The sequence below is a fragment of the Gossypium arboreum genome, chromosome 3 (assembly GCF_025698485.1).
Source record: "Gossypium arboreum isolate Shixiya-1 chromosome 3, ASM2569848v2, whole genome shotgun sequence".
Taxonomy (NCBI): domain Eukaryota; kingdom Viridiplantae; phylum Streptophyta; class Magnoliopsida; order Malvales; family Malvaceae; genus Gossypium; species Gossypium arboreum.
Window position 1 is genome coordinate 12,752,540 of NC_069072.1, and position 60,948 is coordinate 12,813,487.

General features: G+C 34.7%; 2 protein-coding genes across 2 annotated transcripts; one reads left to right on the top strand and one right to left on the bottom strand.

Moving 5' to 3' along the window:
• The first annotated feature begins 41,375 nt into the window (after positions 1 to 41,375).
• On the top strand, positions 41,376 to 42,905 carry LOC108475686 (zinc finger protein 5-like). Its single transcript, XM_017777673.2, has one exon. It carries the CDS (start codon positions 41,747 to 41,749, stop codon positions 42,464 to 42,466), a length of 720 nt encoding a protein of 239 aa, XP_017633162.1. The 5' UTR covers positions 41,376 to 41,746; the 3' UTR covers positions 42,467 to 42,905.
• Positions 42,906 to 48,476: 5,571 nt separating this feature from the next.
• LOC128290543 (uncharacterized) lies at positions 48,477 to 49,870 on the bottom strand. The gene is made up of 4 exons (XM_053026233.1): positions 49,780 to 49,870; positions 49,343 to 49,581; positions 49,075 to 49,246; positions 48,477 to 48,916 (listed from the first exon to the last, which is right to left on the bottom strand). The coding sequence occupies exons 1-4, from the start codon at positions 49,868 to 49,870 to the stop codon at positions 48,477 to 48,479; spliced, it is 942 nt and encodes a 313-aa protein (XP_052882193.1).
• Between the last annotated feature and the right edge of the window lie 11,078 nt (positions 49,871 to 60,948).

Below are 60,948 nucleotides of genomic sequence, written 5' to 3' on the forward strand. Positions count from 1 at the left end.
GTCTTGAATATCATAACAATTCTAAGTACTGTAATTTCTTTCTGCTTTTATATGTATTTCGATTTATATGACAATAAAGATTGCTCTTTGATCAGATGAGCAGTTCAACTACTGATCTCTTTTAGCAATTTTATTACACAGATTTTATATATTTCATATACTCTAGTGCATCGATCTCTTCAGTTAGGGTTATGAATATATATACGCTATCATTTCTGTGATTTGAATATATTTATTCCTATGATCTTTTTATTTCCTCTAACCTATTTAGATTTAACATTTTGGACATATTAATTAATATAGGTTTGACGTTTTAATGAAAAAAATTGAATTTGACAAATTTCTTTATTATAATTAGGGAGAGAAATGAGATTGTTTGGATCAAATTTCAACTATTATATCTACAACACACTATTCTTACCATTGTCGGTGAATTTGAGAAATTATTGAATCAAAATAGCATAGATTTTTATATGTTGATGAGAAATAAGCAGGAGTGTTACCAAGTACCGACGGCAAGCTTAGCTTACCAATAGGGATTATACATTTAATATAATGATGCTAATTATGTTTCCATCTGAATGTAGATCACCATTACTCTATGTTTATGCATATGTAACTGGATTATATTATTTTATATTTATTCCAATGTAATTAACTTGATCAGAAACAATGGCATAAATATATATTTGGTATTCTATAAGTACATTTTATAAAGATTTGTAATTATTTCTTTCAATAATTTTATTTTTAATATTCGCATTTGTAATTATATTTTTACACCCAATATTTATTGGTGATATAAATATATATCTATTGCCATTGCAATTAATATATAAATTTAAGGTTTTGACATATCAAATGAAGGGCATTACTTTGTTTTATTTTTTCTGAATGCTACTTTCTTCCTTTTTATAATTTTGCTTCTTCTTTTATGGGGTTTCCTGTGCATTTTTTGTCTCTAGAACTCCAAATGCAATGAATATGGCATATTTTGTCTGTATCTATTGCTTTTATCCCTTGCCTAAATGCCGATTGTATGTAATAGGTTGACTTCACCTCACCTTCTGATTTAACTGTTAGCCTTTTTGATCAATCATTTTCTTTTCCTCCCCCCCCCCCCTTTTCTTCTAGGCCTACTAATATCACTATTAATTACAAATTTGCAACTGTTTGAAGGGACCCTTATGATTAATCATGCATGTGCCCAAGTTAAGGAATATTTCCTTTTCCGTGTAAAAAAGATCCTAGTTTGGAGATAATTAAAGAGAAAGGAGGGTAAGATTAATTAGCCTTTGTTTGCTTTGGTTGACTAAAAACTTGGGTCCTTGATTACATAGAAGAGGCTTACTTGTATAAATTTGAGTTAAGCACAATGGGACAATAGTTATCAATTTTGGTGCAACTACTAACTCAAAAGTTATTACCATATATATCACCGGTTTTAAGTTATCATATAACTCAAAGAATCTTGGAAGTAGAAGCTCAGATCGAGAATCTCGATAACAAAGGTGATTGTGGCCTCCTTTCAGAATCGAACTGTATTAGAAGGAAGTCTAGAATGGGTGATTTGTGGAGATTGTTCCATGCACGTGAGGCTTTATGGAAGCAGAAATCTGGAGTCAAATGGCTCTCGAAATTTCTCCAGTGCAAAGCGAAGATCCGAGCTAAAAGAGTTGTTATTGAGGGGCTGAGAAGTGGTGATAAAAAATGTGGCGGGGGACTATTTTAGAAAGCATTTTTCAAATGATGATTGGGAAAGACCTTTTATTAAGGGATTCAGTTTTAGGAAATTGCAAAAATAACAGCCAAAGGAGCTTGAACATATGGTATCTATTAAGGAAATCAAAGGAGAAATATGGGATTGTGATGAATCAAAGGCCTCAAGGCCCGATGGGTACGATTTCAACTTTTTCAGACATTCGTGGGCTATCATCAAGGAGGATCTGCTGCACTTTGTGAGGGATTTCATTATTTCAAGCAGAATTGATAAAGCTGTTAATTCTACGTTCCTTCTGCTCATTTCGAAGGTAGACAATCCAAATATCAACCGATTAGTTTGGTCTCTTCTCTTTATAAAATTATTGCAAAATTTTTTTGGCTAGAATGCTAGGAGGAGTCATTGATTTTCGTGTAAAAGATACCCAAACAACTTTTATTAGAGGTAGACAAATTCTCAATGGATTTTTACTTGCAAATGAAGTAGTGGACAGCATGAAGAAAAAGAGGTGCAATGATGGAGGATTTGTCTTAAAGATGGCGTATGATGGTCTCTAATGGAAGTTCCTTTTCAATGTGATGGAGGAGATGAGCTTCGGGCATAAATTGGTTGCTTGGATATACGAGTGTGTTTCTTTGGCATGGGTGTCTGTTTTGGTCAATGGATCCCCTATTAAGAATTTTAAAATGTTTAAAAGGTTACGATTTGGAGATCCCCTCTCCCCTTTCTTCTTTATTTTAGTTGTGAATCATTTCATTTAATGCTACAGCTAGAGAGCTGGTGGATGCTTTAACTTCAGGTGTATTAAGATCTTTGAGTCTAGATTTTGCATCTCACATCTGTATTTTGCAGATGATATCATACTATTTTTTGAGGCAAAAGAGGATCAGACTTTGTGGTAAAGTAGTCCCGGAATTTTTGGAATTGGTGTCAGGTTTGCATATTAATTTGTCTAAATAAAAAATTCATCCTGTTGGAATTGAAGAGAGTAAAGCTATTGTGGTAGCTAGTATCATTAGTTGTGAGTTGGGTCGTTTTCCTCTGGCTTATTTGGGGATTTCTATGGGAGCGAATTCGAGACGAATCAGCACCTGGAAACCTATCATCGAGAAGGTTAGACAAAGATTGGCCCTTTGGCAATGAAATTACTTATTGATGGGTGATCATATTGCACTCATCAAATCTTTGTTGAACGCGTTACCTATTTATAATTTATGTGTTTAAAGTGTCAAAAGGTTGTACTAAAGAAGCTTGAACAGATTTGTAGGCAATTTTTATGAGAAGAGGGGATGATAAATGCTATATGTCGAAAATAAGATGGAAGGTTATTTTCAACCCAAGGGCTTTCGATGGTTTGGTCATCTCTAAAACTGTCAATAAAAACTAGGCAACTCTCTGCAAATGGTGTGGAGATATGGAGTGGATAACAACTCTTAATCGAGGATGTTGATTTTGGAAAAAAGATGGACAATGGGACTTCTTGGACCCCTAATTGCTCTCATGTGCAGGATATATCCATCATGTCAAAATATATTCTACAAGTTAATGATCATGAGGGTTTGGAGTTGTTAGTTAGGAACCAAGTAGATGGGTGATCGAGTGTTAGCTTTTGGGAAGACAAATGGATAGATGATCGATCTTTGAGAGATTCTTTTCCTAGGTTGTTAAACTATAAGAATTTTTCAATTTTATTCTTTTGATATTAACCCTCTTAAAGAAGATAATGTTGAAAACATTGAAATAATGAATAGCGAAAATTAAAAAATTTTCTTTCAAAACCAATTACTTGGGATGTTTACAACAATAAATCTATTTAGCTGGATCATACTTATGTTTTGTACGAGAGCTAAATCGTTCTCAGCTTTCGACCACTCAATCTTCTTCGGTATCCTCGACCTCAGTTTATGTAACACCCCTAGTTTGTCTCGATCGTCGGCATTGAACTACGAAAAGCTACAGTACAAAACGAAACAGTTACGGCATTCAACGGATAAATCAATTTAAAATTTTCAATAATTCAATCATAACAACAATTGAATACAATATAAAAGTTTTATTGTAACACCCCTAACTTGCCTCCGTCGCCGGATTAGGGTTACGGAGTATTACTAAATAACTAGAACCACTTAAACATATTGTCATTCATTGTTATAATCACATCATAAAATATTCATACACATATCACTAAATCGAGCCCTTGAGGCCCTAAAAATAACTTGGAAACAATTTGAAATAGTTTGGGAAGTTTAGGAAAAAGATACAAAATTTGCAAAATAGGGGTCACATTGCTGTGTGGCTAAGCCGTGTAACAATTGAACTAGGGATACACGAACGTGTCTCAACCCATGTCCTCACTCATGTAACTCTTTGAGTAGGGTCACATGGTCGTGTCACACACCCGTCTACTAGGTCGTGTAACTCTCTGAGTTGCCCCACACGCTCATGTGTCAGGCCATGTGTTAGGCCGTCTAACTCACTGACTTGCACCTCAAAGAACTCATCAAACGACACACGAGCAGTGGATGGCATTGTGTTTCAGGGGAAAAAGGTTTCAAGGGAAGATATTAAGGCTACATTGTTTGACAAGGCCCTCTTAAAAGCTATGAAAAGTTATGGGTTTCATGCATTTTTCTTCCAAAATCAGTGGGGCTTGGTCGGCGATGCAGTTTGTAAGTGGGTTTAGAGGGTTTTGGCAAAACATGCTATTGACCCTGAGCTCAATAATTCGCTTATTGTCCTTTTACCAAAGGTCCCTAACCTTAAGAGTTATGCTGAATTTAGGTTGATAAGCTTACATTCGATTCTCTGTAAATTGGTTATAAAGATCATCATCAATCGGTTCAAGGTGGTTTTCCTTAAAATCATAGCATCGGAGCAAGTAGGGTTCATTACAGCCAGGAATATAACGAATAACATCATTGTGGCTCACGAAGTAATATATTCCATAAGAAGTAAGCAGAAGAACAAAAGGTGGATGGCCATCAAAATAGGCTTGGAAAAAGCTTACGATTGGGTTAGGTAAGACTTTATTGACGCTTCTCTTCAGGCTACAGGTATTCTTGTATTTCTTAGAAATATTATTATGTCAACTATTACAAGCTCTTTTATGCAGATGCTGTGGAATGGGGCAACTACTTAAAATTACGTCTGGCAAGAGGAGTTAGGCATGTATGTCCTCTTTCACCATATTTGTCTGTCTTATGCATGGAATGACTTGGATTCTGCATTAAGTCTAATAGTCATTCTGGGCAATGGTGTCCTATACATTTGTCCCGATCTGGTCCGGCGTTTTCTCATTTGTTTTTTTTTGTAAATGAGTTGGTCATTTTTAGTCAAGCTGACATTCAACAGGTTAGTTTGATTAAAAAAATTTTGGATGAAATTTATGCTTTTTCAGAGCATCAGATCAATGTGTCTAAGATCAATGTGGTTTTCTCTAATGAGGTGAATGAGGAATTTTAAAGGAAGTTGTACGATACTCTTGGATTTTAAATGACTCAGAATCTAGGAAAATATTTTGGAGTTCCCTTATTTAATGAAAGGGTAACGAACAGTTCCTTGCGGTTTATAGTGGACAAGGTTCAAAACAAGTTATAGAGTTGGGATGTTAAGAAATTGTCTATTTCCGGGAGGGTTACTCTAGCCCAATCTGTTCTAGTATCTATCCTCAATTTTTTCATGCAGTCCTTAATGATTCCTCAAGGGCTAAGTGAAGAAATCGAATGTCTAGTGTGGAAGTTCATTTGGGGGACGAATGGGGTAAGTAGGAAGGTATCACTAGTTAGTTGGCAAACAACTTATCAACCAAAGGCTTGCGATAGGTTTAGATTTCGCTAACTTAAAGACCAAAATAATTCCTTTATGTTGAAATTGGGTTTCAATATGGTATCTAACAAGGAATCCTTATGGGTGCGAGTTCTCATATCTAAGTATAGGGTTAAAGAAGGCATTTCAGAAGACATTCCAAAAGACATATATTGTAATAAGTGTTCCTTTCTTTGGAGGTCTTTTTCTAGAATTTGGCCTTTTCTTTGAGACAATTTATTTTGGTCAGTAGATAACGAGGAAAGCATTAGATGTTGGAAGGATAATTGGATACCAGTGGTTAGCCCTTTGGTTAATCACATTCTTTCTCATTCCAACTTTGATTTAGACTGTTCCCTCAAAGAGTTGGTCATTGAGAATAGATCATGGAATATGGATATGTTTCGTGTTTGACTCTCTAATGAAATCACCAAATGCATTGTAAGTATTCCTCCCCCACAGCCTTCTGTGGGACTAGATAAAATCACTTGGGGTGGGTCTGTTTATGGGGCCTTTTTGGTACAGAGTGCCTATCGGATGCTTAGAGAGGGGTCATGTTATTTAAGAGATTATATTTGTGTAACACCCCTATACCTGGTTCGATCCAAGGAACCTGATATAGGAATATTACATTTGGTGCCAAAGTGATTTTGGCTAATCACTAATATATTTTAACATCTAAAAAAAATTTTAAGTTTTCATAACTTATATTTTTGTCCCTACTACTTGGAACACACTTGATCTTCCTAAGTACATGACATTTTATTTAAATTTTTGAAACATACCCTCTTGGCACTTGGAGATGTGATGAGATGGATGCTCACAACCACAATTACAACTCTTCAAAATCACTGTACCTAGTCTACGCATGGAAAACAAAATCGACGTTGAGTAAAAACTTAGTGGTATTTCAATAATTCAATAATTAAAGATAAGAAATTACAAATATACAATTGAAATATAAACACATATTAATATTTAATTTTTACAACAACCATATCATATTTCATTTATTTCACAAATATCTCAATTCTCATACTTGCTATATAAATAGCTTTTCACAATTCATTTCACATTTCATTATACAATTGCATTATCCATTCCATAATCATTTCTTGAGTATATAACTCATATACTCCATATATTTGCAACATATTTCACATTTTATTTTCAATTCACTATTTCACTTCCATTTCTCATACCATTCCATTTCAATATTAATCATAAAACTTTATTATTCATTTAACCCTATTAACACAACTCGGGCTCGAACAGATACATGGATCTAACCAAAACACACCAGTTTGCACCCAGTGCCTCATCAGTTAATTCGAAGTAATAAATTGACAACCAGTGTCCCATCGGCTAAACCGAAGTAAATTGGCACTGAGTGCCTCATCGAATTAATCTGAAGTAATAAATTGATACCCAATGTCTTATCTACTCGAAATCGAAGAATTCCCTGAACTCTTCCAATCCTATGGCATGCCATCTATATCTAACTCAGCCCGATATAGTTAATAGGGTTTTCAATTTACTTTTCAAATACAATCGATATTTATTTCATTTCAGGTAACTAATATATTCAATATGTGTATATATATATATGTATATCAATTCGATCAATATAAATTCAATAAATTCATCAAATACTAAATTAATTCCATTTCAATTGCAAAACACAATAATTCTCACCTCAACACTTACCATGTACATTAAATTAAATTATAATAATTAACAACTAAATTCGGATTATAGAAATACAAACCAAAAATTTCGAGCTATTCCTCATCAACTTTATCTTTTCCCTTTTTAGTTGAGGGTTCCAGTACTACGTTAGCAATTGAGCTTTGAACTTTGAAAACCCTAGCTTTTTTCTCATTTTTCTTTCTCTTTTCCTTCCTTCTTTTTCTTTCGTTTTTACTTCTATGTTTCTATTCCTTTTTCTATTTCATTTCTTTTATTTATTTTTTATTCTTTTATAATTATTATAACAATATAATATAATATAATATAATATAATATAATATAATATATATACTTAAATATTAAGTATTACATACATTATTATATACATATGTATATTATTTTACACATGTAATTATTTTTACCATACACTTGTTAAATAAGGCTTAATTTCTTATTTAGTCCCTTTACTTTTTTTTAATCTATAATTGAACTTTCACCCGTTATGCAATTTAGTCTTTATACCTAATTACCCTTAATTCATGCAAATTTACCTAACTAAAACCTAATTAACCATACAACTAACTTCGTAAATATTTTTAATAAATATTTACGAATCCGTTTTATGAAAACGGAGACCCGAATATACACTTTCCGATTACCCATGACTATCAAGTTGTTACAATTTGGAAGATGGTGTGGAAATTTTCGCAACCGCAGAGGGTTTGGTTGTTTCTTTGGCTTGCTTTTAAAGAGAGGTTACTCACATAGGTAGAACGAGTAAGGCAAGGATTAGGGTATGAGAAGTGTTGCACAGTGTGTGGAAATGCACCTGAAGTTGTTGTTCATGCCTTTAGAAATTGTTCTACAACTAAAGAAGTGTGGTCGTGACTTATATCAGCGGAAATACATGACAATTTCTTTCAGAAAACTTACAAGAATGGCTTGAATCCAATTTGGGGAATCGATATAGACTTTCCTTAAGGGATGTGGATTGGCAGTGCTTCTTTGGCCTAATAGTGTGGCATATTTGGAAGAATCGAAATATTTTCATATTTCAAGAAATTCAGTAGAGTACTGGTGAAATGATCAAAACTTCATACAGTTGGGCCTTACAATATACCTCTTCTCAAAAGGCACCGATTTCTATGGGCTGAGTACCGAGATGTCAGTTATTGAGAAAGGTAATTGGGTCATTTTGAATACAGATGGAGTTGTGAAGTTAAATTCTAAGTTGGCCACGACTAGAGGGGTATTAAAGGATCGTAATGGGGGTTAGATCATTGGGTTTAATAGGAGTTTGGGTTGGTGCTCGGTATTTAATGTAGAATTTTGGGGCATTCTTGATGGCTTGAAGATTTTAAAAAGCTGAAAGTATGATGGATTGTTGATTAGAACAGAGAGTTAGGAAGCTTTTCGAGCTATTCAAGAATCCTTTTACAAGATATCTTCTTCAGCACTTATCCAACACATTCAACAGAACTTGTTAGACATTGGTTAATAGAAGCTTGAGTATATTCCTTGCGAAATGAATTTTAAAGTTGATTATATTAGTAAGATGACTTTTGACAGGAATAAGGGTCTTCATTTAGTCAAAGATACTCCTTTAGTTTAGATTAGAAGTTAGTAATCATTTTGTTTGTTTTATCACAATATATATATATATATATATAAATGTTATGATTTTTAGTTTTTTTTAAAGGGAAATTAAAAAAAAAAGGTTTAGTGAATAAAAATATATCGCATGGCACATCCTGTCCATTTTGACCGGAAAAAAATAAAAAATATATATTTTTAAAACTTACTCCTTCTCTCTCCATTTTTTCCTTTTATTATATCATTCCTCCAATCAAATTATTTTGTTCCATTCCCTTCCATCAATTAAACTCCTCACCTTCTATAATATTTTTTCCTTTTTCCTTCTTTCATCTTTTTCACTGCAACTCCATAGCCATTTTCTTCATTGCAACTCCATAGCTGCCAAACAATAAACAATGAACACAGTGCTAGGATTGAAAAGATAAAAGAAAATTGAAAGTAAACATAAACAATAAACATAGAGCAGTTTCAAACTTCTTCAACGAAAACCTTGGTGGCTTTGGTAATAAGAGCATTAAGTCTTCTCTCATCAGCTGCAAATTTATTACTATTTCCTTTTAATTATATATATACTCTGGCTTTGCTTGGAATCTGTAGAACAAGCGCCAAAGGGTGAGCTATCTTTTTAATAATCATTAATTTATAAATACAATTCTATTGCAGTATTACATTCTTATTATCATGTGATTATACCATTTCCTATTAAATTATTGTTTTTTTGGCCAAACTTCCCAAACCCAGATATGTTTAAAGGTTAAGCGTTGCTTTTTTATCATCAAATTTCAATCTTTGTTGAAAAGAATTTAACTTTTCTCCTAGCCTATCTATTTTAGTGAATTTGATTGCCCTGTTCTCAGTTAAGGTGAGAGCTTAAATGGTTTTAAGTCCATAAATTGTTAATCATTACTTGTTTTGAGTTTGAGATTTTAAGGTTTTTTTTTTTGGAGGTTGCCTGATTTATGAATTTCTAGCTCTGTTTACTTTTTATCAATAAATATTGCAGTAGGGTTTTGGGGCTTTCATCTGTAATTTTGAAAATATTTTAAGGTTGCTATTGAGAACTTATTTCCAAAGGATTTGGATGTCAACTGCAGTATGAATTTTATGGAAATACTCTTCAACATTGGATGTTTATGATTACTTCCAAAGTCATGGCGTTTTTACATTTCTATTGTAGTGAAGAAAATGGCGCTAGAGTTGCAGTGAAGAAGATGAAAGAAGGAAAAGGAAAATAAATTATGAAAGGTGGAAGGGAATGAAACAAAAGAAATTGATTGGAGGAAGGGTATGATCAAAGGAAATTATGGAGAGAGAAAGAGTAAGTTTTAGAAAGAAACTTTTTTTTTATTTTTTACTTTTTTCGGAAAGAATGTGCATGCTGTTATTTTTATTCGCTAAACCTTATTTTTAGCATTTGTTTAATAAAGGACTAAATTCAAAAGGTTTTGGTATTTAATTGAAAAAAAAATTAGGTATCAAAATAATATATATATATATATATATATATTTTAAAACCCAAATCATGAATTAAGCTTTTACTAATTTATTTAATTATGTCTTAGTTTGACGAGGTTTGCCATACAACCGAAATATTTTAGTATTATCATGAAACCTATATCTTTTAAGATTTTAATTTATTAATCAATTTTGATTTTCAAAGTTCTATTATTAAATTTTATGCTATTAAGAGATTTGTAAAATTCGTTATTCAAGTATCTATTCAATAGATTAAGTAAGTAACCTAGTATTCTTTTTGTCGAAACCATTTTTATTTTGAAAAACGGGGATCGACTTTAAAACGAGATATGGAGTCGCCACCAATCCTTTTTGTTTAGGTGTGATTGGGTCACCTTATGGTCGATCATTTTAATAATACATTTTGGTTTATTAAAACAACGTTTTTGGTCTACGAAAAAACTAGAAGACGGATTCGAGAGTCGGTTACGCGCAAGGAAGGATTAGCACCCTCGCAACGCTTAAAATTGGTACCGTATTGATCAATTATTGTCCTAATGTCGAAAATTTGATAAAGATATTGAAATTCAATTCCTTTAAAAAACGTTTAGATAACTTGAATTAGATGCCAAGATTCTCTCGTTCAAAAGGAATAAAATATCATATCCAGTACAATTGGACACAATATTTCAAATCCTCAATACAAGATCATTTCGTAACTTCCAAAACTCGTGCATTTGAAATTTCAAAAGGATATTTGATTATTTGGCCAAACAGTAAATCGCAACCCAGCACGATTGGGCATGATTTATCGAATTTCCAAATACGAAATATTACCTCATTTTAATTTAAGAAAACATGGATGAAATGTTGAAAGGATATTTTGTATCTTAGTTGAATGAAAAATCGAAACTCAGCACGATTGGGCACGATCTCTCAAACTTCCAAATACAAAATATTGCCTCGTTTTAGTTTAAGAAAACTTGAATGAAATTTCAAAAAAGGATATTCCATATTTTAGTCGAATGAAAAAAATTTGAAACCCAGCACGATTGGGCACGATCTCTCAAACTCCCCAAATACGAAATATTGCCTCATTTTAATTTAAAAAAAATGGACAAAATTTCCAAAGGATATTCCGCATTTTAGCTGAACGAAAAAATCAAAACCCAACACGATTAGGCACGATTTCTTGGACCTTCAAACACGAAATAATTCCTTAAGTTGAGAGGGTTCAAATTAACGATGATAAAAGACAAGTCAGAATATGCTTGTTTGGTTTGCTTGTGGATAAAAGACAATTGATATCGAGTGAATGTGGGAATTGAAAACACGATACAATCACAAGGAATAAAACATAATTACAGGTATGAAACAATAAAATGTGAATGCCATATGAAGACCAAAAATGACACATAACGCACAAAGCAATATGAAAACTTGAAACCAACATAACACAAAACCATTTAAAACCTATATGGAAAAAAATTGACAAAGGGATAACACACGCTAGAGCTCGAAATACCTTATTTGTACATACAGCTGATAAAATATAAATGGTCATTAAATTATATATAATGCAAAAGAAATTCTTAATAAATAACATATAACATAATTTCAAATAAAGCCAATTCATTTGTCTAACGATATATGTATGCAAATAAAAGATAAAAAAATAATGCAAACAATGTATATACAAAGACACTATTATATGAAAGTATTCAAAATAATCAAAATATACAGAAAAAGAAAAGATTTTTAAAAGAAATTATGAATAAATGAATTTAAAAGGAAAAAGAAAATATTCATATATATATAATAAACCTAAAAAGAAAAAATATGTATATATAACAAATATAAAAGAAAGTATTTACAAAAAATGATATGAAAAGAAAAGAAATAATGTATATAGAATAGAGCTAATTTTATCATAAATTATATAAGTATAACAACAAATATAAGAGTATTTAAATGTAATATTATACAAAAATTTTAAAATAATATTATGTAAAAGAAATTTGAAAACAATATATAATTAAATAGTTAGGAAAAAATAAAATAAAAAAAAGCAAATTAACATAAGGCCCAACCATTAAAATAATTCAAAGTATTTATAAAAGATTAAAAATAAAATAAATTAAAATCTTAGGATTAGCGAAATAAAACTTAATTGAAAGAAAAGCAGACTCAAAGGGATAATTAATAAATATAGAAAAATGCATTAAGGACCAAAACATAAATGCACGCAAATGCGCGGGACCGAAAACGCAAATGTCCCAAATCCCCAAAACGCAGTGCCCAAGTGCAGGCTAAATCGGAACGGCGTGCAAGATCCAGGGGAAATTTAAAAGAATTAAAAAGACTTGAATATGCTCTGATTGAATGCAAGCGCAAAAAGAGGGGACTCAATGCGCAAATCCCCCATTTTGAGTCAAACATATAGGCCCAGCACCAAACGGTGCTGTTTGGTGGTAAAAGGCTAAAATTAAGCCAAAATTCATTTGGCCATTCGATTTCTTAGGGAAAAAAAAGAAAAAAATACTCCTCCCATCTCTGCTTGGGTTTCGACCCTGCCTTGGGGAGCCAGATTGGAGGGTCATCGGCGCTTCAGCGCCTCTACCTCCGATGTCGGTTCCAGAAATAAACCCAAGTACCCTCATTTCCTTTAGTTTTTATTTAAAAAAACATTCGTAAAAACACGAAAAGAAAAAAAGTAAAAAAAAACACGAATCAAAAGGAAATCCCAGGGAAAAAAAAAGAATCAAAAAGCATCTTTCAAGCCTTAGATCAGTTTTTTGAGCTGCTATTGAGTTTTGAATATATTTTCTGCTATTGTATTCCAAAAACAAAAAAAGCAAGATCCCTTTTACACTTATTTCGATTCGGTTTTATAGCTGATTCTTTTACAACTTATTTACATGTTTGTAGGTTCGTGATTGAGCGTGCCACTGACGTGGCATAGTGGAGAGGTGCACGACGCGAAGGGACGCGTAACGTGCGGCGCCTAGAGGCTTGCTGTTTACAAACGGCGCAAAAGGAGCTACTAGGGTTTCCCTTGCCGAAATGTTTTGGGTTTGTGGGCCAATTGGGCCGTATTTGTAAATAGGTATTTAGGGTTTGGGGTAAGGTCTTATTTTTTGGGTTTGAGTCTGTTTTTGTTGGATTTTAGTTTCTAGTAGTTTGGGCCGGGCAAATTTTGGACCCTACAGCTGCCCATCTTTACTCTTTGTCGTGTAACGAGAACGGAGCAAAGACTTCAAAAGGGCCAAAATTGCCTGGACCTGTCGAGTCCTGATTTCTTTTGGCCACTTCAAGTAGCTTTGCTTTAACCCACTGCATCTCTAGGGGTATAGGAACTTGTCTTCAATCTGCTCCACTACTTTTTAGGGGAGATTTGTATCTTCTAGCCGGTTACCCTACTACTTAGGGAGTTAAGGCTTACTATCTTCGATCTGCTCCGCTACTGTTTAGGAAAGATCTGTATTTTCTAACCTGTTACCCTACTGCTTAGGGAGTTAAGGCTTATTGTCTTTGATCTTCTCCACTACTATTTAGGGGAGATCTGTACTTTCTAGCCTGTTACCCTACTACTTAGGGAGTTAAGGCTTACTGTCTTCGATCTGTTCTGCTACTGTTTAGGGGAGATCTGTATTTTCTAGCCTATTACCCTACTACTTAGAGAGTTAAGGCTTGCTGTTTTCGATCTGCTCCGTTACTGTTTAGGAGAGATCTGTATTTTTTAGCCTGTTACGCTACTGCTTAAAGGGTTAAGGCTTCCTGACTTCGATCTGTTCCATTACTGATTAGGGGAGATCTGTATTTTTTTTAGCCTGTTACCCTATTGCTTAAGGGGTTAAGGCTTGCTGACTTCGATCTGTTCCACTACTGTTTAGGGGAGATCTGTATTTTTTTTAGCCTGTTACCGTACCGCTTAGGGAGTTAAGGCTTGCTGACTTCGATCTGCTCCACTACTGTTTAGGGGAGATCTGTATTTTCTAACCGGTTACCCTACTGCTTAGGGAGTTAAGGCTTACTATCTTCGATTTTCTATACTACTGTTTAAGGGAGATCTATATTTTCCTGCCTATTACCCCACTGCTTAGGGGGTTAAGGCTCGCTGTCTTGACCGATGCCCCTGTCCTCTAAGGGACATGATCTGTAAAATCGATTTCCTATGCTTATGCCAAATACTTAGAATGCTATAATCAAAATGAATCAAATGTTCCTAACTAGAATGTAATGCTTATGACAAATAACTAGGATGTTATGATAAAAAATGAATCAAATGCTCCTAACTAGATGTATCATGAATGACATTTGTATGGATACAAATTGTCATGAGAATGCCCTTTAATGTTTAGGCTGTTATTGCTCACTATTTGTCATTGGCATATTTCTTCTAGTTCAACTGATTTCTTTAACAAACATCTGAAGCAATAACCTTAACTTAAACTTTTTACTTCTCACGTAACTCTAACCCTTAAGCTCGGTAGGTTCTGAATAATTGACCTGCTTCGGGTTCTTGCACTACTTAGAAGCTTCCAGAGTAATATGCAGAACTCCTTTTGTGAAAGTGTTATTAGTCCATTAACCAATATTTCAATAGGAAATGCTTGACAAAGACTATCAGAATGGATAAGATGAAACTTTATTTAGAGCGAAGCTCGAAGTAGAAAATTAATCAAGATAACAGATTTTACTAAGGTACAAAAGATGTATAAGATGGAAAATAGGTGCCCCAGATATCGCAGCGTGAGCTTCTCTATTCAGACTGTTCGAAAACTATTGGGAGACAGATATGTGTCTAGGAAGTTAGAAGTATTTCAGTGATGCCCCAAAATGTAATGTTTCCCCTTCTTGTTAATTCTGGTAGAAACAAGGTTGCAACATGCCCCATCTTTGATCACAATTTGAGTTGTCCTTTTTCGGGTTTTCAACTTAAAAACCCCTTTGGTCTCAAAACGCCCTTTGCGGCTTTTTGCCTTGCCTTCAGGTGAAGTATTTCCTGACCGAATCTAAATTTATCGGGTTAAAAAAGCTTTTACCATCCATTTCCGCTAGTATCAGTGCCCCTCTAGAAAAATCCTTTTTCACTACATAAGGTCCCTCCTAGTTTGGCATCCATTTTCCTCTGAAATCTTTTTGCATAGAGAGCATCTTTTTCAGAACCAAGTCCCCTTCCTGGAATACTCTTAGGTGAACTTTTTTGTTTTAAGCTTGCATCATTCGCTTCTGGTACATTTGACTATGAACGATAGCCTTCAGCCTTTTTACCTCAATCAAGTTTAATGCACATGATAGCCTTTTTTGACGAATAGCCTTTTTTCCTCAATCAAGTTTAAGTCTGTTTTTGTTGGATTTTGGTTTCTAGTAGTTTGGGCAGGGCAAATTTTGGGCCCTACACTTTTAGTGTTTAATTCCTCCAAAATCGGTCCTCAATATTTTATGTTATATATGTAATATATAATATTTTTGTCCATGTTATTATAAAAATTGGGTAAAGCAAGCTATTATGATTATTGTGGTTTCGGTATACTTATGCTATTCAAGTTATATTTTGGTATATATATAAAAAAATGTTTTCAAAAAGTATAATATTGAATTATGCCTTTATATATGAAGTATATGTTTTATGTATATTTGAGACATTACAAGTAATCTAATTTTTTGACTTTATATTTGCTCCTAAAATGCCATATTCCAACCCTGCCAATGGGGTTAGACATTGGTTATGGCAAAATGTGTTTTGTGCTTAAAAACTAGTTTCAATCGTGATACTAATTTCAGCATACATTGTTATTGGGGTGAATTAATTTTTGTTTCAACCCATTACCACTAAGTTAATTGTGGTTTTTACCCTTGTAACCGAGGTTAAGGGTACCATAGTGACAAAAAGGTGAATTTAGAAATTATTAATTTGTCTTAATTATTTCTTTTACATGAAATATGTTTGGAATTATGTTATCATGGATTACCCATAAATTTTTCAATTATGTATTTTCAATAAAATATTTAGCCTAAATGTTTTTGTACTTGCTTAACTCAACTAAAAGGAATGCTAGTTACTGAGTAGTTAAACTTACTCTCTTTTTAATATTTTTATAGATTCAGATTTTAAAGTGTGATAATTAAAGATATTATTGCATCTCTTTAGAATTTTCAAGACATTTCAAAGTTGTAGATTTTCAATACTACTATACGATTAAAAGTTTAAGTTGTATTTTAAGGTTTCTTAATTTTCTACATATTTCGAAGCTTATTTTCAAAATAAAAATTTATAATTGTTTTATGAAATTATAACTATGATTTTTATGTTAAATGTTTTGGCTTATTCCAGCGTTGTTACTTAGTGCTAATGTAATACCCCGAAAATTTTTACAGTAAAATATTATCCGTGATATAGTAAAATAAGGAAATAAAGTGACAAAAAGGGAATTTTTGAGCGATGTCAATATTGAGAAGTATATTATGATATATTAATTCAAGAAAGGACTAAACTGCAAAGATGAGAAAAGTCTTGTTGCACAAGAGTAAATACTCAAAATTTAAGGAGTTGAAGTGTAAATATAAAAAGTTGAAGGACTAATGGTGCAAATATTTTAAGGGTGGAATGATCTAGAAACCAAGAAAAATTGATGAATTAGGACCAAATTGAATAGGTAAAAAAATTATGAGGGACTAATCGCAATTTTACCAAATGAAGTGATGACTCAAGGATGGAATTCTAAAAGATCATGAAGGGAAAAATGGTCAATTAGTAAGAGAGAGAATTCTAGAATGTAATGATTATGTTGATGATATTTTAAATTAATTAATTAGATAAATATTATTTTATTAATATTTTATGAGATGTTTATTATTATTATATTATTATTTATTTAGTATAAAAGGAAGGAAAGATGAAGAATTAACAACACATTTCCTTTCCCATGCAAACTAACGTAAGATAAGAAGAAGAAAAGAAGTTTGCTTTCTTTACAATTTAGTCCTTCCACCAAAAATTCATTATTTTCACCTAAAAATTGAAAGAATTTCCATAGCCATCAAGAGAGAAAGATAGCAAAGAGATGATGGGGAGCAATAATATCAAGTTGGATTCAAGAAATCGAAGCTGGAGGAGAGAGAAAAATCAAGTTAAAGATTGAAGTTAATAAGAAAAGGTAAGTACATCAAGATTTCAATATGTTTTAAGTTTGTTATTATTGATAAAGCATGGAAATAATGTTATAGTAGAGTTTTCTTCATAAGGTCCTATGTTCTTGATATGTTAGTGAAGAAAAAATAAGAGAAAGTGATGAGAAATGGTGTAAAAAAGAAAATAAGGATGTTATAACATGGTAATTAATATCTTGTACTAAAACAGTTTTGGACAGTAGTAGTAGTCTAACTTTGAAAAATTATAAAAATTGTAGAAATATAATTATAGGATGAATAAAATATTAAATTAAAGCTTATTAAGTCTAGTTTCTTATAGAAGAAATTATGTAAGCAATGGAATTCTAAATCATGAGATATGATGAATTTTGCAAGACAAGGTCAGAATGATTTTGGGTTCCCCTATTCTGAATTTGTAAAATCATAAAAAAATTGGATAAAAATAATTATGGGCTTAAATTTATATGTTTAGAATCCTGAATGAGTATATTTTCAGTAGAAACAAATATGAACATCATTCGAATTCTTTACAAGGAGATAGTTAATTTTTAGTGAAGAAGGGTCACAACTGTCAGACAGCAGAATAAGGGTAACTTTAAAGAATAAACTGTACTTATTGACTAAACCAAAAATTCTGAAAATTTTATGGTAAGAATATATATGAGTCTAGTTTTAGGGAAAATTAACAGATATTAATTTGGAGTCCTATAGCTCTAGATATAAATAATTTAGTGACTATGACACAGATGGACAGCTTGAATATTTATAAAAGTAAATAATAAAGATTATAGATAATGTTACTTACAAGTGTGCTACATATATCAAGGATGTGGAATGGAGAGGAGGAGGAGGAAAACATATATGAATATTCATTAAGCATGGCTAATTTGCATATTTTAGGCTTAAGGACTAAATTGAATAAAAGTAAAACTTTATGGGTAATTTTGTAAAAATTTCAGAAATGACCAAATTGCATGAAATGGATTATTTTATTATTTAAATTACAAAATTGAATGAAATTATTAATTTAGTTCAAGATCGGGGGAAAACATGTTTTAGGGATTAAATTGAAAAGTGTTGAAATTATGGAAAATTCTGATATTTTATAGAATTCATGGACTGTTATCAATATATATGAGAATAATAGCTGGAAATAAGGATTAAATTATAAGAATTTTATTTTCCTGACCCTAAGGACGAAATCGTCATTAATTAAAAGTTTAGGGGCAAAATGGTAATTTTGCCTAGAGCATTAATTAAATGCATTAGAAGATGAAATGAATGAAAATGATGATCAAATTTATTTATAAAGATCCGGGTGACTCAAATATGAGACTTGATCGTGGAAAAGAAAAGATATCGGATTAATGAAATTATAAACACAAACAAGAAATGAGGTAAGTTCGTGTAACTTGAATTATATTCTTAAATGCTTGAAATGCATGTTTTTGATATGAATATGATTTGAATGTTCATTAGATGGAAATTTATGAAACATTGTATATATTTGATAAAATGGGAAGAAATCCCGTTTGAATGAAAGGAAAATTCGATGGATCTCTGAAAAGGAATTGACGGTAAAAGGATCTAGCCGGACGGGTGATCCTATCTGATATAGCCCTCCCAAGAATATGTGTAAAATGGATTTAGCCTGGACGGTAATCTGAATTAGGGTCTGAATTTAGCTCTGATGGTAATTGGATCCAAGCTCATTAGAGTAATTGTCGTTGCGGGATTTAGCTTTGACCGTAATCCCGACAATACTCTATGAGTTTATATTACATGGGATTTAGCCTGGACTGGTAATCCCACTGTAAGGATGAGGTTCGCGGGAGTGTGCTCTCTTATATGAAATGTGTAAGACCATGGTTGAAAGATACCATGGCAACGTGATATGAAATGAACAAGACCATGGTTGAAAGGTACCATGGCAACATGACAGAAAATGAGTAAGACCATAGTTGAAAGACACTATGGCATCATGTCAAAGATAAATAAGACTGTGGATGGGAGACGCTCTAACATCTGTTGAACAATTGATATTCAGGTAATATGTATCAGATGACGAATGGTTATATGAAATAATTATGAAGATAGATAAACGAAATAAGTATAAGTACATGGAATATAATTTATGTTAAGTTTGATATAAGCTATTACTGGAATAAATATACATAAAATATATGGAAATGATGGAGCATGAAATATTGATATAATGAAATGAATGATATATGCTTATGAAGAAACGGTAAGAGCATGATATGTTTCATGACATGTACATATATGATTATCTTTGATATGTTGATACAAGGAAATTATGTAAGTTGAGACTATTATTAAACTCAAGTGCGATATGTCGAGAAAATAGATATATCAATGTTGAATTTATATGAGATATGTGCAAGTATACTAACAATGTTGCTGTTTGATGCTTATACAAGTGTCAAACTATTGATTGAATGGTAATATATTTATTTATATGATGCATTGAATCGGTAAGTATTTAAATTCTTTTTTAGTGATCTGTAAATGGTAGTAATGCTCCGAAACCCTATTCTGGCAGCAGATACGGATTAGGGGTGTTACAGCTAATATTGCATGTTTGTGAGATTTTATCTCATAGATGTGTTACGTATGTTATGCCTCGATTTGAGACGTGACAATTACGAACATAGCTTTGTGCTTAATGAGAGAGCCATCAACATTCAACTTAGTTCTAAACACCTATTTTACTCTCAATCACTTTTCTATCCTGTGGTTTACCAATTAACTCTAAAGTAATATTTTTTTCAATCAAGGATAGCTCTTACATTGCAGCTATCCATTTTTTATCCTTTTCTACCTCATCAAACTCTGTAAGTTCGCATACAGCAACATTGCACTTTTGATAGAAATTAGAAAGCAACCATGTACCTTTGACAAGAGGTTCATCCATTAGTTCAATAGACTTTGGCCAAGTACTTATATTTTGGACACCATTTGAATCTTTCCAGCTCTACTACTCATTCTTCATAAAATGCATATCTCTGCTTATTAAAAAGGTTTCTTGTTTAAGGATAAAAAGCAAATTGTGCTAAAATCTACAAAATGCTTGGAATACCCTTTTTATCTAATTTATCTCGCTTAACTTAAGGCACCTAGGTAAATTACAAACATCCAAATACTTTTAAGAAATTTCAAAGAAGGTTTATACTTATACTAAGCCTTGAATAGAGTCTAATCATTCACTTCTCTAGTGGAAAGCCTATTTTGAAGAAATATAATAGTGTTTCCAGCCTCAGCCCAAAAATTTCCTTGATAATTCTTTTTTAGGCAACATGCACATGGTCATCTCCAAGATGGATCTATTCTTTCTTTCATCGACTCCATTTTGCTGTGGAGTGGGAGGTAGTAAGTGTTCAATAGCAACCTTCTCACAAAATAGATTAAAATGTTCTGAAGTATAATCCTTGCCAATATCTAATGCCTTAAACTTGAGAATCTTGCAACTGCTTCTGACTTGAACTTCAAAATGAAAATCCAACACATTCTAGTTAAATCATCAATTAAGGCAATGTAATAAAGGCTACCTTTGAGGGTAGGTGTTCTTTAAGGCACAGACAAACCTGTAGGAACTAGCTATAGCTTCTGAATTGCTCTCTAAGTAGTCTTAGGAAATGGCAACCTGGTTTGCTTACCATATTGACCTGCTTATTCTCCATCGGGTCCAAAGAAAAGTTTCTGCCTCTCATCATGACTCTAAACATCTCCTAACAAGCTGGACCTTTGATCCTATAGTGTTTGTCTTTGAAAATCACTTTGAAGCCTTTTTCGATCAGTTGACCCATACTTAATAGATTTTGATTAATTTCATGAACATTGTCGTAACCGTTTTTTGAAAAACAGGAATGACTTAGATTTTGAAAATGAAAACGAAAAAAAAACGAGAGTCGCCACCAATCCTTTTTTGATGAGGTGTGATCGGATCACCTTAAATTAGTCATTTTAATAAAAGTTAAGATTTATCAAAACGATAAGTTTTGGTCTACGAAAATCAGAAAATGAGTTCGGGAGTCGGTTACGCACGAGGAAGGATTAGCAACCTCGATACGCCCAAAATTGGCACCTAGTCGATTAATTAGTGTCTTAGTGTCGAAGATTCGAAAACTTGAAAGAATTTAAAACACAATCCCTCTTTGTATGAATGCTTAAATATTAAAGATCTTCTCAACTCAAAATATGAAATGTCACATCCAGTGAGTTAGGACACAACATCTTGAATTTTCGAGAGCGAGCTTGCCTTTTATAAAATCTGTGTATTTTATTAAAAGGGTATTCGATTATTTAAAGTAAACGAGAGAGATCGAAACCCAGTAAGTTAGGGCACGATTTCTCGAATTCTCAAACACCGAATATTGCCTTTATTTCAAAACAAATTCTTATTTCGAGATGACAAAATGTCATACCCGGTAAGTTAGGGCACAACACTTCGCATCTTTGAGAATAAGCATTTTTCAAAACTCGTATAGTGATTTAAAAAGAATATATTCCGTTATTTAGGTTAAATGAGAAAAGTCGAAACCCAGTAAGTTAGGGTACGATTATCTTGAATTACCTAATACGAGATATTACTTTTATGAAAGAATCGTTTTTAACATATTAAGTAAAAACGTGATTTATAGTAAAATATAAAGCAAATTAGGGTATTAATATGTATAATAACATAATGATAGGTGTGATAGTGTCAAAAAATAATAACATGAGCAGTTATAAGTGATGAATAAATAGAAATGTTAGTAACATGTAAATATAAATAAATGCATGAGGAAAATAAAACGATCGAATACATGAGTAAATAAATGAAAATGAATAAAACATGGCAAAATAAAAATGGCGATGATAACATAGACGATGATAATAGCGATAACATAAATAATAATAATATAAAACGATCTTGAGATATATACATAGACGCATTGAGATATATATGTAATAATAGAAATAAAATATATACGTAGTATTAAAAAGGAAAATATACATAATATACATACATATATATATATATATATATATATGAGATATTAAAATGTATATACATGGTAAAACATAATATGATATTTACAATATATAAAACTATAATAAAATGATATACACGATATAATATTAATTTACATGGGCATAATATGAAGTATAATGTATAAATATATATTAAAAGTATGTATATATGACACAAATGTATTAACAAAACAATAAGCTAAATAATAATAAAACAACTATAATAGATATAACAAAAGGTACATAATAGAATATTTGAATATGTATACATAAAACATATATTAGGAACAATAATAATATATAAAACAACTATAAGAATATATATAATATGTATATATATAGTATTAATTTAAAAGGGACTAAATAATAATAAAATAAGCTAAAAATAATAATACAAGAATGGTACAATAGAATAATGAATAATATTAAAATAATAAAGAGTAAAAATAATATAGAAAGTGTATCAAATAGGAGAAAACGACTAAATTTGAAACAAATATTAAGTTTTGGGGCCGATTTAAAAAGACAATAAAGAGAAGGGACTAATTTGAAAGCGCAAATAACATACGAGGTCCAAAAGGGCAATTTACCCAAGCCCTTGAAACGGTGTCGCTGAAGGGAGGACCAACTTGCAAAATGCGATAAACCTCGGGGCTAATTTAAAAAAATTAAAAACTTGATTGCAAAACATGTAAAAATCAGAAGGACTGCACAAGTAATTAGACCATGCTTGCAAAAACACGCGGATCTTTCGGGTGGACGGGTCGGGTCGTGGATCGGCCCCCAAAACGACGCCGTTTTGGGCGTTTTGGGGGCTTGATGAAACAGCACCGTTTGCAGGCCCTATATAAGTCAGTTTTTTTTAAAAAATTTCATTTCTCTATTCTGTTTTAAAAAAAACTTCATCTTTCTTTTTTCTCTGGGTTTGCCCAGAAACCGGCGAGGAGCCGGCCGTCCGCCGCCGTGTCGTCTGCCGTGCAGGCCACCGTACACGGTGGCCAAAAATCGCCTCGAAGTAAAGATTTTCCCCCCTTTTTTTATTATATTTATTCGTTTAATATATGTGTGTATTGTTTTAATAGAAGGGATAATATATATACAAATAAATTCGAAAAGAAAATAAGAAAAATAAAAAGTAAAGTCGATAACCTTGGATTCGGCCCTCTATCTGTTTTGCTTCGGTTTTGAGTTTTCGTGTTTGAGTATGTTTTTGATGTTAATATTGCTTTTGCATTATGAGAATAAAATGAAAATCAGAAAGCAAAAAAAAAGGCTATTTTTACATTGTTTATTCTTGTTTATATATTTGTTTACACTGCCTTCTTTCTTACTTTCTGTCTATTCTTGTTTAATACATTGCAGGTGCTTGTGGCAGTGGACTTGATGGGGCGGTCTTTGCGGCAAAAGACAGTGGCGAGCAAGTGGTGATGGGACAGGAGGCAACAGCTAGGGTTTGTTGTTCTTTTCGTTTTAGGGTTTGAATTGGGCTGCTGTTGGGTTTTGGGTTTAGTAGGTTTTGGGGTTGTTGGCTTAGTGGGTTTAGGGGTTTGGGGCCCAAAATTGGGTTTGTACAGCTGCCCCTCTTTGCTTGTTGTCGTGTAACGAGAACAGAGCAAAGACTTAAGAAAGACCAATTTTGCCCGATCTCACCATGTCTGGACTTGTTTAGCGCTCCTTTTCTCCAAGTATCCTCAATGTGCTCCACTGCAACTTCAGATAAGATCTATTCATTCAGCTCCACTCCATTCCACTGCATCTTCAGGGAAGTAAGATTTGCTATCTTTAGTCTGCTCCGCTACAACTTTAGGGAGATAAGACCTGTGACTTCAACTAACTCTACTGAAACTTCAAGAAGATCTGTTGTGGCTTGGGTCAACTCCACTGCTGCTTCAGGGAGAAGACATTTGATTTTTAACCTGTTACCCTTACTGCTTAGGGGTTTAAGGCTTGTCATCATCGATCTGTTTCCCTATCGCTTAGGGGTTTAGATCTGTGAATTCAACCTGTTACCCTACTGCTTAGGGGTTTAAGGTCTGTAAATTTGGCTTGTTACTCTACTGCTTAGGGGGTTAAGCCCATCATCTTCGATCTGTTTCCCTACTGCTTAGGGGGTTAATATCTATAAATTCAGCCTATTACCCTACTGCTTAGGGGGTTAAGGTCTGTAAATTTGGCTTGTTACCCTACTACTTAAGGGGTTAAAGCTCATCATCTTCGATCTGTTTCCCTACTGCTTAGGGGGTTAAAATCTGTAAATTCAGCCTGCTTCACTGCAACTTCAGGAAGACAAGATTCGCTAGATTTGATCTGTTCCACTGCAATTTCAAGGGGACAAGATCTGTAATTTTCAACCTATTACCCTACTGCTTAGGGGGTTAAGGTCTGTAAATTTGGCTTGTTACCTTACTGCTTAGGGGGTTAAAGCTCATCATCTTCGATCTGTTTCCCTACTGCTTAGGGTGATAAGATCCGTAAATCTTCAGCGTGTTACCCTACTGCTTAGGGATTTAAAGTTTGGTAAATTTACTGATTCTAAGAACATGACCTGTAGAATCAGTTCCATGTATTTATGCTTATGTAAAAGAATTAGGATGCTATGATCAAAATGAATCAAATGCTCCTAATTAGATGCATTATGAATGATCTATGAATGTATGGGTGCAACATGTTGTGAGCGTGAATCCCTTTTTGTTGCCATTACTCTTTGTTCATCAAGGTTCTTTCACTGAAATGGTACTCTGTCTTCTTATTCAGCTCAAATTTTAAACAGAAAACCCGAAGAGGTGGTCCCAGTTTAAACTCTTTCTTCTCATATGCTTCCAATCTTTGAGTTTGGTTATTTCTAAATAATAGTCCTGTTTTATGTTCCTGTACTATTTAGAAACTTTCAGAGTAATATACAGAACTCTTTTTTGCGAAAATGGCTTTAGTCCATTAATCATCATTTCAATGCAAAATGCTTGCGAAAGATTATAACAATGACAAACTGAAATTCATCAGAAACAAGATTTGAAGGGAATAGATTAATCACAGTCAACAAACATTGCTGGAATACAAAATGAATAAAAGGGAATAGGCGCCCCAGATATCGCAGTGTGAGCTTCTCTGTACTGACTTCTTGAGGACTCTTTTTTGCCTAATATGTGTTTAGGGGATCTAGAGTACTCTTGCAGATGTCCCAAAATGTAACATCTCTCCTCCTTGTCAATTTAGGTATCATAAGACCATCGCATGCCCCATCTTTGATCAAAATTTGAATCGCACTTTACGGGTTTTCAATTCAAAATCCATTTGGTCTCAAGGTGCTCTTTGCGAGTTTTCACCCTGGCCTCTCCCCTTTTTTTGGGGGGGCGAAGTATTTCTTAACCGAATCTGAATTCACAGGATTGGGTAAAATCTTGCCATCCATTTCAGCCAATATCAATGCTCCGCCAGAAAAGGCTTTCTTCACCACATAACGTCCTTCCTAATTCGGCATCCATTTTCCTCTGAAATCTTTTTGTATGGGCAGGATCTTTTTAATACTAGGTCTCCCTCGTGTAATTCTCTAGGGTGAACCTTTTTGTTGTAAGCTCGCATCATTCGCTTTTGGTACATATGACCATGGCGAATAGCCCTTATCCTCTTTTCTTTAATCAAATTCAACTGGTCATATTGGGACTGGATCCATTCTGCTTCATCCAACTTTACCTCTGAAAAAACTCTGAAGGAAGGGATCTCGACCTCGATAGGTAAAACTGCCTCCATTCCATAGATCAATAAGAAGGGCATTGCCCCAGTGGAAGTTCTGACAGACGTTCGATAGGCGTAGAGGGCGAATGGCAATTTCTCATGCCAGTCTTTATAAGTCTCAGTCATTTTCCCCACAATCTTCTTGATGTTCTTATTGGCTGCTTCGACCGCACCGTTCATCTCTGGGCGATACGGTGACGAGTTGTGGTGTCTAATCTTGAACTGCCTACAGACATCCGTTATTGTACTGTTGTTCAAATTCAATGCGTTGTCAGATATGATTCTTTCTAGCATTCCATATCAACAGATGATTTCCTTTTTTAGGAACTTGCTAACTGCCGATTTAGTTACATTAGCAAATGAAGCGGCCTCCACCCATTTGGTGAAATAGTCAATGACCACAAAGATGAATCGATGCCCATTTGAAGCTTTGGGCGAAATTGGCCCAATCACATCCATGCCCCACATCGAGAAAGGCCATGGAGAAGTCATGACATGCAGAGGTGAATGAGGCATATTAATCTTGTCCCCATAGATTTGGCATTTATGACATCTTTTGGCGTAGTTAATACAGTCTCCTTCCATGGTGGACCAATAATAACCAAACCTCATAATTTGCCTAGCCATTGTAAAGCCATTAGCATGTGTCCCGCAAACGCCCTCATGGACTTCTTCCAAGATTTTCTTAGCCTCAACGGCGTCTACACATCTTAACAGTACCTGATCCTTTCTTCTTTTGTATAGGATCTCCCCGTCTAAGACATAGTCACTGGCCAGTTTTCTCAATGTTCTCTTGTCGTTCTCAGTAGCTTGGTCGAGGTACTCTCGATTCCTCACGTATCGTAGGATATCGTGGTACCAAGGGTGATCATCATTCTCCTCTTCTTCTTCGAGGTTGTAACAATGAGCTGGAGCCTCATAGATACTCATTTGGATCGGTTTCACATCCTCTTGTTTGTTCACCTTGATCATAGAGGCTAAAGTTGCTAGGGCATCAGCTATCTGATTTTCTTCTCAAGGGAGATAGCAGAAGACGATATCATCAAATTTTTTGATTAATTCAAGGACCAGACTTCGGTAATTGATCAACTTGGGATCTCTCGTCTCCCATTCACCTTTGAGTTGATAAATCACTAGGGCAGAATCTCCATACACTTCTAACACATTGATTTTACGCTCTATGGCCGCGCGTATTCCCATAATGCATGCTTCATATTCTGCCATGTTGTTTGTACAGTCGAAATCCAATTTACTAGTAAAGGGATAATGCTCTCCGTTCGGGGACACCAGAACTGCCCCGATTCCATTACCCACAGCATTTGATGCTCCGTCAAAGTTTAGCTTCCAAGGATGACCTTCTTGAGGGTCTTCTTCAGTGGTTGCTATTCACATTAGATCTTTATTTGGGAAGTCAAAGTTCAGAGGCTCGTAGTCCTCTAGGACTCTGCTGGCTAGGAAATCTGCTATCGCACTCCCTTTTACGGCCTTCTGGTTCAAATAGATTATATCGAACTCAGAAAGTAGAATTTACCATCGGGCCATTCTCCCATTCAAAGCAGTCGACTCCATCAAGTATTTCAGAGGTTCCATTTTAGAGATCAGCCAAGTTGTATGGTACAACATATATTGTCTCAGTCTTCGGGTTGTCCAGATTAAGACACAGCACAACTTTTCAATGAACGAGTATCTCGTCTCACACTTAGTAAACTTTTTACTGAGGTAATATATCGCTCTTTCTTTCCTTCCCGATTCATCGTGTTGGCCAAGCACACATCCCATAGAATTTTCAAATACCGTCAAATACAGTATCAGTGGCTTATCTGGACTAGGTGGTGTCAACACTGGGGTATTAGACAAATATTGCTTAACTTTGTCGAAAGTCTTCTGGCATTCCTCGTCCCAACCACCAGGGTTGTGTTTCTTAAGGAGATGGAATATGGGGTCACATTTCTTGGTTAGTTGTGAAATAAACCGAGCGATGTAATTTAATCTTCCTAGGAATCCCCGAACTTCCTTCTGAGTACGTGGTGGGGGTAACTCTTGTATGGCTTTGACTTTATCTGGGTCAATCTCAATCCCTTTTTCACTGACCACGAATCCTAGCAGTTTTTCTGACCTGGCCCCGAAGGTACATTTTGCGGGATTGAGTTTCAACTGGAATTTCCTCAACCTTAAAAATAATTTTTTCAAAACTTGCACATGCTCTTCTTCAGTCCGAGATTTGGCGATCATGTCATTGACGTAGACTTCAATTTCTTTATGCATCATATCATGGAATAGGGTTACCATGGCTCTCTGATATGTTACTCCCGCATTTTTCAATCCGAACGGCATCACCTTATAGCAAAAGGTTCCCCACATGGTCACAAATATGGTTTTATTCATGTCTTCAGGATGCATCTTGATCTGATTGTATCCCAAGAAACCATCCATGAAGGAGAAGAGTGAGTAACCTACCGTGTTATCCACTAAGGTGTCAATATGAGGCAACGGGAAATTATCCTTCGAGTTGGCCTTATTTAAGTCTCTGTAGTCTACACACATCCGTACTTTTCCATCTTTTTTAGGGACAGGGACGATGTTGGCTACCCATTCTGAGTACTTAACTACTTGTAAGAATCCAGCATCAAACTGCTTCTTGACCTCCTATTTTATTTTCAACAAAACATCGGGCCGCATCCTTCGAAGCTTTTGCTTAACTAGCTTGCATTCTTCTTTGATGGGGAGCCTGTGTACCACAATGTCAGTACTTAACCTAGGCATATCTTAATATGACCATGCAAAGACATCCTTGAACTCTTGGAGTAACTCATTAAGGTCCCGCTTTGTCTCTGTGGCAATGCAAGCTCCGATCTTTACTTCTTTCTTTTCTAGTTCATCTCCCAAGTTTACGACTTCTACAGTCTCTTTGTGGGGTAGAATCTGTTTCTTCTCGTGTTCTACCATCCTTAACAAATCAGGGGATAAGTTACAGTCTCTGTCATCCTCAAGGTCCTGAGATCCCTCTAAACACATATCCCGCTCAAAAGAAGACTCTGAATTAGTAGCAACGTCTCTCACATCATTGATATCCGGACCTGTTGTGGTGCGAAGGAATATACAAAGAACAAGAGAATCTAAGAACAATGATATGTATGGTATGATCATGAATGAAAGAATAAAAAAATATTTGCACAGAATAAGTCAAAAGGATGCATTTCATTGAAATAACGATTTCGAACGTAAGCCTATTTCACAAAAGGACACTTATTACTCCTACGTCTAGAGCAATAAGTGTGTTCTGGACATTACTCTGAGTTAGTTCTAAAGACTACAGGAATCTCTTCCACAGTCCAATTATTCGGAATGCTTCTCGGCTCATAGGGGCGAATGCCCGACGAGTTCTCTACGCCAGTTCTTCTTCATATATGGCGTTGATGTCCAAACTCTCCATCATTCCTTCCACGATTTCCTTTCCCGACGTCTTTCGCTCGAAGTGAATGACCCCTCCAGACACAAAAGTCTTGATATATGGGGGAAGATCATTGGTTCCAATTCGATTTCTCCCCCACTCAATCGCGCTCTCCTTCTTTCTCACTTCTTCTCATGTTTCTTCTTTCTTTGTTTCATGTCCGGCTTAAACCCTAACCCAAAACGGTCTTGTTTGTCCTTTATCATTGGTACATTAATCATTCCCTGGAGGTATCTCCTGAGTCCTCTTCCGGGTAGAGCCCATTTTCCAATAGTTAGCCGTAGTCCCATTCTTGTAATCTCAGATAACCTGGGCATTGGAATCTTATTTCCTTCGGTGATGAACGTCGTGTTCACAAACTCCAAAGATCGAAAAGAGTACTCAATTGCTTCATCATTTGCCTCCAGATATGGGGCGTCACTGGTTATTGTCGCGATGATGTCCTCTTCAGCATTGATCGTTACTAACCGACCTTTAGTCACTAATTTCAACTTTTGGTGCAGCGATAAAGGGACTGCCCCTGTCGATTATATCCATGGCCTCCCCAATAGGCAATTATACGAAGGCTTAATGTCCATGACCAGGAAATCTACCTCGTACGTGCTCGGCCCGATTAAGAGGGGTATTTCAATTCTCCCCATCACCTTCCTTTCCGTGCCATCAAATGCTCTCACTACATTTTGGCATGTCTTCATATGGGAACTATCTACTAGCAACCTACTCAGCGTAGATAGGGGTAGGACATTCAGTGCAGACCCATTGTCAATCAATACCCCCGGTAACGTGTACCCTTTATAGTGAGTCGTGATGTGCAAAGCTTTAGTTGATCCTCGGCCCCTTAGCGGTATCTCATCGTCATTGAAGAATATGAAGTTGTCGGCACTTATATTGTTGAATAAGCGGTCCAGTTTGTTTACAGAGATATCGTTAGAAACATAAGTTTCATTCAGCACCTTCATCAATGCGCTGCGATGGGTTTCGGAGCTTAAAAGTAAGGCCAATACCGATATACACGCTGGCTGTTTGTGCAACTATTCTACAACACTATATTCACTGTACTTTAGAAATTTTAAGAATTCCTTAGCTTCTTTTTCAATCACTGATTCATTAACAGTTGGTTCAGGCCCTCCCGGCTTCTCTTTCTTTTGCTCAATTGCTAATGATTTTTTCTTAACCTGCTCGAATTTTGTATTTGGGGTATAACGCCTTCCGCTACGCATATAAAAACCCTCATCTTAAACTTTCTCTGATGCATTAATCGGGGTCTCCTCTCCCAAGAATGTCACATTGCAGCTATAGTTCTACGGTACCCTTTTGCTATCCTTGTAAGGGAAAGCAACGGGCTTTTGGATTACGACCTTTGGAGCAACTTGTGCCCCGACTTCGTTCATTCTCAGACGTGATATGATAACCACTGAGTGGTTGACTTTGTAAACATCCTTCATCGACCCCTCTTCGGAGGCACACACATCTGCTTCTTTTGGGCTCCCGACATATTTGAAGAATTCCAGCTCCTTATTATCCATCAATCCTTTTAACAGAGCCCTGAATTCACTGTATTTCTAAATCTCGTGATCCTCTTGATCATGGAAATCGCAATAATTCCTTACTTCTCGAGGTCTGACCCTTGAATTCTGTGCTATCAACCCTCTTTCCACCATTTTCTTCCATACTTCTTTCAACGGGGTATTCACTTCGGCAACATTCGTCTTAATTTCTTTCTCCGAACTCTCGGTTACCACATTTATTCCCTTATCCCCATGGTTAGGTAATGGATTCTCTGTACTGGATGCATCATCAAATTTCACAATCCCCATGCTAATGAGTCTTTCAACCAATTTCTTGAAAGTGATGCAGTTTTCTATCGAATGTCCTGTGGCTCCCGCATGGTATTCGTATTGGGTATTTGCGTCATACCATTTGGGGTATGGAGGTTGCATTGGCTTTAAATAGAAGGGAGACACGACATATGCATCAAATAAACTTTGGTATAACTCTTTGTACCTCATTGGAATGGGCGTAAATTGGAATTTTTCCCTATTTTGTTTTGTGTTGGGCTCTTATCTGGGTGGGCCCTGCTGTCCAGCAGTTGTAGACCTTGGTTCGCTTACGGTGATCGATTTCGAATATGAGCTCACATTATTCACCTCGTGCTCTTTCTTTCTCGGTGTTGACCTCTTGGCGTTTTCCCCAGTCTCTATTTTCCCACATCTTATGCCATTTTCTATCATTTCTCCAGACATTACTATGTCCGAAAAACTCTTGGTTGCGCTACCCAGCATGTGGTTAATAAAAGGCGCCTTCAAGGTATTGATGAAGAGTATAGTAGTTTCCTTTTCCAACAAAGGGGGTTGAACTTGTATGGCCACCTCTCTCCATCGCTAGGCGTACTGCCTAAAGCTCTCATTATGCTTTTTCTCCATATTCTGAAAAGTGATTCTATCAGGGGCTATGTCTACCACATGACCGTACTACTTCATGAAGGCTTGTGCTAAATCTTTCCATGAACTGATCTAGGCGCGACTCAGTTGGTTGTACCATCTAGAAGCGGCCCCAACCAGACTTTCTTGGAAGCAGTGAATTAATAGCTGGTCATTGTTGACATGGCCTGCCATTCGTCTGCAGAATATAGTGATGTGAGCTTCGGGACAGCTAGTCCCGTTGTATTTCTCAAATTCTGGAGTTTTGAACTTAAGAGGGAGTACCAGGTCTGAAACCAAACTTAATTCCTTAGCATCGATTCCACCACGATAGTCGGTACTTTCCATTTCTTTAAATTTTTCTTCCAACCATCTACACCTTTCTTCAAGCTCTCTCGGGAATTTTACCCTTGTCTTTTCCTCTTCTGTTACTTCATCGAGATTGAGGACCACAGGGTTGGTTGGGTTATCCCCTGGCCTGATAATTCATCGGTGCCGAAGCACCGGACTGAAATGGTTGGGGCCTAATTGTGACCGATGGCCTTCTTGGGTACATGTCAGGTTATGTCTGAACGTCTGCTGGGGTAAAACCCGGAGGGTAGGTAGGATCTTCATTATCTTCTCCCGCATTGATCAAAGGGCTTTTCCCTTTTTCTAATCCACCAGCTAATAGACGAGTTAATTGGTCCATCATGCTTTTCTGGGACTCCAGCATCTGGTCCTTCATATCTTGCTGGATTTTGGCAAGCTGTTCTTGCATACGTGTTTGTAATTGATCCTGCATCTCTTTTTGCATTTGTTCCAATCTCTAACCTTTGATCCATTGCTCTTGTTTTTCCTCTTGTACCGTGAACGATGTTCGAGTGTAATCGCCATGATTTTAGGGTTTTTGTGAGTTTTAGTGCGTGTGATGCAATGCTGATACATGAATGCAATGAATGCGATGAATGCAAAAAAGCGTTGATTCCAATTCGATTTCATTAGAGTAACTTTCTAGAAAACAAGTTTCTTTACATAAAATAGATTACATATAAGGCTTGGCCCTGATACTTAAGGCCTTGAGCTGTCTAAGAAGCCAAGCTAGCTCTCGGCCTCAGCCCGATTCTGACTCGTATTTTAAACTCAGCACATCGGCTTGTACTGCTAATGTTTGCAAGTGATCAGCCACTTTTCGCACCTTAGTCAAAGCTTCGCCCATGACGTAGTCCCTGCTCCTGACTTGGTCTTGAGATTGATGAAGTTGCTCCTTCCATCGATCGTTATTTACTTCAAGGAGTTCAATCTGAAGTTCACGATTTTGCAGTGCTGTTTTGAGTTCTTCTATATTCTCTTTTAATTCCTCGATTCTGTTCTGACTAGCTTTCAACTCGATTGCAGAGTTATGCGAGCGATACTAATACAATGACCTCTCTAACTCTGATACCCGGATCTTTAACCCTTCTTTCTCATTCTGGCTTTCTATCAAACTTCTTTTCAGAGCACCTTCTCGAGCTTGAGCATCTCGAAATTTTTCTTCCCATTGGTTGGCTTTGATTTTTTCTTCTTTAACTTCATGTCGCCACTGTTCAGATGTTTTTCCTAACCCAGCGGTTCTCATTGATTTACGTAGCTTCTTATAGTCCGTTTTCATACTGTCCAAGTCCTTTTCAGCTTTGTTTTTCCCTTTTTTGAGTCTTTCAGCTTCTAGTTTCTGGACGTCGACATCTAACCCTAACTGCATCTTTTCTTCTTCCAACTGCTCGATCCTTTTTTCTAGCTCCAGCTCTTCCTCTCGAAATCTTGCCTGATGATTTTTAGCTCAGACGGAATTACTTTCAAGTGTTCTTCTATTGACTGAGGATGCCCTTGATCTGATGTAGGAATGTTGTCGTTAATCCTCTAATTCCACCATCGGTCGTACTCAGGAGTAGTCACGGGATTGGCAATAAATTTTTTCATTCTACGAGTCTGGTTCCAGGCATTTGATATCTCGCGAACCTTCTTTTTGTAATCGTTCCCTGTGAACACGAACTCGCACTGGGCTAACCCGTATGTTGGTGGTGTAAACTGTCTGGATCTGTACTATCACAATGCAAGCAGAGGAGCATACCCGACTGCCCCCCATACTCCTAACAAGGGAACCCAATCGAAGTCTTCACATCAGTATAATATTTCATCAGGAACCATCCACAGGGCTCTCCATTCAACATCTTCTTCTTGCAAATTTTAGAGAACCGTTATCCAATTTTCTTCTGTAACATCATCTTGCCTCGGTGTAGCCACTAACTCTTTCAGCGGAGAGTAATTTTCAGAGAAGATACGATACAAGACCTTTTTCATTTTCTAAAAATGGCTGTGGAACCAAGATAGCAAGAGTTGTGCACATCCAATAAATCTCCCTTTACCCGCTCTTCTACAAGCATTCAATGATCTGAAAGTTTCAGCCAATATTGCGAATGCAGTGTGGTTCCTTTACCAAGCTTTGTCAAAAGGTCGACAATGACCTCATCTACATGCCCCAAAGCTTTGGGGAAGATGACCAGTCCATAAACGCTCAAGGCAAAGACATCTACCCTTTTCTTCACGTCAGGGTGCGCTAAGATTAGATCCCTCAGGTTCCTCCAAGGAATGTATTTACAATCTCATTTTTGTTTGATCCGGGTTGTCACCCACTGTTTGCTCATCCATGTGATGTTCATCAGCTTTTTTGAAAATGCTGGGACGTTAGCAGGTCTGGCATAAATTCTGTCAACCTGAATCTTTAGGCAATGGAGCAAGGTCGTGTATTCTTCTATAGTAGGTTCCAAATCTACTTTCCCGAAAGTGAAGCAACTGTAAGCAGAATTTTAATATTGGGCAAGGGCTCGAAACAGGTGTTCATCTACCTTAACATCTAGCAGATAAGGTAAATCACCGTAATGATAATAGAATAGCTGTTTGACCTCGTCATCCCACTGACCACAAATTTCTTTCATATGTTGGAGATTATTCTGAATTACGCTGATCTGAGTAAAATTCCATAACTCTGACACGTACCCTTCGATAAGACTGTCACCTTTCTCTTGTTGTGTTGTCTCAGCCCATATCCGGACAGCCGCGTTTGTCTTCTACTTTATCAAAAAACCCTTTTTCCATGATAAGCTATCTATTTAAGAACCGAATACAAATCAACACCTTTTATGATGAAAATGCCATGCAAATACAATTAAAGTAAAACAAAGTAAGTCAGTAATTCATACACAGTTCAAAGCAAACAAAGAATAATAAATATAGCACTTGCTCAGGTAACCACTAGGTTTCGGAGTGGCTCTACCTAGGGTGGGTTCTTAAGGCTCGCTACATGGGGCTTGGTTCTAGAGTGAGGGTACCTGAACCAGTAGATTCCTCGATCTTCACCCATTATAGGCTCATCTGAGACGAGTTCATTCGGGGAATACATTTCCCTATGGCTGCACGGAGATGAAAATCTCACGAAGACATAGGTACGGATGTATCCCGAAAGCGATCCACTATCCTGCACAGAGGTGAAAACCTCACGAAAGAGTAGTTTCCCACCCCCACTTAAAGGGGTGTGACCACAGCGGTCATGCAATGCAATGTGCGAGGATATGTGCATAAAAACTTGAAGCGATTAAAGAAAATAGGAATAAAATGATGAAAACCGCAAGAAAAACGGGTGAAATGCAATGAAAGAATCGTATATCAAAATCAAATTTTCAATTTTCGATAAAAAGACAAAAGTTAATCAACGTGTAGCTTGACTCTTTTGTGGTATCCCTAGCGGAGTCGCCAAGCTGTCGTAACCATTTTTTGAAAAACGGGAATGACTTAAATTTTGAAAATGAAAACGAAAAAAAAGGGAGTCGCCACCAATCCTTTTTTGATGAGGTGTGATCGGATCACCTTAAATTAGTCATTTTAATAAAAGTTAAGATTTATCAAAACGATAAGTTTTGGTCTACGAAAATCAAAAAATGAGTTCGAGAGTCGGTTACGCACGAGGAAGGATTAGCACCCTCGATACGCCCAAAATTGGTACCTAGTCGATTAATTAGTGTCTTAGTGTTGAAGATTCGAAAACTTGAAAGAATTTAAAACACAATCCCTCTTTGTATGAATGCTTAAATATTAAAAACCTTCTCAACTTAAAATATAAAATGTCACATCCAGTGAGTTAGGACACAACACTTGAATTTTCGAGAGCGAGCTTGCCTTTTATAAAATCTGTGTATTTTATTAAAAGGGTATTCGATTATTTAGAGTAAACGAGAGAGATCGAAACCCAGTAAGTTAGGGCACGTTTTCTCGAATTCTCAAACACTGAATATTGCCTTTATTTCAAAACAAATTCTTATTTCGAGATGACAAAATGTCATACCCGGTAAGTTAGGGCACAACACTTCGCATCTTCGAGAATAAACATTTTTCAAAACTCGTATAGTGATTTAAAAAGAATATATTCCGTTATTTAGGTTAAATGAGAAAAGTCGAAATCCAATAAGTTAGGGTACGATTATCTCGAATTACCTAATACGAGATATTACTTTTATGAAAGAATCGTTTTTAACATATTAAGTAAAAACGTGATTTATAGTAAAATATAAAACAAATTAGGGTATTAATATGTATAATAACATAATGATAGGTGTGATAGTGTCAAAAAATAATAACATGAGCAGTTATAAGTGATGAATAAATAGAAATGTTAGTAACATGTAAATATAAATAAATGCATGAGGAAAATAAAACGATCGAATACATGAGTAAATAAATGAAAATGAATAAAACATGGCAAAATAAAAATGGCGATGATAACGTAGATGATGATAATAGCGATAACATAAATAATAATAATATAAAACGATGCTTGAGATATATACATAGGCGCATTGAGATATATACGTAATAATAGAAATAAAATATATACGTAGTATTAAAAAGGAAAATATACATAATATACATATATATATATATATATATAATATGAGATATTAAAATGTATATACATGGTAAAACATAATATGATATTTACAATATATAAAACTATAATAAAATGATATACGATATAATATTAATTTACATGAGCATAATATGAAGTATAATATATAAATATATATTAAAAGTATGTATATATGACACAAATGTATTAACAAAACAATAATATCAAAACTAATAATAACAATAATATATAAAAGTATACGTATATATATTAAAGATATATAATAAATATTAATAATATAGAGGTAAAAATAGATATAACAAAATGTACATAATAGAATATTTGAATATGTATACATAAAACATATATTAGGAACAATAATAATATATAAAACAACTATAAGAATATATAGTATTAATTTAAAAGGGCTAAATAATAATAAAATATGCTAAAAATAATAATACAAGAATGGTACAATAGAATAATGAATAATATTAAAATAATAAAGAGTAAAAATAATATAGAAAGTGTATCAAATAGGAGAAAGCGACTAAATTTGAAACAAATATTAAGTTTTGGGGCTGATTTAAAATGCCAATAAAGAGAAGGGACTAATTTGAAAGTGCAAATAACATATGAGGTCCAAAAGGGCAATTTACCTGAGCCCTTGAAACGGTGTCGCTGAAGGGAGGACCAACTTGCAAAATGCGATAAACCTTGGGGCTAATTTAAAAGAATTAAAAACTTGATTGCAAAACATGTAAAAATCGGAAGGACTGCGCAAGTAATTAGACCACGCTTGCAAAAACACGCGGATCTTTCGGGCAGATGGGTCGGGTCGTGGATCGGCCCCCAAAACGACGCCGTTTTGGGCGTTTTGGGGGCTTGATGAAACGGCGCCGTTTGCAAGCCCTATATAAGTCAGTTTTTTTTAAAAATTTTCATTTCTCTATTCTGTTTTAAGAAAAAAACTTCATCTTCTTTCTTTTTTCTCTGGGTTTGCCCAGAAACAGGCGAGGAGCCGGCGTCCGCCGCTGTGTCGTCCGCCATGCCAGCTACCGTACACGGTGGCCGAAAATCGCCCCGAGGTAAAGATTTTTCCCCTTTTTTATTATATTTATTCGTTTAATATATGTGTGTATTGTTTTAATAGAAGGGATACTATATATACAAATAAATTCGAAAACAAAATAAAAAAAAAGAAAAAGAAAAATCGATAACCTTAGATTCGGCCCTCGATCTGTTTTGCTTCGGTTTTGAGTTTTTGTGTTTGAGTATGTTTTTTATGTTAATATTGCTTTTGCATTATGAGAATAAAATGAAAATCACGAAGCAAAAAAAAAAAGGCCCTTTTTACATTGTTTATTCTTGCTTATATATTTGTTTACACTGCCCTCTTTCTTGCTTTCTGTCTATTCTTGTTTAATGCATTGCAGGTGCTTGTGGCGGTGGACTTGATGGGGCAGTGCTGCAACAAAGACGGTGGCCAGGCAAGTGGTGATGGGACATGGAGGCAACAACTAGGGTTTGTTGTTCTTTTCGTTTTAGGGTTTGAATTGGGCTGCTGTTGAGTTTTGGGTTTAGTAGGTTTTGAGGTTATTGGCTTAGTGAGTTTTGGAGTTTTGGGCCCAAAATTGGGCTTGTACAAACATAATTTGTTGAGAAAAAGTGACTTTTCAGAATAAACCTTTTGGACTACAAAATATAAAAATAAAATAAAATTGTAATCATAGCAATGGCTATTTTGCAACGGTTGATTGAGAGGATAAAGGAAGTAACAACGGCTACTCGAGTGAATGTAAAGAGTTACAGCTAGTAAAGATTTTGATCAATTTCTGGAAATTAAAACAATTTGGCTAGGGAGGGAGGAATCAATCAATTTGCAACATACTAGACTTTCAAGCTTAATTCTCATGCATGTAACCCCTCTTTTCTACTAGCCCTTGAAGTCCAATAACACATTATGGCTTATAAACAAAATCCAAAGAGACTTGTGGAATTCTTTTGAAAACACTTCATTTCCAACATTTACTAAAGCAATTTTAATCCAAGATGTAGTCTAAGAGAATTCAGTTGACCAAGGATATTGATCTTCTGAAATGCTACTTTGTGATTTATTTGATCATCTCAAATAACAATATCGAAAATGTTTTTATCAAATAAATTTCTATATTCCACATTTATCTCAAATTCCAACGCCATAATTCATACGAATGGAATTAACATGTAATTACATGTAAGCTAAAGATTGCAGGAAGCTTATTATTTGGAATAAATATTGGCTCCACTAATTTGGAAGTGATCATTTAGTACCTCCATGGATGTGTAACCCTCAACTACTAATGTTGCAACAACCAGCAATCACAGTTTGCCATGTCTTTATCACCATCAGAACTATGCTTTGATTTATAGTTTGATATATGTAGTAAACAATCAACATGTGAAATTCCTGTTTGTTCTATTACTTTTGGTGGCAGCTTTATCATTAATTTATTGCTTTCACTGTTGTTTCAACTTGTCATTTAGTTTACAAATAACAGTAAAGTTGAAAAATGGGTATAGCTTATGATACATGTTTATTCAAGTATTCCACCAGCTGGATGAATTTCCTAGTGCCTTCCCACACCTGCAATTCTCCACCATTAGCCTCAGTTCCCTCTGCTTCCCTCCTCCTTTTCCATTACTGGGAAGTTTCCACTTTAAGCCACCAGTCCCTTCTCCAAGATGGTGCAACTTATATTATGAACTTCCTCAAAGTGAGCTTAGCTTTTGCATCAAAAAATTCAATTAAGTGGTGGAAACACATTGGAAATTTTCTTTTAGAGATAATAATATCATATGTAGCTCAAGTATTTGTTAAATCAACTTAAATATTAGGGATATTTTATTTATTCAAGGTTTGCCTTGGTCAATCTTGGCATTCTTTGTGGGTTTCTTTAAAGATAATTAAACGCTTTTTGGAGTTGTCTAGAAGAGAAGATTGGATGGAAACAGGAATTTGGGAGGGGTGGGCCACCTTTTGATCCTCTATCAAAGCAGGGGATAAAATGAATTGAAACCAGCTGAAATCAATCAATCAACCCACCCACCCACTTTGCCACCATAACCCATTTACCTTCACAATGGTCTCAGTTTATTCCACATGTTAGGATACTCAGAATGCTTTATGACAACTATTTAAAAAAAAAAAAAACCCACAATTCAATATAAAAGTAATACCAGTATTAATTTAAAGCTCAATGAATTGAATTAATTAATAGTTTATATGCTTTTAATTTTATTTGGTACAATATTGACAATTTATATACGATAATAGTATAGAGGAATCAATGAAAGCATGCCTATGTCCAAAAGCAAGAAAGCAATTTGAATAGGTTTGGAGAAAAGAAATAAAGAAGTGGGGATTTGGGTAGCATGAGAGAGATCTATTGGTGGACTTGTTCGACCAATGAAAGATGAAGAAGCTATGGAGACATTGAAATAACAACACAATCTAATACAGTTTCTAAAATTGTCCCTAAAGCTACACAAAGTGGGGTCCAAAACCACAACAACTGTCCAACACAAATGCTTTTTATAATGTAATACAATAATATAGGGTTGATGACTTGATTCACCTGAAAACATATGCTTTTGCTATAAAATATAGGCTTTCCCTGCTCTAAGAAGATATGCCCAGATCTCATCCAAGACCCCTATTCATTATAGTATATATGCTTACATCATTCCCCACTTCTTTATATTCCTTTATTTAGCGAACTACTCTTAATATTTTAATCCCTTTCTCAAAACTTGGTCAATTTAGACATATCACCCCAACTTTATTTATATTTTCCTAAAACTAAAATAAAAACACCTTTGTGGGTGGAGAATGATTATTAGTAATTACAGGGAAGCTGCATCAAGTGCTACAGGAACTCAACATTATTTATGCATTAATTAAATATATGTTGATAGATTTAGCAATACCTATTTTATTATAAATGTGTTTAAGCTGCATTAATTTTGAATTCGATTTTTATTGTGAAAATTTTCCTACAATTACAAAGTGCTGCTAATTTATTTATTGATAAGCTAGGAGATGAGGTAGAGCATTATTAATTATGACATTATGAATCCACTGAGAGATTAGTTGGATTTAAAATATAAGAAAATAAGCATTTGGATATTATGGGGGGGGGGGGGGGGTTTAAGAACGGTAGAGGATTTGGGATATCTTGAAAAGCTACAATCCCTTCCTACCATGAAGATTACGTCCCCTTCTTTCTTTGACTTTGTGTTAATTTAGGGATTATTATAATAGTAACTTTAATCTTGTCTTTGAGAACGGAATATTTGTTTTAAATGTGCAAGTGCTTCCATAATTGATTGTCTTTATCTAATTTAAAATTGGTTTACAGACCATAGAATTCATCGTTAAAAATGAAAACACTGAATCCTCTTTGATTGAGAAAGTTTCAAGTGTATATCTACTACAAAATGGACACCTTTGTTTTTATTTTTATTTTTATAAACCAATAACAATTTCTTTCCATATTATTGAATCATACGGCTTCTCCGATCTGACTTTTTCTTTTTTTTTTTTATTTTGCTATTGACCCATTTTTACGTTTATGCTGTTCATGATTATTATTAAACTATTCCACTTTAAGATGCTTTGAATTGTTGGAAACCTTAGAGATTGGAGAGTTACTATATAAAGGTAGACAAACCACACAACTCATAGTCATAGGCTCATAGATACATCAATACTTTCCTCAATTTCAAGAGAGATGGAAAAAGATGCATGTGATTGCGAAAATGGTTATTCTCAAGCTGGATTCTCTGTCGAGAAAAAGCTTAGACTGTTCGGGTTTGAGCTCAACCCGAGCAACAGCAATGGCGACTCCATGAAAGTTTGTGGTGAAGGTGATGAAAGTGTGAATTCATCCAACACCATTTCTTCTACAGCCAAGGAGAAAAGCTCGATGGTAGAGGCGGACGACAAGAAATTCGAGTGCCAATATTGCTTCAAGGAATTCGCCAACTCACAGGCGCTTGGAGGTCATCAAAATGCGCACAAGAAAGAGAGGATGAAGAAGAAAAGATTGCAACTTCAAGCCAAGAGGGCCAGCCTCAATTGTTATCTTCAACCTTTTCAGAGCAGTCTTGGTTTCGGCTCTCCATGGTACTATGATTCTCCCGCTTATGCTACCGCTGATTTCACTCCTTGCGAAGAATCTCAAATAAGTTTCAGTCAATTCGAGCAAGATAGCCATTTTAATGGCTCTCATGCATCGAATTTGTACAGCCTACCGTCTGAAATGATTCCTTTCCAGCGAGATTCATCCATGTTCACGTTAATACAAGATGACAGATCAAGGGATAACAGGCCTGTTTTCAAGCCGCCTTCTTCCACTCCAACAAAGCAAAGCTGTAAATCCTTGGATCTTCAATTAGGCCTTGGTTTGCAGCAATCTACGATACAGAGTTCCTCTGGAGGTGGTATATAGCACATGCATATGAACTAAGGAGGACATACACAGCATGCAAGGCGCCACTAGCCGTGTAAAATACATACCCGACAAAAGCACACTTTCAATACGGCGCCATATACAGATCCGGAACTGCAGGGCAAGACATCAAAAAAGAAACATACACGGTAAAGATATGCTTGGACACAATTGAAACAAACCTGGACACGATTGAATATAAGATGAAAGTTCTTCTTTCTTTGTATTTTTTTTTTTTTAAATTTCATAGTTTTTAGAAGAAATTAAGTATATTGGATGAGAAAGTATTATAAAAAAAAATTTATTGTCATGCCTTTCATGGATTGTTAATATCATATATTATTGTATCGACGAATCCATGTTCATGCCATGTTATATATCTCAATTTTATGATGATAAAAGTCCGTACATAACACTTGGTGTATGTACTTTTGAGACATGTACCGGAGCAGAGAGCTAAGGAATTACATATTGAAGGAAACCCAGGTTGAGAATGCCACTATACAGACAAAGAACCAAGCAATAAGATTGCCGGTAGAAAAGTTTAAGGTGGAACCCTAGTACTCCAAAATTCGATTCTCCAACAAGCTAAAATCCATATGGAACTCAGAATTTCAATTTTATTAAATATTATTTTAGTTTTATTTATAAGGTGGACTGGTTGTTAATTAATCTATTATTTATTTCTTGGAGTCATTGTCAATATACAACAACTTGCACGCACTTGCTTTTAGAAGAGTTAGCAATAAGATTTGCAGAAAATTGCACTGTTTTTCTGGTGGGTTTCGTGTTCCTAGACCTGCCCTGATTGCTGATGAACAAGGTCCCGGATAAAAGGATTCAACAACACATTACCTGCAAGCTGGTCTTTGTTAGGAATGACCGAGCCTTTAGGCCATCAAACAAGTTTTTATTTAAAGGGTTATCTACCATTGAACTACATCACCATCTTCTAATTAATTGTTACAAAATACAGGTTTGTCGTTATTCAGTAGACAACTTATCCATTAAATATTTACGTTTTGATAAATTATGTAGAATTTTTACATTTTTGAACTGACTTGTCTCCTGTTTCTTACAAAACAAGCTACACATTCCATTTTATTTTCCAACTGTTCCCACTTCATTCCAAATTGTTTAATCTTTTGGCTTTGGATTTTCTCGTTGAAGTAAATAACTTGATAACTTTGACCTGGCCAATTGGTCAATGATTCACTATATACTCAAGGTTATGGGATTCATATCTGTAAGTTGTGTTTATGGGATAGTTTAAATGGATGTGTAAAAACCTGACTCTTATATGAACGGTATGTAGTTCTATCCTCCTCCCAGTGACCAATCTCCTTCACTAAATCTTCTGTTAACATATTTCACGTAATTATGTTTATGGTTATGTCAGAAGTTGAAATTTTAGAACATGATTGTTATTGTTAAAAGGAAGCACACAAAACATGCTTGTTTTATTATATTGATTATAAAACAAAACATATTTCCCATAACCTAATTTGTTAGATGGTAATAAAATATATATATATATATATATATATATATATATATAATTTGAAAGGGTAGAGTTTAAATAAATAAAAACCAAGTTACTTCGAATGAGTTATTAATTAATATAAATGGATATCATCCGCTACTTAGATTTCATTGGTTCAGCAGCAGAATATATAATTAGATACGTGAAGGAGATGGGTATATAATTGCATACCCCACCTATTAATCAACCATGATAGTTAACCTTTGCTATATTTATTTAAATAAATAAATGAATTGTTGGCCCAGAAAAACCCTCAAGAGAGAGAAAAGCACGCTAGATATATCCATATGCAATCAATTAAATAATACGAACAAAAAGAATGACCTATTTAACAGATTTTAAATTTTAATATGTTGAATTTAGTATTTCTAAACTAATCATGCTTCTATTTTATTCCATATCCTACTTCTTATACTATAACTATTTTTTCCTTTTAACATATATATATATATATATATATATGTATATGTAGCTACCTAGCGTAACTTCTACAAATACCTTATATTATTATCATCATCATCAAATAACAGACATGATTTTTTAGTGCAAATAACTGTTGAATTTTGACTATGAAAAGAATTTGGGCACCCACATTGTGCAGTGGATGTGTCAAAAGTTGGGTTCTAAAGTTCAACAAAATTGTAGAGGTTAACGGAAAGTTTTGGGCACCCATGTATGCATGTGGCATGTGGGCCTGTGAACTAAAGAATAGGAATTTCTTGCACGTTTTGAAGATTGTGGCATGTGTTCATCAAGTATAGGCTGTATTGTAGTTCTAGCCTGTACCTGTAAACCTACGGAATGTAGCGTTTCAATTTTATCTTTACAGAAGAAGAAGACCATAAGTGGCGGTAGGACCTATTACTCCTTACATAGGATCTCTCAGTTTTGTCATCTAATAATATTTTCTTAACAGTTAACTCAAATATGATTAATTTTAAAGTATTCTCGTGACATGTTTTTACTAGACAATCAATTATTATATTAATTTCTCTAAATACATATTAAAATTTGACCATCGAAAATGTCTGCTTTCTATTTTAATTTCATGTCTCAACATTTTTCATGTTTTCTTATTAAATACAAAACATTTTTAAGGAATAAAATAATTATATTTAAGAGTTTTTAATAAAAATTATATATAAAAACTGAATATAACAGAAATTATATTTAGGACTTCTAACAAAAACAATTATTTTAAAGGTGAGTAAAAAGTTTTTGTGTCAACTATTTAATTAATTACATCGTTTTCATTTTGATTATTTAATTATGAAAAAATTATAATTACATTGTTTTTACATTCAATCATTAGGTTATATTTGTTTCATAGAAAATATTTTCTGCATTTTACATTCAACCATTAAGTTCTATTTGTTTCACATAAAATATTTTCTATATTTTTCTGTGTTTATTTCATGAAAAATAATTTGGTCAATGGAAAATAAACTTTTTTCCTAGAAAATGATTTATTCTTCCGAAAAGCGTAACTCATTTTCCAAAAATAGCTTCTTTATGAGTGATTTTATTTTTGTATAAAAATTAACTTAAGTCAAGCTTAATATTATTATATTAATAATAAATTTTTATTTTTAAAATATTTAATATTAATAAAATATTAAAATAAAATACTATAATTTTCAATTTTATTAAGCATACATATTTAATTATCTATATCTAATCACATAATAATTTATTAATATAATTTATTATTTTAATAAATTATTTAATATTCAATTTTACATTAATAATAAATTTTAAAAATAATAATTTTAAACAATTTTCTTAATATATTATTGAAAAATTTATTCAATATTAATATTTTAATAATAAATATTTATTATAATTATGAATATATTAATAATAAATGTTTTGTAGTATAAAAGTTAAAATATGTCATAAGTCTATGTACTCTTTACAATTTGGAATTTAGTCTCTCTACTTTTCAGATTTGATAATCAAGTTCAATTGTTAACATTGTTAATTTTTTTTGTCAATTTTTTTACGTCAATTTTTTAAATAAAAATACTCAGTATCCATGCAACTAAAAAATAACATTATAATAAACATGAATTTAACAAAATAATTTTAACAATGCTAATAGCTAAACCTGAATTTTGATATCTAAAAAGTGGGACTAAGCCAAAAATAAAAGTGCATAGACTAACAATACGTTTGGTTCATTTGTAATGGAATAGAGTCAGAATTGAATAGAGTCAGTAATGGAATAGAGTACATGTCGATAATTCAACTGTTTGGTTGAATGGAATGGAATAAATTGTAATAGAATTCTTGTGTTTAGTTGAATGGAATGATGTTGTAATAGCATAAGAAAAAAGGCTAAAATGACCAAAGTACCCTTAATGAATTTTTGTTGGTAGATGATTATTGTTATTAAATTTTAATAAGATTATTGATACATATATTTTAATAAAAATAAAATAAATAATTTAATCATTTTTAACATAATTATTATTAAATGCAATTTAATAAAATAATATATATTTTAATAACTTTATTAATATAATTATTAATAATATTTAATAATAATTTTAATATAAAATTATTATTAAGAACATTTCAATGCATAATATATTTGTTTTAATCTAGCCTTTCACTGTTGCCTTAGGTCACAATTGCCAATATAAAAAATGAATTTAGCATACCATATGATTATTGTTATTATTATTAAATTTTAATAAGATTATTATTAAAAATATTTTAATAAAATAATAAATAATTTAATCATATTTTAACATGATTATTACTAAATATAATTTAATAAAATAATATATAATTTAATAAAATTCTTAATATAATTATTATTAAATAAATTAAAAATCATAATATATAATAGTATAAAAATAATATATAATCTACTTTATTATTTTTAAACCGCACTACATAATGTGCTAAAATATCATAAGTGAAATAAATAATTTGATTATTCTACAATAAAAAGTAAAATATAAGAAGTAATAAATAACTTGAGAATCATATTTCACATCCAAACATAATATTCATATATTAACAAAAAGTGACATGATTTCATTAGTTTATATGTCATAATCCATATGTTATAAAATTTTACAACCTCAAAAAGTTACAACATTGTAATGACATTCTATCATGTCATTATACCATCCAACTATTACAAACACAAAAAGTTACCAAAATATCATCAACACAACTATGATTTTTTAATGGTCAGCAAGAAATCTTCTGACCCATCCCAATCGCACAGAAGAAGGCAAACTAAAGAAAATGAGCATTTGCGTTGGATTATCTGGAATTTTGCTCAAAGCGCGATAGCGCTCATCCTCAGTTAAACCTTCTACTTCACATAATGTTGGATATAATTTTAGAGCACTTTCTTGAAGTGTCATTTCTGACCTTTGTTGAATTAGCACCTCGGAAGCAATACTCCTACTGATTTCAACGCCAACGGTCTCGATCTTTTCCGCTAATAAAGTGGCAGCATCATTAAATGAAGTAGATGAAATATGATCACTTGCATCAGAAGTCTTTTTCTTCTTCTTTGAAAATGTGGAATCACCTTGGTTTATAGCTGGTTGCTATTGTGTGCCTGAAAGATCCATGTCATCCAAAGAAACATCAGCTTCGCATCCATGGAAATCATTTCTTTCTTCATGTGTATTTGTAGTAGCTACATCCTCAGCATCTATTTCTTCAATAATATCAGCGGCTGTTTGAGCATCTTTCCCAGTGGCTCGATCTTTTGCGTAGATGGCTGTAAGTTGGTCATAATAAGGAAAACTACGATGTTTGAATTGAGCGGCTTCTTTATGACTTTGAAAAAAAAAGAAGAATTCATATTAGATATAAGTTTGGTCAAATTAAGATAATAAAGACTTGAAATAATTCTTACTTTTATATATGAGTTCCACACCGCATCTTGACAACAACAAAAGTGCCTATTCTCATCCCAACCAAAACCGCTATTGTTTTTCCACGAGCATGTCATAAACGATTGACCAATCCTTTTCAATGTCCTAATCCTCGATTCAAGATTAGGTTTAGCCTTCAACTTGGCATCGGTAAAACTTTTCTAACATTTTTCCAACTCATTTAAATAATCGGCTTTAAATCCGTGCTCGGCATTAAAGGTTCCAACATTGTGCACGTCGACCATACAGCAACCAACGCAGAGATCTTCTTCGGAAGCCATTTCCTTTTGGTTCCTCGAGAATTTTGGGAAGAAACACTTGCTTGTGAAAAACTTGACATAATTATCTTAAGGAAAAAAATTAAACATAAGTTCAATATTATGAATAAAAAGTGAACACTTTATAAAATTATAACACATGATGAATCAATACAAAATAATTTATAATTCAACAAGTCTAGTACAATACAAAAAAATAATTCAAACACCACCAAAGTTTCATAAACTAGATTCATGAAATAATATAAACGAATTAACGTTTACTACTTTTACCCTAAACCTAACTAATTTCTAGATGCTTGCCATTCATCGAACATTTGGTTGGCTAGTTCCATCCTCCAAGTAGCCCATGCATTTGATGGATGAATATTTACGATATTCGAATCATCGTCATCTATCACATTACTAGGTAATCCTTCTCCCAACTCTGCTTCAATAGGATCAAGACTCATATAGGTGCGAATAAAATTATGGAGCAAACAACAGGCAATAATGATTCTATTGTGCACCCTCACAGGATAAAACGATGGACTCCTAAGTATTCTCCATCTAAGTTTTAATAACCCAAAGCATCTTTCAATAACATTACGCGCTGAAGCATGTTTCATATTGAAAAATTCTTCCGGAGTACTTAGCTGGTAACCCTGATGCCACTCATTCAAATGATATCTTTGTCCTCTAAAAGGTGCAAGAAATCCTTCACAATTTGTGTATCCAGCATCAACTAGATAATAACAACTTATAAAAAAAAACTATTTGTCATGATTAATTTCCCAAAAAAGTATGATCTTAAAGATTTATTCAAAGTCTTCTAATTTTGCACTTTACCATGAGGAATTTTTAATCCATGTCTCCTACTAATGGCATCTCAAAGAACCCTACCATCAGTAATAGAACCTTCCCAACCAGGAAGAGCATAAACAAATTGCATATCAGGTGTACAAACACCTAACATATTTGTTGCTATGTCACCTTTTCGCGTTCGATATCTAGATTTATCAACTGTTGGAACCCTAACCTTGATGTGGGTTCCATCTAAAGCACCTAAACAATTCTATATCACATGTAGAAAACCTCGAGTTAGGATACTATATTTAAATCTAACTCAACTAAATTATGTACGAGCTATATATAGAACTCACTCTAATACCTTGAACCATTTCCACCTTGGGTCTGTAGAATTAGCTGTAATTGGCTCTGCTTTTTTAAATAGCACATCTTGTAAGCGTATGACAGCATTTAAAACATTGTGAAATGATCTGCTAACGGTTTCCCCAGACCTATTAAAGTGATGCTTGATAACTCGATTTTTAAGATAATGAGAAATGATATGTAAAAACATTGCCACTTGCTCATCAATAAGCATGTTCCTTGACGACTTCAATCCCCCTAAAGTTTGTAACATCTCACATAGTTTAAAAAATGTAGTTCTATTCATCCTAACTTGTTCAGTACAGGTCTCGTCACTAGCATATACAAGTCTTTTCACATAATCTCGTTTTGCATAAAAATCTAAAATATAGGATCTAATCCTTGGTCTATAAGTATGTAGGCTATGGATGGCACCCAATGTAAGTAAGAACCAACTCGCAATTGTACACAGTTGCAACCATATTGTCACTGCAAGACCAATTCTTTTACGCCTCACACTTTGTACTATTAAAGGCAGGCGAGCCATTACTGCAAGATATTAAAGTGTTACATATCTTCAAATCATAGTAAAAAGGTCACATTTCTTCAATACTAATTTCAATAAAAGTAAAACAAAATCAAAGAATTTAATTGATTAAAGAACTTACAGTAGTTTAGTGAGTACAAGAAGCTCAACTGTGAGTGGAGGAAGCAATCAAGCAAGCCAAATAAGAAAAGGAAGTAATAACGCCTTTGTCAAAGAAAAATGAACAATACATATTTATCAAATTTCATTCAACAAAATCAACTCTTTGTTTAGCAAATAATAATATCTTGAACATTAAAAGAGAAATTAATAATGAACATCTAATCTTGAAATACATCCACAACCAAATTACATAATTTCAAACTTTGATTTTTAAAATCATTACTATTATTTGAAGGGTTGATTAATTCATATTCATCCATAAACTAGATTCCAACTTAACAGTACAATTTAATTTAATGTGGTTTAACAAAGTAGTATTAGTCTCAACATTGTGATAATTGATTTGCTATAAGAACTTCGGGGGTTATTTTTATTTTTAATAAGATGTAACCGCTAAACACTAAAATTGAGATTATACCAAAATATATAACTTACCAGACTTCAATGTTGGCCTTGTCGCTAGTAAAAACAGCCAAAGATCCATTATGTTCGTCATTAACAAAAGCTTTACCAGCCAAAGTAACCCCATACACTCTTTCACCATCTTCTCCATTAAACGTATGACTCCCAAACATAGATATAACATCCAAGTAGGTAAATACTTTTTACAAGAGAATACACCTAATATTATTTTTAAAAAGTAAAATATAACTTGAAACTGCTTTTATTTAACTAAATTAAACCATTATTTGAATACATTAATCCTTATTTGACCAATTTAAAAAATTTTAATCATTATTGGAGCACATTCGAAAAAAATAGTTTTTATTTAATTATTTTAACCCAATTTGAGCATCTCCACTATAAAAAAAATAATTAAACCCAATTTAATTATTTTAACCCAATTTGAGCATCTCCACTATAATATTTTTTAACAATTTGGAAACCCAAAAATGCAAAGGACAAGCCATTAAACATTCCTAAACACCATACCGAGATGACACCACCACATCGAAAGGATACAAAATTGATTAAAATAAACTCAAAACATTAAACAGAAAAGCTTATAAAAAATTAAGAGGAAAAAGGAAAAAGAATCAAATTTATTTCAAATCCACAATTCAATACCCATCCATCCATCCATCCATATACATTATTTGGAATCAAGGTAGCAAAGAATACTAACCGAATAAATGCTGACTGCTTTGCCATCTTCTACAATGATCTCGACTATAGTTTCTGATTGATCAGCCTATTGAAACAATAATTTTTCATCTATAGTTAGCCACATAAGAGACAGTTTGACAATTTCAATAAACTATGGATGCAACTAAACAACATATTGATTAAGGGCTGTACAACAGATTACAGTGATACTGCAACTACCAAGTGTAGAAAATAATTTGACTCGAAAAACCTTAGCATCAAACCTGAATGACTCAAACCCAAAATAACCTGAACTTGGAATGACCCCAACATAAAATTGATCCAAACATGAATTTGACCTGAACCGAAGTGACTAAAAAATTTTATAACACGAATTGACCAAAGCCAAAACTAATCCCACTCACCCAATTGACATATCTACTTGAATGTACTTAAATATGCCACTCAAATAGATAGAACTCAGTCAGCACTTGGTCGGTGAACCCTACTTTCCATAATTTTGAAGGCTAAGGGCCTAAATACATCCTACAAATACAAGAGTAGATACAAAAGGAAAACATATATACCTTGGTGAATTGGCACGTTTTTCAACTGGTTGATTTGCTATACTGGATGAATTACTCCCAGGTTCTTCAACAGCCTGATATTTAGTCATCAAACAAACAAGTCAGTTAATCCATACCAGCTGAAATCACTGAATGCAATGTTTTCCGATCATTCACGAAAACAAAAATAATTATTAATAAGCCATTCTAAAACCTGATTTCAAGTCTCCAAGTACATAAATCAACTCATTTTTACTTGACACTCGAGAACATGATTGCTTGTAAACATCTCCAAGAATATAAATCAAACTCAGTAATCATGGGATATTAGTAGAGGATTCACATTCAAAGAAATTACGTCCACAATATTACATCTACAAGAGGGAATAAATATCTGAAAGAAATGTACTGGGAGTACTTGGATAATGGGCAAACTAAAGACTGACACCAAGCCCTTACCTCTTAAAAGGATTGAGTGAGCCAATTAAGGCAACAGTAGCAGACAATAAGCTGGCCCACTCTCCTTGAAGAGTTTTAGCTCTTACATCTTGCTACAGTTCAAAGAGGAGTGGTTTCTCTTCATATAACCACTACCTATATCTGGAAAAGTTTTGCCCAGATACCGTTTATCCAAGCATCACCTTTTTTATGCTTAAAGCATAACTCTTGAGCCAACTGCACAAATCTTTTCTTTCTATTTAGCCTCACTTAAAGCACACTTAAATCGGTTTTCAACAGAAAGCATCTAAACCATGCTTAAAATATTTTAATCAACAGAAAGCACAGAATCTAGTTCAAGACATACATATATGTATATTAAATAATTTACCTTTTTTTTTTCCTTTTAGCTCTCGTCAATCAACATAAGAGAAAATGAATTGATAGTCATTAAGATCAAGCTTAACTTAAGCAGGAAAAATTGGGGAAAAAAATCAAACAAGCAAGCAAAATCTAGGCAAGAAAAATAAGAAATCGAGAGTAGACCTTGTATAAAAGCTAGTATTGGAAGAAACGTAGACCAAAAGTCAAAATTCCTTTTTGTTTCCTATGTACCGAAAAAGAAAAGGTAAATGAAAGAGAGATCCAAGCCTTTAAAACTCTAGATAGACATAAAAAGCCAAAGAAAGGAAAAGATCTAACCTCAGAGCACCCATTCGCTGAATGTAGAAGAGAACAAGGAAAACAGAAGTGAAACAGAAGTGAATCAGAGATGAAGATGAAGGGCGAATGAATGCTTGACTTGATTTGGAGATAAATGTTGAGGAAGAAATCTGGAGAGAATTTTGGGAAGAAGAGAGGCAGACTATTTTGGTCCAAAAACCTAAACGGTGTGGTGTTGAATAGGTATTCAGACCCCCAACCCCTGAATACCTAAACGGTGAGCTAAGGGAATGAGACTGTAATAGCAATTCCGTGGAATCACCTAAACGGTGAACCAAACAAATGCTTTCAGAAGGCCAGCGAATTTGGGCGGAATAGAATAACAATTCCATCCAACCAAACGTAGTGTAAATTTCAAATTTACGAAGAGTACAAGGACTTATGACATATTTTAACCTAATATAGAAATATTAATATTAATTATATAAAATGAGTATTTGTTTAAATAATGCTTAGCTTCATTTATCCCTTACAACTCTAATGTGTCAATATGTATTCTCATATATGCAATTTAAATTAAATTTTAATTAAGTATTATTTATTATTAAGTTTATATATGACATCGATTATTACAAAATATTTTTATTATAAAATAAATTTTGATTGTTAAAAAAATTGCACTATAATATTTTATAAAAAATATATATTTATATCGTGTTTGTTTTACAAAAACAATGTAAAATATAAATTTATAAATATAAAATAAACTTAATTAAACAATGAAAAGATAACAAAATGTTTGTTTATTTCACGGAAAACAACTTTTATGAAATATTTTCAGAAATCAATATTTTACACATTCATCCAAACGCCAAAAAAATATTAAATTTTCAAAAAAATAAATCTTTTTCTAAAAACTATTATCAATAAAATAAACAGAGCCTACATCTCTAATTAAATGCTGACATGGATTGTTTTCTTAAACCTAATATGCTAATGTGAATTTTTTATTTTTCTTCTTTTCAAAATTAAAATCAATTTCAATCTTAATTCAAAACAAACCCATAAAAACTTAAAATGTGCAGGAAAACTAACAAAACAAACTCAAAGGAGAAAAGACAACTTAGAAAAGAAATCTAGAAAACTTCAAATTTTAAGATTTTCATTCTTGCTCCAGACTCTAAATATTCATGTTGTAGGCCAATTTTAACCCATTTACATCAAAAAACCAATTCAACCTTACCTAACCCACCAAAATTAAACCCAAAACCCAAAATCTTAACTACCCAAAGCCCAATTTACATCAAAACCCCAATGGCCCAAACCCTAAGCCCAAATCAAAATAAAAAAACTCTAGCCCACAACCTAAACTTTTCTCAACTAAATCCTAGCCTTTGCCACCACCAACTCCACTAGCCACACTTGCTCCACTACCAACTCCACTAGCCACACTTGCTCCACCACCTACTCCATTAGCCACACTTGCTCCACCACCACTTGTACCTACAAATGAAGACATAAACAATAAAAAATATTTGGTAAATGGCTATATAAGCCTTCTCAAATTTTGTATTTAGGGGAGGAAGAAGTTTTGGGGGAGAAAGTTATTGTAAAGGATTTTTGAGAGGTTTTTTGAGAGTAATCAAGGAGAAGAGTTATTGTAAAGGCTAGTTTTTGGAGAGGCTAGTTTTTTTTTTTGAAGATTAATCAAATATCAAAGCAAAAGAGGTTTCTTGGTCTATTCTCGTTATTTTTTTGTCTTTTGTCAAAAATCGAAAATCGATTTTAAATTTACTGCATTGCATGTTGTCTGTTATTTTCGCGACTCTCTTCATAATATGCTTGCTTTAAGTGGTTTAATTCTTTGAGGTATCTTTGCATATCGCATCGCATTATTGGTCGATTTCACCCTCTTAAGTGGAAGTGAAAAACTACTCCTTCATGAGGTCTTCACCTCCGTATAGGATAGTGGATCGCTTTTGGGATACATCCGTACCTGCGTCTTCGTGGGGTTTTCACCTCCGTATAGCCGTAGGGAAATGTATTCCCCTGAATCGAACTCGGTCTGTATGAACCTATAATGGGTGAGGATCGAGGAATCTGTTGGTTTAGGTACCTTTACTTTAGAACCAAACTACATGTAATGAGCCCTAGGAGCCTACCCTAGGTAGAACCACACCAAACCCTAGTGGTTACCTGATTAGGTGCTTATTTACTCACTATTTGCTTTGAATTCTATACTTTGTATATAATACTAACTTGTTTTATTTTGATCATTTTCACATGACATTTCATCATAAAAGGGTGTTGATTTACGTTCGGTTACTAATTAGAAGAGTTTAGCATGGAAAAAGGATTTCTTGATAGAATGGAGGATAATGCGACCGTCCGAGTGTGGTCTGAGAGAATGCAACAGGAGAAAGGAGATAGTTTGACTGAGGGATATGAATCGGAGTTGTGGGATTTCACTCGCATCAGTGTGACTCAGAACAACCTACAAGAGTTAAGGGATATATGGAATAGTTGGAATGGCGAAGTCAAACAACTCTTTTACTGTAACTATGGCGACCTACCCTATTTACTCGATGTAAAGGTGGACAAGTACTTGTTCCGGGCCCTCGCGTAATTTTGGAACCCCGCTTACAGTTGCTTCACTTTCGGAGGAGTTGATTTAGTACCTACGGTGGAGGAATACATGGCGTTACTTAATTGCCCGAAGATTCAGGCCGATAGGACCTATTCAAGACCTATTAATGTCCCTCCCTTTTTAAAGAAATTGATGAATATCAAGGGGATGAGTGAGCAATGGGTTGCGTCCCGCATCAAGCAAAAAGGGGATAGTAAATGTATTCCTTAGAGGAATTTGAGGGATTTTATTCTTGCGCACCCGGATTCAAAGAAAAAGGTTGATGTTTTTGCCTTAAGTCTCTACGGTTTGATCGTCTTTCCTAAAGCACTTGGACACATAGATGAAACCGTCTCAGATTTATTTGATCGACTTGATAAAGCTACCACACTCGTCCCGGCAATCCTAGCAGAAACTTTCCGATCCTTGAATACATGCCGAAGAGCGGGCGAGGGAAGATTTATTGGTTGCGCACAACTTCTTTTGGCTTGGTTCCACAGTCATTTTTGGAAGGTGGAGAAGGTCTCCTATCGGGTATTCTCTAAGGATTATTCCCTATTAAGAGAATTAGTGGCCACATCGAGGCAGGACGACATCTCCGAAGAGAGGTGGATAACTATTCTCCAAAATTGACGTTGAATGGAGGGCTCCGTGGTTGATTCCTGACGAGATCTTATATAGGTGCGGTGATTTTGACTGGGTCCCTCTGGCTGGAATATGGGGAGCCATTGGATACGCTCCACTGATGGTGTTAAGGCAGCATCGATCAAGGCAGTTTATACCGGTGACACAAGGGTTGGCACAATGTGAGTTCCCCTATAAAGACAACAATTATAAAAAGAGGGTTCGCGAGATATCAGATGTATGGAACCAAACTCGAAGAATGAAAGGATTCACTGCAGGCCCGATGACGACCCCCGAGTATGAATGGTGGTGGGGTAGGAGAGTCAACGACAATATCCCTAGGCAGAATCAAGGGAACACACAACCGATAGAGGAGCATTTACAGGTCATACCATCCGAGTTAGAGATCATTAAGTAAGATTTTGAGAAAAGAAACACGGAGTTAGGGAAGAAGATAGAGCAGCTAAAAGAAGATAAAATAAAGTTAGGGTTAGACGTCGATATCCACAAGCTAGAGGCCGAGAAGTTAAGGAAAGGAAAGAACAAGGCCGAGGAAGATTTAGATAGTCTGAAAACCGATTACAAGAAGCTTTGTATAACAATAAAAACTGCCAGATTAGGTAAAACGTTGGAGCAATGGCGTCAAGAGATTAAAGAGGAAAAGACTAGAGCTGACCATTGGGAGAAAAGATTTCAAGATGCTCGAGTACGAGAGGACACTCTGAAGAAGAGTTTGTTAGAAACCCAAAATGAAAAGGAGAAGTTACAAGCTCGGGTGGCTGAATTGGAAAGATTACTTCAGCAACATCATAGCCATAATTCGATAATTAAGCTAAAGGCTAGTCTGAGCAAGATCGAAGAGTTGAAAGGAAAAATAGAAGAACTCAAAACCGTACTGTGAGATAGCAAAATTCGAGTGGAACTTCTTAAGACAAACAACGACCATTACAGAGAACAGCTTCACCACTCTCAAAACCAGATTAGAGATAGAGACTATGTCATGGGTTAAGCTATAGCTCAGGTTCGAAAGATAGCTGATCACTTGCAAACCTTGGCAGTTCAGGCTGATATATTGAGCTTAAAGTACGAGTCAGAATCAGACCGAGGCTGAAGCTTAGCTTGGCTTCTTAGGAAAGTTAAGACTTTGGGCATTAGGGCGAAGTCGTATATGTAATCATCCGTTCTATGTAAAGAATTTTTTCTTCTAGTGAAGTTCTTCTAATAAAATTGAATTGGAATCAACGCCTCTTTTTGCATCCATTCATCTATTCATTGCATATACATATCCTATAATCATTCGCTAAGGTTAGAATCATATAATTCGCAGTTGCAACACTTCAAATCTGGAACCACGCCATTCGTATAAAACGAGTCGACAAGCTAGAGCAATAGAGGCTGAGTTCAATGAAAGAATCGAAAGGATGGAAAGAGTCCAGAAGAAATTACAAAAACAACTGGCTAAGTCACAGTACGAAACGAGGGATTTGATAGTAAGATCTTGAGAGGAATCACTTGAACATAAGGATCAAATGGCTAGAATGATGGAGATGATATCAGTTTTGGTCAAAGGAAAAGGACTCATGTAGAACCCCGACAGTATGGAACCTCAATCAAGAATTAATCATGACCAGGATCCACTCTATCCCCCAGGATTCACTCCACCACATGCCCACGTAGCACAAAGAGGGTATACTCAAAGGGAATCCACAGGCTTGGAATAACGACCTATGCCATTTGCTCATCTAGGGTAAGGAACATTTATGTCAAATCCCGGAGCAACCCCTGCCAATCTTGTAGTTCCAGATTTAGATGATCCAGTCGAAATATCCAAGTTGAAAATAGATGATCATGAGGCTCAAGAGAAGTATAGGAATTTGGAAGAAAGACTCAAGGCAATAGAAGGCACTGAAGTCTTCTCGATACTAGGTGCTAAAGAACTCAGTTTGGTACCTGACCTAATCCTGCCTCTGAAGTTCAAGGTGCCTGATTTCAAAAAGTACGATGGGACAAGATGTCCAAAAGTACATCTTGTTATGTTTTGCCGAAAAATGACCGGTTATCTGAACGAAGATAAGCTACTTGTACATTGTTTTCAAGACAGTCTAGTACGATCGGCTCTTCGATGGTACAACCAACTCAGTAAGGAAAGGATCCGATCTTGAAAAGACTTGGCGTCGGCATTCTGTGAGCAGTACAAGCATGTATCAGATATGGTACCTGATCGGATGATTTTACAAATGATGCGTAGAAATAGAGGGACGTCTTAGCCCAAGTGGAACCCCTACTAACGAAAACGGAGATAACCGTCCTTTTTATCAACACCTTAAAGACGTTGTTTTATGACAAACTAGTGGGAAGCGCCACGAAGGACTTCGCGGATATTGTAATATCCGGTGAGCTTATAGAGAACGCCGTCAAGAGTGGTAGAATGGAAGGTCAAGAAAGTTCAAGAAGGGTAGCACCCATGAAGAAGAAAGAACCAGAAGCCCACATGGTGGGAATGGGAAGTCGTTATGCCCCTAATCCATATCCAAACCAACCCCGACCTCGAAGTTATCCATCTCCAAATTTCTATTATCCCCCTCAAACCCCTTACTACCAAGCACCACCTCCTTCCTACCCCGTATACGCCATGAATAACCAAAGACCCGTCACCACATTCCCACAAAACACGATACCCGCTCAAAGCCAGCCCAGAAACGAACCAAGACCAGTAAGGCCTAATCCCGAGAGACCGCAATTTACTCCTATCCCTGTGTCGTATAGGGAATTGTACCCAAAACTTCTAGAGAAACAGCTGATTTCTCCCCATTACATGGCACCCCTTAAACCTCCATACCCAAAGTGGTATGATCCAAACGCTAGTTGTGCATACCACGCGGGGAACTAGGGGCATTCCACGGAGAATTGCCTAGCCTTTAAAAGGAGAGTTTAATGACTCATTGACGCGGGTATCCTATGGTTCGATAGTGCCAGTAACGCAACTAGGAACCTATTCCCTAACCATGCTGAAGGGAATGTGAGCACAGTGGGGAAAGAGGACGAATGGAAAGTTAGAAGATGTGTTTCAGAAATAAGGACGCCTCTGCAGAAAATCTAGGAGGTACTAGTTAAGAAAGGATTGCTTTGTCACCCCGATAGAATTCTCAGAGAAGAAGGTCAAAGTTTTTGTAATTTCCATGGAATTGTAGGACACGACATTCAGTCATAGGAGGAATTTAAAAGGTTACTTCAAGACCGGGTGGATAATAAGAAGATTAAGGTCCTTAATAAGAGGGAATAGACCAACGAAAGAGAAGTATGCACCTCTGACAACCAGTCATCAGGTCTCCCTTATAGCGCGGATCGACCGTTAATAATTTATTACGACGCGACGAAAGAGCCGGTAAAACTAAAAATGATAATCGAAGTACCGTCTCCTTTCCCGTACAAGGACGACAAAGCCGTACCATGGAAATATGACATCAATATCATCACACCGGAAGATGAAGAGCTCAAAGCCATAACTGGAGATGTTGGAGAGGTAGGTCATTTTACCCAAAGTGGAAGATGTTATTCGAAAGAGGTCGAACCAGTGAAGAAGAACAGTGACTGAAAGCAAAAAATGAAAGCAGTGATGCATGAGGCCGAAGCCGAGCAAGAAATTCCACCCGTGCAAAAAACTAAAAAGCCTGTGGATAAGGAGGAAGCACAGGAGTTCTTGAAATTTATCAAACACAGTGAATACAATGTGGTGGAATAATTGAATAAGCAACCAGCATGAATCTTAGTTTTATCTCTGCTGCTAAATTCGGAGCCACACCGGAACGCTTTGCTGAAGATGTTGAATCAAGCTTACGTGGCAAACAATATATCTGTGGAGAAGCTGGACAGATGGGTGAACAACTTGAATGCGGATAATTTCATTTCTTTTAGTGATGACGAAATACCACCCAATGGTAGAGGCTCCGTGAAAGCACTACATGTTTCGACGCGTTGCAAGGGCTACATAATACCGAATGTGCTTATCGATAATGGCTCGGCACTCAATGTCATGCCTTTGGCCACGCTTTCCAGAATTCTGATAGATCTGTCCTATTTAAGGCACTGTCATTCCACGGTAAGGGCATTCGATGGGACAAGGCGTGAAGTTATGGGAAAAATTGATATCCCTTTAGAAGTGGGCCCTTACATTTACAACGTCGAGTTCTAAGTCATGGACATCACGCTCTCGTATAATTGCCTTCTGAGAAGGCCCTGGATCCATTCTGCTGGAGCAGTTCCATCCTCTCTCCATCAAAAAGTAAAGTTCATCATGGATGGTTGTTTGATCACTGTCGAGGGAGAAGAAGACATTATCGCATCTATCTCTGCTGATGCGCCCTATCTTGAAGTAAGCAAAGACGCAGTGGAATGTTCCTTCCGATCCCTTGAATTTGTTAATGCCACTTTTGTCACTGAGGGAAATAGAATTTCGGTGCCAAAACTGTCGAGAAATACTAGAATTGGTGTCAAGTTGACTATAGGAAGGGGAGCTCGAGCGAGAAGACGTTTAGGGAGATATCTGCAAGGAATAGTCAAGGCTCTAAAGCCAGTACACCAAAGAAGAAAGTAGTGGAAGAAAGATCAAGAAAGAAGGATCGCGAGAACAACCAGAATGGGAGCCCATGGAATTCCCCCATTTGTCAAGAACATTTACGTCTGTGGGAATGATATACCCAGGGCAGTATAGTGCACAAAGCACAATGTTAATGATCGAAGAGGGTTTTCAGAATATCAGTATAAATGTCATTGACAAAGGAGCTGACGCAAATAAAGACGTCTCAAAGATACACCCTTGTCCCCCGGGTTTCATGTTGAACAATTGGACTGCCGAGGATCTTCTTGTAGTTTATAAGTCTTCAGAGTAATGCTCAAACGTTAACATTCTGTTA

Coding starts and splice junctions, on each gene's coding strand:
- LOC128290543 (XM_053026233.1), bottom strand. CDS start 49,870: ATGGCTCGCCTGCCTTTAATAGTACAAAGTGTGAGGCGTAAAAGAATT. Junction 49,247..49,342: donor CAAGGTGGAAATGGTTCAAG/GTATTAGAGTGA, acceptor CATGTGATATAG/AATTGTTTAGGTGCTTTAGA. Junction 48,917..49,074: donor GGAAGGTTCTATTACTGATG/GTAGGGTTCTTT, acceptor GTTATTATCTAG/TTGATGCTGGATACACAAAT.
- LOC108475686 (XM_017777673.2), top strand. CDS start 41,747: ATGGAAAAAGATGCATGTGATTGCGAAAATGGTTATTCTCAAGCTGGA.